General features: G+C 44.1%; 6 protein-coding genes and 1 long non-coding RNA gene across 14 annotated transcripts in view; 5 read left to right on the top strand and 2 right to left on the bottom strand.

Moving 5' to 3' along the window:
• Window positions 1–383, top strand: part of LOC115557197 (RNA-binding protein Musashi homolog 1) — a 23526-nt gene extending 23143 nt beyond the window's left edge. For all 6 annotated transcript variants that reach the window (XM_030374805.1, XM_030374806.1, XM_030374808.1 and 3 more), the window contains one exon: window positions 1–383. This exon is cut by the window's left edge and continues 2327 nt beyond it. The gene's annotated coding sequence lies outside the window, so the exon portion shown is untranslated.
• A 482-nt stretch (window positions 384–865) lies between these two features.
• On the top strand, window positions 866–3022 carry LOC115557492 (transmembrane protein 233). Its single transcript, XM_030375362.1, has 3 exons — window positions 866–1398; window positions 1883–2017; window positions 2146–3022. Exons 1-3 carry the CDS (start codon window positions 1222–1224, stop codon window positions 2155–2157), a joined length of 324 nt encoding a protein of 107 aa, XP_030231222.1. The 5' UTR covers window positions 866–1221; the 3' UTR covers window positions 2158–3022.
• An 8764-nt stretch (window positions 3023–11786) lies between these two features.
• dnai1.2 (dynein, axonemal, intermediate chain 1, paralog 2) lies at window positions 11787–28784 on the bottom strand. Its single transcript, XM_030375361.1, has 20 exons — window positions 28344–28784; window positions 28141–28188; window positions 27896–27994; window positions 27465–27545; window positions 26993–27119; window positions 26513–26592; window positions 26123–26284; window positions 25684–25743; window positions 25420–25548; window positions 25176–25260; window positions 24567–24684; window positions 24434–24477; window positions 23548–23804; window positions 22756–22845; window positions 22506–22593; window positions 21300–21379; window positions 19017–19165; window positions 16839–16938; window positions 13293–13478; window positions 11787–12075 (listed from the first exon to the last, which is right to left on the bottom strand). The coding sequence occupies exons 1-20, from the start codon at window positions 28374–28376 to the stop codon at window positions 11974–11976; spliced, it is 2118 nt and encodes a 705-aa protein (XP_030231221.1). The 5' UTR covers window positions 28377–28784; the 3' UTR covers window positions 11787–11973.
• Window positions 28785–29254: 470 nt separating this feature from the next.
• Window positions 29255–40694, top strand: fam219aa (family with sequence similarity 219 member Aa). 3 transcript variants are annotated; one of them, XM_030374959.1, is made up of 6 exons: window positions 29255–29492; window positions 33389–33488; window positions 35038–35131; window positions 35665–35745; window positions 36617–36692; window positions 37409–40694. In XM_030374959.1, exons 1-6 carry the CDS (start codon window positions 29433–29435, stop codon window positions 37565–37567), a joined length of 570 nt encoding a protein of 189 aa, XP_030230819.1. In that variant the 5' UTR covers window positions 29255–29432; the 3' UTR covers window positions 37568–40694. The 3 variants fall into 3 exon arrangements, with proteins under 3 accessions (XP_030230819.1, XP_030230820.1, XP_030230821.1); XM_030374960.1 differs by having other exon boundaries at window positions 36617–36671; XM_030374961.1 differs by having other exon boundaries at window positions 36617–36671; window positions 37412–40694.
• Window positions 40695–41127: 433 nt separating this feature from the next.
• zgc:109965 (M28_nicalin_like domain-containing protein) lies at window positions 41128–47246 on the top strand. Its single transcript, XM_030375395.1, has 16 exons — window positions 41128–41290; window positions 41627–41794; window positions 42226–42416; window positions 42719–42863; window positions 43191–43288; window positions 43380–43457; window positions 43735–43838; window positions 44058–44146; window positions 44468–44607; window positions 44795–44973; window positions 45085–45172; window positions 45390–45428; window positions 45802–45974; window positions 46278–46331; window positions 46527–46605; window positions 46871–47246. The coding sequence occupies exons 2-16, from the start codon at window positions 41653–41655 to the stop codon at window positions 46925–46927; spliced, it is 1656 nt and encodes a 551-aa protein (XP_030231255.1). The 5' UTR covers window positions 41128–41290; window positions 41627–41652; the 3' UTR covers window positions 46928–47246.
• On the bottom strand, window positions 46937–48398 carry LOC115557522 (uncharacterized). Its single transcript, XR_003979198.1, has 3 exons — window positions 48251–48398; window positions 47384–47526; window positions 46937–47032 (listed from the first exon to the last, which is right to left on the bottom strand). It is a non-coding gene; the product is annotated as an uncharacterized LOC115557522 (long non-coding RNA).
• myorg (myogenesis regulating glycosidase) lies at window positions 48229–57574 on the top strand. Its single transcript, XM_030375394.1, has 7 exons — window positions 48229–48444; window positions 49236–49353; window positions 49580–49727; window positions 50095–50205; window positions 50302–50871; window positions 52849–53256; window positions 53514–57574. The coding sequence occupies exons 6-7, from the start codon at window positions 52994–52996 to the stop codon at window positions 55303–55305; spliced, it is 2055 nt and encodes a 684-aa protein (XP_030231254.1). The 5' UTR covers window positions 48229–48444; window positions 49236–49353; window positions 49580–49727; window positions 50095–50205; window positions 50302–50871; window positions 52849–52993; the 3' UTR covers window positions 55306–57574.
• The last annotated feature ends 12774 nt before the right edge of the window (window positions 57575–70348 follow it).

The raw sequence follows: 70348 nt of genomic DNA on the forward strand, positions 1-70348 counted from the left end.
ACTGTAACTTTTTATCTTACAACAAAGCAATAAGTTATTTTTTACCTTACAAATGATAATAAAACTATTATTGGTGATATGCGATGATGTTGACAATTCTGCGGCATTAAGACTTATTTTCAAAAAAAAAGTAACTATATTTTTCTGTTTTCAAGTCTTGTTCCCCGTGTACAGTAATTTTGAAGCTGTTCTTGTTTGTGTTGACGTCAGGAAAATGGCCTATGTTTTGAGTAGAGCTGAAAACTCTGGCTATGAGCCCTTGAACAACAGTTGACTTAAACTATCATTTGGGGCTGTTTTATACCAAGCTTTATCACAATGTTGTTTTTTTTTCCTCTTTGGAAATTTCGATTTTAAAATTCCTAATAAATTATTCTAAAGCATTGTCTGGTTTGTGTCGTTTTGTGAAAGTTATGTTTTTTTCCCCTACACAGATAAAACCATCTTCCAAAACCATAGCCCCAAAAATAACGGACTAAAAATAAAGTGAAAATTATGACCTTAAAGCTGTGCTTTAAAGAGCACATAAGTGTTTTATGTAGAACATTTCATCTTATGCCCTTGACTACCAGCGGCCCACAAAAGCTTCTTGTGACACTTTCAGCACTTACATTTTATGGATGTGTCAACATTGATTTAATGCTTTTGATTGTCCTCAGCCTCACCTGAAAGTCAATTTGACCAAAGTTATCTGGTATATGAATAATTATGAATGTCTTCACTACTTATCTGCAATGTTTTGTTCTTGTATGATTCAAGTCAGGAGCGTTTGAGGGGATATTCCGATTTTCGTAAGGCGCAAGTGAAGAAACCTGGCAGAGAGGCTGATACTTCACACCTCTCCTGGGAGCGATAGCTTGGGCCGGGTCCAACGGGGTCTGGGATCTCTTCCCCTTTCCCTGACCACTTGGCTCTGGTTCCTTACCCCCCTGTGGCAGACTATCTTCACACACTGGTCAGGTTATGGAAGAGAGAGCGCCACCAGCACCACAACAGAACGGCTTTCTATGCAACAGAGAGTCAAGAGCGAAGCCTTGCTCGCTTTGGTCCCCCACACAGGACCCACCCACGGGCCCTTCCCATTTGGAATCGTCTTTCTCTCCTTGTTGAGGAGTTTGCTGATTTCTGGTGGCTTGCGGTTCTTTTCCTGCTCTCCTTTCGGGAGTCTTTTTTTTCAGCCCCTAACTCCGATCTTGAACTGTGCTTCCATTGTTGGCCACGATGCCTGGAGGAGTCCTTGGTTCGGATGTGAAGCGCTCCATCAACCTCTTAGACGGTGTTTCAGTGGGAGAGCAGCAGCCCCCGCCTCCGCTCAAAAGCTACCTTTGTTTGACAATTTTCGCCTGCTTCTGTCCAGCATACCCAATCAACCTCTTAGCCCTGGTCTACTCAATCATGGTAAGCACGAACAACGCCATCGCCACGGACCTAGACCTGCATTTGCAGGGCGTGTCATCGAAATATTTGAGTAATGTAGAATAATAGACATGTCGAATAATGTCACAAAGATTAAATTCTCTGAGAATAAGGCCACCATAATAACAACTGTTGATATCCTGTGATGTCCCTCAGGACATGGAATGTTGTGTACTACTGAAGGGAGGAACTAAAGCTCTGTCCTCACCACACTGTGCACGCTGTGTGTTTGACATACATAAGGACTCATGTCTCCTCAGTCAATAGTGTGATGACTAGAGATGGACAGATCGCTTGATCGATTAAAGATGAATCCAGATTTATAGATCTATTGGTAGTCCGACAAATATCAGGTATCGAATAGCATATGCCTGTGCTATGACTCAATTGATTGGCTAGTTGGATACAGACAGACAGTCAGACCTGATGGATATTGAACAGCGTATCCCTTTGCTTTGGGCACCAGTCCAGGTACAGTTACTATAACGGAGACTATGACGGGTCCCAGCGCCTGGGAAGGAACGCTTTCTTTGTGGCCATCGCCTCCCTCATCATCGGCCTTGTCATCATCGTCGCCATCTGCGGGGTTCATTTCACCAACGTAAGCCATTGCCTCCAGTGGTTTGACATTGAGATACATTTGAATATTATGCAGTGAGCCATTCACTATATTTCTGTTGGTGTATGTTCACTTGGTACGGGTTGAGATGTGTTTTCCATCTGTTACAGCTTGACTACTAGGGGACAAGGTTTTAAAGAGTGGATGAGAGGAAAGGAGATTCTGCATACAAAGAGAACCTCCGGATGAACTGGTGGCGTGTCAGGGGAGTTCAGCTGAAGGAGGGACATGTATCAGATACGGAACTTGTACACCTCACGTAAAGAACCAACGGGACAGTAATTGGTTAATAAAGGAAGCGTCGTACAAAGCCGTGAGGAACAATTCTGTGGCACTGTTTTGATGAATTTCATTTCATTACTAATCAGGAATACACAATCCATTTTCTCATTCTTTCACAGTTCATTTTTCCATTTTGCCAAATAATTGTCACATACTTTCACAATTCATTTAGAAATTCGAACACAAGAATTGTTCATAATTTTGCTTTTTGCATTGTCGTTTTATGTCTACCCGCCCAACCCATATTGGACTTGTCCAGTATGGTGGTCCCTGGAATGGAGAATCCCTCAGATGTTCCCTTCTCAAAGCCTCTTCCTCCTCCCCCCGGTTGATGTCTTGGGGAAAGAGGACTAAATCTAATATTAGCACTTGAGACTGTAAATCTGATAAACAAACAGCATAAACGAAAACTAGCCTCCCAGAACAGGATTTTTCATCCTACTAATATATAATATAAATCATGTGTCATTTCTAGTCTAGGCAAAATGATGAGGAATGTACTAATCATTGATTGTGTCAATCTCGTCTCTAACTAACCATGGTGCTCCGGCATAATAAAAGTTTTCTATATTTTCTGATTAAATTATCGTGTGAGCTGGATAATGGAAATTACATCCATTCAGTGGCAAGAACTGTTTTAACTTTTATATATTCTGAGTGTCTGTAAATGTGACACACATTCATAATAAATGGGCCTGGTCACCGTCTACGACTCCTCCATCGACCTCCAAACAGTGGGATGATGAAATCATGTGTCATAAGGTCCATCAGTGGTTATGCAACAAATCAATATTTTACATTTGTTTTAACTATTCCATATTAACCCAGATGTAATGATATATATGCAACACTTTTAAAGCTTATATTACATTAGCATTTAGGAGCGCTTTTATCCAAAGCAACTTAAAGGGAGACTGCGCAAAGGATAGAATCAAAATTCTTAGCAGTGTCAAAATAATAAAATCTTAGTGTTGCATGAGTTTCTAACAACAAAAACCACAACTTTTCTGGACAGAGTTCAGAAAAGCTATTGGAATCATATATTTTGGTGTGTGCATAATGCACCCGGATACAGAGATGATATATCTGAAGATAGTGTTTCCTCAATGCAGCTGAAGAACTTAGATAGTTGAGATGTTCAATGCAGGGCCATGGTTGGAGTTATCACGGCTATGGGCTATAGCCCGAGAGGTGCAGGAGTGCGTTCTCCCTAAGGACCTTCTCCATTTTGAGGAGTAATATGTTGCTGCAACACTGGAAGGTGCAGTTCCAGCACCGCACTACAAGGACTGCAAAACTAGGACCCTAGTTTACTGTGACACCTCATAATATGTCTCACCCTCTACCTGTGAGACACATGTTTGTTTTTCCTTGGATACAGATGAGTAACTGAAGTATAATTTATGAAGACGTGATGAAACACAACACCATCTTTAACCTAATACCTAAACTTAACCATCAAACCAGCTAAATACGCCTTTACTAATGTAGACATTTGCATAAACGGCATACTAGGAGTAATGCACTCGCCTTTCTCAACTTCATTAAGGCAAACATCAGGGCCCTAGAACCACAGAGTGCTAAGAGTGCGGTCCCAGGAGAAAAGCAGATTCCTAGAAGTGCGGTCCTGAAACTGCAGCCTCTGGTATTACAGGGATATTCTACTGAGTTTGAGAGCAGCCATCTGCTAGGTAGGGAGATGTGGTAGTTTGATATGTCATAGTATAGCCCCTTCTAAATATAGCAGACGGACGCTCGAACAAGACCAAAGACATCTCTTATCAACACTAGGGACATAGATGGGGGCAGGTTTACACACGATATGTGAAGTTGCAAGTAAACAAGAATTTCTTCCAATAAATTCAAACCTCATTATTGAAATGAAGCAATAAACGAATACTAGCGATAATAAAGTAATACATCTGCTGGATGCTTTGTAGGAGGAAACTGTGGTTGTTAGTTTGGCAATGTCATTCTTGCTATTACATATTTATGAGACGTTATCCTACATCCTTCATCATTATCGACTTCATTCCCTTCCTCATCCAACTTTTTCCTTCTTTATCAATGTTTGAAATATTGAAATCTCATCCAGATAGTGGCGCTGTAAGCCACTGGAAGTACATTTTTGCCAAATAAAGAATCAATCATCCTAATTTCTCATTTCATGGCCATCTAAACTAATCCATGCAAAGCCATCCATCATGTAGATTGGTGAATATCCCTGCTAATTTGAATTTCATGGACACATGAAACATGTTGCTCATAAATGAAGGTATCACCGTGACCATGCTGCAGAAATGCTCTATAGTGCCACCACCAGGCCACGTGGGACACAACAATCCCATAATCGAGCTTTTGGATACGTGTATTTACAATCATTTATGTCATTCACACTGTATGACATCAATTATTGAAAACACATATTCCCAATCTCGATATTGTAGTACTGATGATTGAGATGAACCAGCCATAAACAATTTTTTGGGTTTTAAATGTTAATTAATTGAGGAGATACCAGTTAAACCACATAGGCCTACTGTGGTCTCTTTACAAATAACATGTCATTGACTTGGCCTGAGAATCTCTTCTTCAGTAGGCCTATAATATTGCAACAACAATACAGTGCAAGTGCTATTCTTTCACTGATCCGTGTTTAATACATTTTTTGGATTATCACGGAGGTTTTATTGATTGTTCTCATTTGAACAAAGATCCATTCAATGGATTGGAAATCAAAGGATATGGAGCTCACACTAAAAATAGATTTTTGGATTTCGTACCCATGGACCTCCGTGGGGTTTGTGGAGCGGTGCAGCTGCAGAACTGGATTGATTGGACTCGAACTCATGGTCACTACTAGCCTCGGTGAGGACATCTTGCATTATTCACAACGATTACTGCGGTAGAGTTGCTCTACACGGAAGCTAAACAAAAAAACACCTTTAAGTTAGATCATTAGCTCTTTGGACACAATTTAGTAAATTGCACAACATGTAACCATAAATTGTCCATGCTCCCTTTACACGTTGAATGAGAAAACAAAACATGACAGTCACGTAGTGATATGATTTTCCTGGGTTAACGAGGGAGGAAGATTTAACCACGGATAACTTTAGATAAATGTAATATTAGCATGCGTCAGAGAGATTTCTAGACTCAAATACCCCCAATAGGCCTAACCAAGAAGGCCTACAGGCCCTTCAGAAATAATCTTGGATATAAGCTTTGTGTGGCCTATTTACACAAAAAAGAGTTGGCGGAGTAAGGAATAATAAATAGGACCTTCTGCTCACCCCTAAAGCACGGATGACTCCCTCAGTGGGACCACCATGGGAGTGATGGAGTAGCAGCAATGCATCATCAGCAGCAAATACACCTTACTAGTCAGTAGCAGACCGAGCATATCTACTGCAACTGAATATTCGCTTGAGTTAACGCTGTGGGAGCCCCATTTCAACCATTTCGTCTTACTTCTATTTCCAGATGTCCCGGAAAAACTAGGCCTACAAAGTGTGTGTGTGTGTGTGTGTGTGTGTGTGTGTGTGTGTGTGTGTGTGTGTGTGTGTGTGTGTGTGTGTGTGTGTGTGTGTGTGTGTGTGTGTGTGTGTGTGTGTGTGTGTGTGTGGGGGGGGGGGGTGGGGGGGCAATCTCAATTAGTCCTTCATTATTCCCTGCTTCCTCATCTCCCCCCTCGTGTTGAACCTCAGAAATAATGAGTTTGACTGCTTCCACTTCACACACTGTCTGGGACACAAGCTGGAAGTAGTAGTAGGCAATTGTCTTGTCTGACAGGTCGTTTTGTTTTGTTCCCTGCAGAAACAACCCCCCCCCCACCCCCCTCCCAGTTCAGCCCAGCTAAGCTCAGCAACTCATCGGCTGCAGCGGTTCTTCCCGTGTAATTACGTTCACGCTGTTGTTCCCTTTCCTCTTCAGTTCGCTTGATATCACCGGTGACATCCTCTAGCACCGCCCCTCTGCTCGTCGTCGCCCCGCTATAGTGGAACTCCCTCATGAACGGCGCGCAGTAACATCTCGTCTTCATCCTCAGCCCCGTGTGTGCGTGTGAGTGAGTGTTTGTGTGTTTCTTGTGTTTCTTCTGTACAGTGAGAGGAGAGGAGAGGAGAGGAGAAAGAGAGAGAGAGAGAGAGAGAGAGAGAGAGAGAGAGAGAGAGAGAGAGAGAGAGAGAGAGAGAGAGAGAGAGAGAGAGAGAGAGAGAGAGAGAGAGAGAGAGAGAGAGAGAGAGAGAGAGAGAGCGAGCTTTGAGCCAGAGGGGGGGAAAGTAAGCTATAAAACAACCACTGTTTAGAAAATGAATTGAATATCCAGTGTTATTGTAGATGAAAGTCGAAGGGTTGGATTTTGTTCTTTGGTTCTTGAGCCGCAACTGTGGGCAGAGTCTGTGAGGTAAGTGGGGAACTTTTATTTTGGTATTTGTGTATAGTCCTACGCTTGCACGGGAAAAAGCTTCAGTGTAAAAGTATCGGTGGTTGTATTAAGTTTAAACTATTATCGTTATACGCCGTCTGTTTCCACAATGTATGCGTTGACGTGTTGCTGTTGCAGAGCAAAGCTAGGAGTTTGGCATCCAATCTTTGAGCCGTTCCTCGGTGTTGTGCAGCCCGAGTCATCAGAGACGCTGTTATGAGTTTGAGATCTTGATCCTCGGAGGGGGAGACGCCTCGTAATAAATATCCGTGAATATTGTTCCTCATTTATTCCCTCTGAGGCAAAGACCAATGTTTTTTTTTTATCGGTCGCACTATCCGAAAGGTTGAGCTTTATTTTATAGTCACATCAGATATTCGCTGACCTTATTATTTTTTATGTGCACCTTATTAGTTTTTACCTTTTGTCATCACAGTTAAGTCTGCAGTGTAGCCTGCTCCCTGATACGAATACGTCCATGAAAATAGCACTGCCCAATTGAAATGAGATTCCTTGGAATGTCAGTGTATGTGTTTGAATGTGCACACGCTTGCATCCTTGCACGGCCCTATGTTTGTGCTGCTTATTACTTGTGTTGCAAAGCAATAGATTAAATTGTGTTATCCAGCAAGCTGCAAGGGCAGCGGTGTTTGTGTTTACACTTGGGGGCCGCGGCTGGGGCCGGTGGTTCTGTCATGACCTTATTGCTCCTGGCAGGAATTAAGAGGAAAAACACGTTTAATACCATGCATCATTGTAGGCAATTATTTATGCATTTTTTTCAGTATTTACATCACAGGTAATCTTCTGCAGTCTTTTTGTAATTTCAGAATCCACACAAACATCCACAAACACATCAGGATTCCAGGCCTACACATTCCTGGATTCAATACACACTACACCTAGATGGCTAAATCTTTTACCAAGTTGATCACTCACAGACGTTTCATACTGCCAGGTTTTTTCTGCCGAGTGGATAATCTTTTAATCCCCTCCCAGGTTACCAATAGCTCTACTCAAAAACCTGCAAGGAGACAGCATTTTTTAATGAGTTCCTCCCCTTCCTCTACTCCCTTGATAATGATATGTTCACATTTGCTCAAGTTAATGAGTCCAAATCTTAGATCAGGCTGAAAAAATGATTTTAAAAACATAACGTTTCATGGTCAGGTTTGATATAAACATTGATTGCACGGTTATACTATTCACATGCAATCAGAACAGGATGTGAACAACATAACTATTCCCTGATTGAGGCTAAAACAGCTTGTATCGGCTCACAGAATTACTAATGTGACAATCATGCTTTGCTGAAGTACGTGCTGCTTTGGTTGAGCAAATCGTCAGCTCAATATGTCGACAAACAAACATAGATATGATTGTGTTGCAGACAAACCAATATATTCACAAATGCATGCAAATGCATACAAATATCCATATGCAAAGACAGTGGAATAAAATCTGATTTTGTTTTCCTAAGGCTGTGTGATGTGGGTTGGTCTCCCAGCTGTCATGCATGTTATGATGTCACATGTGTCTGTGGTGATGGCCTCTTGTTCCTCTTTTATGGATGCATTTCTCTTCTAGGATTTCTGTTTCCTTAAGCTCACCACCCATTCACTCGTAATTGAACCTTTCTGCCCTGCAAAGTAGAAGCACGCACATAAATTCATAACTTCATAACAAGTGATAGGCTAGGATGTGGTGAGAGGTGTAACCTCATCTCAATCCCATCTAATGCAGATGGGATATGTGTGAGCAACAAAGCAGCAGAACTACAAGGTTGAAAAGGATTAACGATCACCCGAATCGAAGCCAAGCCAAAAAACAGCCATGGTGACAGCATGTTTCCCACTCATCCCGGTCCCCCCTCCCCTTCCAGCGACACTCAGTGAAGTGACAAATCGATTTGTTGTCGAACTTGAATCAGCATTATCCACCCAACCGAATCAGACTGTTTAATATGTCAGCTTACTTTGGTGTTTCAATTTGGTCAGACTGTGGCAATACAAGTCAGTGGACCGTCCCGTTAGCCCAAAGTAATTATGTATACTGAAATAAGAATTACTCAATAAGGGGTCCGGGCACGGGGCGGTGGGGTGTTACAGGGTCATTTGTCCCCACGGGCCCCCCTCCGCAGAGCAGCCGGAGATTGAACTCGTCTTTGTCTGGATGGAGCAGCCTTGACGTCCAAGAGTGGAGAAACAACAGCACAAAGTACAGGGAGCAAAAGAAAGGATGAGAGAGAGAGAGAGAGAGAGAGAGAGAGAGAGAGAGAGAGAGAGAGAGAGAGAGAGAGAGAGAGAGAGAGAGAGAGAGAGAGAGAGAGAGAGAGAGAGAGAGAGAGAGAGAGAGAGAGAGAGAGAGAGAGAGAGAGAATGGGAGCTGGAGAGGCATAGAAAGAGCAGAAGAGAATGGGAATAATTAGTTTATGGCTGATTCATTAAGATAGAGGAAGGATTGAGGTGCTCTCAGGGAGCTGGCTGTGCTCTTAGAAGGCAAAGCCAAACTTTTTTAATGAAGGCATTATGCTAAATAATACAGCTACATTTATGACTCACGATAAAGGCAATATCCAACGAGACGTTATGTGAAGGTGTGCATATATATTTATACACATTGCACATACCATTCAACTGAGTTCCCATCTAATCTAGAATAACATTACACTTAAAGAAACACTTTCACCCAAAATACCTGCAATAAAAGGACCATATACCCGAGATTGTGCCTTGTTTTGTTCTCCTGTCCCATCATTGCACTAAATATTTAATGGAACACACAGAATCGAATTAACTCCCTTGTCAATGTTATTGTTGTTGTTGCAGTCAAGCGTACTCCAAGCTGGATGCTCACAACTGTACCCCCGGCATGGAGTCAGCTGACACCGCCCCAGCGGGACTCTCCGTGGCTGCCCAGGTGGCCATAGCCTGCAACGCGTTTGTGGGCCTCCTGCTGCTGCTCCTCTTCCTTGTCCTCTACCAAGCCTGCAAAGTGCCATCCAACCCAGAGAGGCTGCCCGTGCTGGCTCTGCCTAGCCTGGACAGAGAAGCCCAGCCAGGGCACGAGCACAAATACCTACTGACCTCCTGACTGGAGCGCGATGCCGGCTTCACACCCGCAGGTGTGTCGGCCTTAAGGCGGCCTACATGGTGGAGGAGGGAAGGACAGAGCCAGGAAGGGAAGGGAGCTACTAGGTTGACTGTGTGGAGCCTGGACCGGCAATAATTCTGTTTAAGCTTAGGGTTAGACAATGTCCTTGTCTGACCCAGTCGGCTGTAGACAACAGGAGAGAACCCATGATGTCAGATGAGCTTCTATCCTGTAGCTATTGATCCCTAGTACTCATTTCCTGCATGATGACAACATAAAAATGCCGCCTGCTACTTACTACTCAATGCACACAAGCTTCAGAGAGGTGGACATGGATCTGCCGGAGAAAGAAAACCGAGAGGACAAATTGCTCAGTATGCAAATCCTGGCAGTTGGAGTGTTCTATATTTAACCTCTTATTTCATACTTCTGCAAGAAAAGAAAAAGGCCCAGTATAATCCTTCTTCCATGGGTAGGAGCAGTGACTTGGGGCAGCATGACGCGTGCCTGTGTGCGTGTCTACGTGTGTGTCACAGCCACTCATACACAGGGGGTCTGTGGAGCGTAGCGGGTGGGCTGAGGGTGTTACATAAGTACTGAAGAGGCCCGACGGCGAAGCTGTGCGTCCTCTTCAAGCCGACCCGGGTGCTGGCGTCTCATTCTAGCACGGGCTATAATGGACCACTCACACTTCAAGAGTGAAGTGAGCGTGAGGACACGCCCACGTCAGCTGCCGACGTGACGGACGTCACACCGCCCCGACGTTGGTGATGGAAGCTAAGGAGGGTTGGAGGGTATTTTGCAGAAGATGATTGGAACATTTGTTCCATGTTGTGCATTGATTATGTTCAGCTCCTGAATCTCTGCACTGCGCCGCTCACGTATTGGACGCTTAGGAGGTTGTGAAACCAAACAATAATGGCTGTTGTTTATGAGTTGCATCACTAATGATTTTGTCAAATATATGTGTTAAGTACTTAATTGTATGCCAATGATTTGATATGTTTGAGGTACTTAACAGATGCTTGTGATGGCCCTGTCAACCGCTAGGGTTGTTGTCATAATGCTTCAATTATAATGAATGATTCTATCAAAGCACTACTTGATAGATCTGCTCCACCCACACTTGCGGCAATGCAACCTTGATGTTAACAAACTACAATTGTGTAACCTAAAATAACCTCATCGTATCCAATCACACAAAGAGTCCAACCAAACAAAGGAAAACCATCCAACATACATTAGCCCCACTCTGTGCCATCTATGCATCAATACTTTTCTAATTATAATTGAAAATGCTCGGATACCCGGTTCTCCCCCAGTTCCCGTTAATGCCTCACGGCCACAGTCATTAGTTCTACCTCCCCCCCCCCCCCCCCGTCTGGGGGAGAACATTTGATTAGCCCTTCCCGCTTCAACTTAAGTTGGGCAGATGAAGTAATGATTCAGAGTTAAGGCGCCCCGACCGCATGAGGGGAACCATCAGAGGAGGCTGAGGACCCAACAGTGCGGACGTCTGATGGAGATGGAGTTACAGCCGCAGATGGAACACAGGGGATCCAGTCGCGCTGAAGGATGACAGGCCATGAAGGGTGGGATGAGCGAGCAGAAGAATAATAGATGGGCAACAGCAAGTCAAAAGACACTCTATTGTCGGCATATGGACATTTTTCCTTTCCTCAATACTGGGTTTCTTCCCAGGACTTGCGGCCACTGATTTGTTATCGGTCCATTAATGAGGAATGAATTGCTTCAATTTGAGTCCTATGTTTTGTGTTTGCTGTGATGCTCTGCCCACCCAACTCACAATATAGAACTGAACCGATCTAAGCATCAGACATATAAGTGTGATTGTCTGCAGCATGACACTATAATAACTACTGATTTCCACTGCATGGATTTTTCAGTAATATGCATATGAGACAAATCAGAGAGGGATACGGGAGAGATGATAAATGAACAATACCATTTTTTAATAAATATATTCTTTGCTCCCTTTTCCAAATCTTGTCTTTCTTTCTCTTTTCTTTGGAACACTTTGTTATTGATCCCTTCTTGGGCAACGAGTGGCCTCTCCCATGGGACTCTAGACTGTAATCCTGGTGGTCCTGGGTGGTGCCGGGTGGTCCTGGTTCTAAACTGAGTTGTAATCTGGCTCCCGCAGCAGACTCAGCAGCTTCTCCATCTTGGCCTCCTCCACTTCTGGACCCTTGGGCACCTCTTGACCCTTCTTCTCCTGCAGACACACACACACACACACACACACACACACACACACACACACACACACACACACACACACACACACACACACAGACACACAGACACACACACACACACACACACACACACACACACACAAAAAGACACATAGACACACAGAATGTCCGTTTTTGGTTTGGTTTGTTGAAAACATCGTTATCCTTGGATCATAGTGACGGAAAAAGCAAGAATGTGTGAAGAATGGAGTGTGTTGGTTTTCTCACCAAAGTAGGTCCCGTTGTTGAAGGAAGACGTTTTTTTTACCAATTAAAATAATCTTAAAATATTAAACAATATGGGCTTTAATAATCTGTAAGTTAAACACTGAACAGAGTTACACTTTAAAATAGTTGAATAATTAGTAGTATAATTAGTAGTACTTACAATGCAGTCTTTTTTACTTCATCGTTGTCCTGAATGAAGGATAAGTAGAAGTAGTACTTTTCCCTCATTCAGGAAAACTATGAAGCAAAAAGTATTGCATTTGTCTAAACCAACACAAATTAAAACAATAGAGACTGGAAAGCCTTTCTGTGAGTTATGATTCAGCTGTTCACTTGCTTTTTTCGACTGACCTTCGACCCTGGTTGCCCACAGTGACTACGCTACCCACCGTATTAACCACCACCATCATCAGTGGCAACGGAACACATGTTGATGACTCATCAACAACACGACAAAAGCTAAACGTGTCATTTTTTTCGTCATCGCCTCGCTTCGAATTTTATACAAGCCACTCGTGTTAGTCACAACGTGGCTGCGGACTCTCCACCCTGAATCAAACTTTAAATATCATGATAGTCTGGGAAGTTTGGAAACTGCCTTGACATCTTCCATGTTGAGAATGTGTGTTGACTCATTCAGTGCTTATGTTATTGAATTAAATGGCCATACATGGTCTATTCGCAGTCTGTTGGAGCAATTTTGTTTTTTTACTGTTCTTGAGAAAGGTGATTTAGCAATAAAAAGCCCACGTAATAGTAATCCCATATAAACCATGACCAACTACTGTTTCCACAGAAAAATGTCTCTTTCCAAGGTGTCATTGTCCCAAATACACAGATTGGCATTGTTTCCTTTGCGTTTAAAACATGTCTTCCTGTGTCTGAATTGCACATTATTGCCTGTGTATTCACCATAAGCATCCTTAACGCTGTCCTTGTAAGAGGACAGTATAAATCACAGTGTTACCTTGGGTTTCTTGCGGAGGTTTGGCGAGAGCTTGAAGCAGGTGACGTAGCCCCGGTCGTCTCCCACTACGATGATTGGATGGATGGGGTTGAACTCGATGTGTGTAAGCTTGGTCTTCTTCTTGGCCACCACGGGCTGCTGGCAGATGGCTTCATACTTGTTAATGCTCAGGTCGAAGACATGAACCTGAACCAAACAAGAACCCGCCCGCCATTAAAGACGGATAACAGGAGAGTGTGTTCGCTGGATGCAATGTTGGCAGGTTTGAGTCAACAGGTTTCTAATAATAATGTCTGCATTTAGGATTGATGTCACACTTCCTAAAATAAAGGAAACCAATTAACAATAAAAGTAAAAAAAAATACCATTGAACACCTGCAGAAAGACTATAAATGACAGATTTAGAGCATTTAAGACTTTTAAAGTGAAACCACTTTTTAATAGTGCTAGCTACTATGTTATCTTTCATTGCCTCACCTACCCTCTGTGACTGCTAGAGTATCCTGTCTCTCTTTTGGTTTTACCCTCTGTGAGTGAGATATCTCTCTCTGTCTCTCCCTCCCTCTGTGCAAGATGAGACTGTCCTGTCTCTCTCTCTGTCTCCCTCCCTCGAGACTGTCCTGTCTCTCTCTCTGTCTCCCTCCCTCTGTGACAGAGAGACTGTCCTGTCTTTCTCTCTGTCTCCCTCCCTCTGTGACAGAGAGACTGTCCTGTCTCTCTCTCTGTCTCCCTCCCTCTGTGACAGAGACTGTCCTGTCCCTCTCTCTGTCTCCCTCCCTCTGTGACAGAGAGACTGTCCTGTCTCTCTCTCTGTCTACCTCCCTCTGTGACAGAGAGAGAGACTGTCCTGTCTCTCTCTCTGTCTCCCTCCCTCTGTGACAGAGAGACTGTCCTGTCTCTCTCTCTGTCTCCCTCCCTCTGTGACAGAGAGACTGTCCTGTCTCTCTCTCTGTCTCCCTCCCTCTGTGACAGAGACTGTCCTGTCTCTCTCTCTGTCTCTCTCTCCCACTGTGAAAGAGAGAGTTTCCTGTTCAGCATTAAAGAGAGAGGCAGAGAAGAAAAGAGCACTGGCCTCGGCAGGGATGCGATGCTGACCATCTGGTGCAGAACGCGTGGTTCCACAGTGTGTGCGCGTATGTGTGTGCGTACGTGTCTCTGAATGCGTGTGCGTGTGTGATTTGGCAGTGCAAACAGGGAAGCTTCGCTGTTTCTTCCAGAAGGAACTGGATAAGAGGCATTCTGCTTTCAGTCTACGTATATTCAAGCAATCTGTCTTCAACAAACAAAACCCATATTTAGGTTCTACTTTGACTATAACGTAGGAAGCTGAGCAAAGTGCTCATTCACTTCATCATCAGAGTTCCTGCTAAGTTGTAAACACCGTGGACCAGTCTGCGTATGTTTGGGTATTTGTGTGTGTTAATGTGTTAATGGTACTCTATAGGCAGTACAGTGAGGTCACTGCAGTACTACATTCATTGATGATGGTCATTTAACTATCAGAGATGTGTCAAGGGACAGGGGGTCACTGAGGGTAGTGTGTGTGCATACACTGCTATGATCCCCTTTTTCAGTTTCATCCCCAGAACCTCAGCCATCCAAGTTGAAGCTATCACCCAATCCTCATCTCGATGTGCATGGGCAATTTGACAAACTATTTCAATCATCTCTCATCACACAAAGACACACACTCACTCTCTCACGCAGTGGCGTGTGTGTGTGTGTGTGTGTGTGTGTGTGTGTGTGTGTGTGTGTGTGTGTGTGTGTGTGTGTGTGTGTGTGTGTGTGTGAAACCAGGCAGTGAGGCAGCTGTGCAGACTGGGGCCAATAAAGATCATGAAGAACCTGATGCATGCTGAGTCACCATCATCACCACCAACACAGTGCTGAACCCCACACAGCTACAACAGCAACTTCACTGCAAAAAATGCAGTATTAGGGGGTTCGTCATTGTAGCGTTATGTGTCATATGCCTCTTCATATTTACATATGCAATAAGGTATGTTAATATTTGCCCTTTTTTCGTGACTGGCTGCACACCTTCAATAATTGAGTGCATACTTAGAATGAGCATTTACAATGCTTCCACTAGAATTCATGCACAAAGAGGTTGGGGCTAGGGAGAAAGCCTTGTAAGCATTTGTGGTTTTAGTTGAAGGATTTTTATCTCAACCCCTGAGACGTCTTTCAGGAGAAAAGAGACTTGGTGGTTTCATCTCTGAAGACTGTTTGTAATCCGGCTTCAGAAACATCGGAAGACATGAAGATAGGGAGAAAGGGGGGATAGAGATGGATAGCAACAGCGATAGATGGAGGGAGATGGGGAGAGAGAGAGAGAGAGAGAGAGAGAGAGAGAGAGAGAGAGAGAGAGAGAGAGAGAGAGAGAGAGAGAGAGAGACAAGCAGTAAGGAATGAACAAGTACCCACACGTATCTCTCAAATCACTGCCATAGGCTTCATTTCCTTCCTGTCATTTTCAATTGGCACACAGGCCAAGGCGAAAAGTCCCTGGACTTTGAAGGCGACTGACCGGCGGTGATTACGTCCGTAAAACAGATGGGGACAGCTGGCAGTCGTTCTGACAGAAATACACAAGGACAAACAAGCCAGCGCCCCCTCCAGCACACACACCACTCTTGTTTGGAATCAACATTGTCAGACATGGCTTGCTTACAAAGTGCACCGCTTCCTGAACCCACTCATCTAACCCAAGGCTGTTCTGAAAGATTCGTATTGTACAGCTGTGACAGGTTTACCACGGCTGAGTCAAGCATACTCCTCCATGGGTCTGATGAAAAGAGTCCTGCTCCTTCTGCTACCGCAGTGCTTCCGTCAAATACGATTCGTTGTAGCACAACAAGTTACTTACTAGCACAATGACTTCTAGCACTACCGCTTCTACTACAGCTGTAACTACTGCCTCAGATACTAGTCTATTTTTAGATACTGGCACAGACTGGGTGGTTTGTAGGTCAAGGTGAAGTTGAGGCATTAGCTGAGTTCTAAAGTTAGAATGAATAATTATTAATATCTTAAGTCTGATGGCAGACGAGTTTAAATGTTGGAGAAGGGGGCGGTTCATTGTTTCCCTTAAAATTTGTTTCGTCCAATCATTTGGTTGGAGGCGGATATCTGTTAGCGCGTAATTGGCTAAAAGCGGCAAAACACGGCATGCACTAGTAAACCCTTGCCAGTTGGAAGACAATCTATAACATTTCTATACGACACCACTGTTCAGTTCACCATTGTACCATCTCTGTCTAGACTGGCCACTCTAGAAATACTCTAGAGTGGTATCGCCGTAATGATAAAGGAAACAAATCGTAACTTTCAGGTTTTGGTTTCCGTCCCAGGCTCTTTGTGGTCTCCTCCCAGAAGATCTGATAGAAAATAGTAAGGCCGCTGGATGCTAGATCAGGGAGATATTATAAATGATTGGTGAAGTTTGGGAAATATATTGGAGGATGGTTGGAGCTTGAGACTATTGCAGTAGAAAGGTTTGGGTCAGGGATGTTGAGAATCGATTTCCTTATGGATGGATCTTACCTTGCCATCAGTGGTCACAGCTGCAAAGACCGTTGAGGAGTAAGGAGACCAGGCAACATCTCCAACTGCTGAGTTGAGGTCAAAGGTGAACATGGGAGTCCTGGAGATTAAAAACACACAAGGAGCACATCGTTAGCCTCATAGCATAATTGCCGAAGTCATATTTTAAATCTCATCTTGTATTTAGCAAAAAAAAATCCTAAATCAAATAACTGTCTTAAACAGATAGTGATTATTGAATGTAAAAAGCACCCTGATTAGCTGATGATATAGCCAATGTGGCGCAGTGTATCAGCAGCATCAAGAGAGAAGAGTTAGGTTAGATATCACAATTGGCCAAAATATGACTAAGGCAATTGTGCTATGAGGCGTAACGACATGGAAGTCTCCTTAAAGCATCAGAACCAAAGCTGAATGAACTGAAGATAAAACGTTCCTGTTGACTGTTTCCCCATGTATCCATATCTCTACACACTGCCATAAACTGCTTGTCTATTGTTCGAAAAGACACAAGAGAAAAACTAACATTGCGTATCAGCCTTTCAGCCTTTCCAATATGGTGCTTTGCAAAGCCCTTCAGTCAGGGAAAATCTGCACCACCAATGGCGAAAGCACTCAGATCAACTTTCCAAGGGATGATCATTTTCTGCTTGGGCGCGCATGCATCTTTTGAAAGCCCATATAAGAGAGAGTGACATATGTGAGAGTAGCTGTATCCAGCTTGCCAGTCTGTTTGGCTGTAAATGGAAGAAATGAAAATCAATCTGCTCAGTCCAGCGAGACTTTAAAACGTGTGGGTGAACATCCCCTGAATCACTGCCTTTTCTGTACTCCACTAAGGGGATTTGCACTCTCTCTTCATTTTGTTCTTGCCTCCCTTAATCTTTCCTGTATGTGTGGCACACCTTTTGCCTTGGGAATGTGGTCCATCCCCACCATACAAGCTGCGCTATTCAGCCACAGACATCAGAGCCGCCGTGTGGCCAGGCAGACAATACGCAAGCAAGGAAATCTGCACGCTGCAAACTGGTCCTTTGTGCTCGGACCGCCCTGCGATACAAGCCCTGCGATACAAGCCCTGCGATACAAGCCCTGCGATACAAGCCCTGCGAGGAAGATGAATGAGCGGATTTCCTTAAGCGCCTTTGAACCCTGTACTTACAGAGGTTCTTAAAATACTATTCACAGTCGGTGTGTGTGTCTTTGTGCCTTACTGTGAGGTAGAGAAAGGGAACGATAGGGAGAGATATACAAAAAAAACAAAAAAAAACAAACTAGAATTCATTACCTCGGGGAAGGATTTAAATCCAAGAATGGAGAAAGTTAGAAATGTTGCCTGTTTATAGAGCTGGCTATCATTATAAAATGTATTATGTTGTTTCTTAATCACTTCCCCGTACCAGTTAAAAAAAATGCATACTGTTTGGGGATGTTGGGTTTTACTTACAATTTAAAGTGAATTAGTTGGTTAACAAGGTTAAGTTGACATTATACAGTGTGATAGAAGTGCACTGGGAGCCTGACATATACAACAAATTATACATTTGGAAAAACATTTTCTGTGCCTGTACGTCTCCACCCTTGATTGGCTGTTAATCCAATCGGACCAAAGTTATGGAATGTGGAAGTGGATTAGCGTAAACCAAACAATGATGGCATGCATGGGGGTCAACCATGAGATATGATATGATGATCAGACTATAACAGTCCTTCAGTAAATATGCTTTCTGACGAGAGAACAGCACTGGAACAACTTCTCTACAGAACTGGTTATGGGAAGACTATTGACAAATGGTTTAATATTTCATCCTTGTCTGGCCGTGAGGCATGTGCTGTCAAGCGCTGTGAGTGGCCTAAAAGGCTCAATGAAAGCAGTGCACTCCATTAAGCATTTCATACTATTTTACACTCTGATCCATTCAACATCCAACTTTTAGAAAGAAGTGGTGTGCAGGGAATAGCGATTCAATAAATTATATTTACTGACACTATAAATAGAAGCGATCCAACAGTACACATGGCAAGAAATGGCAGCATTTCTTTAGTATCCTACATATTTTACATAGCTGAGGCCCCTCCAAAAACTCTGATGAAAATATATTATGGAGTTATGGTGTTCATGCCTGTGATTCAACTTTTGCACTTCCAAATAGTCTATTATCCAATAGTGGTCCTCACCTGATGGTATGGTCCCAGATCTTGACGGTCCAGTCGGAGCTGCAGGACAAGAACACCTTGGGGTGGAACTGGTTCCACTTGACGGCGTCCACCGCCATGTTGTGGGCCTGGTAGGTCTCCAGGAACTGGCTGGAGTAGGCCTTGGAGCACTGGAGGACACAGAGGTCAGAGCAGCTCATCTAGCAGAAACATCAACTTCATAGGAATAGGAATACAGGGTGTTTGTGTGTGTATGCATGTGTATGCCTGGGTTTGCGTGTGTCTTTGTGTGTGTGTGTTGAAAGGGTACTAAAGGTACTGCTCACAAGCTCCTGAATCAAAAGTACTGTATCTGAAAAAAGTGGTTTTGGATAAAAGCTGTCTGCCCAATGATCAAATAGTCTAAGCCAGAACACACATTCATGTGGAAGGGAGAGCTTTCTGTTCACTGCCAGGAAAATGTGTGACCGTGTTGACGAATCTATAAAAAATATGGTCCCAGATCTAGAAAAGATTTATGTTAAATTATAAAAAATAAATAATGCATCACAAGCAGGAAAGAACCAAAGACAAATCGAGTATAAGCCAGTATAAGTATAAGCCCTAACCTCCTTAGTAGGACATACAGATTTTGCCTTTGAACAGATAAATCCCCTTCTCGAGCTTTGCTTCGCCGTTGTCGTGATCTGCCTGTGTTTGGTGCGGAGGCCGCGGTGCGACAGGGACAGCAGGTGTTCATTACCGGAGACCCAGACAACAAATCCAGATTTGGCTGGCATTTTTTGAGATTTTTAGTCCGGCCGCGGCAGCGGTGGCGGCGCGGCGGTGACGGCTACAGATTTAGATTGAGGAGATAAATCTGCTGAGCTGTCCACAAGCAAATAGCTTTTCAGCCTGCGGGGACAGGTGTTTCTCTCCCAAGCCGCTGACGGACCGGGGATATTAGCCCTGGGGCACTTTGACACTTTCCTTGCGGCGTCTCCTAGCCACCAACAGCTGCTATGGTCCCCAAAGATAACGCCACAAAGCAGCTGGGCGGCCTGACGTACGCACAGAGGCATTGATCTCTCACTGTGTGTATGTCTCTCTCGGTCTGTGTGTGTGTGTGTGTGTGTGTGTGTGTGTGTGTGTGTGTGTGTGTGTGTGTGTGTGTGTGTGTGTGTGTGTGTGTGTGTCTATGTTTGTATACCTCGACTAGACAATTAAGACATGGCTTCCCTTATCTCTTGTAGATGATGTCCAATCATTTAGATATGGCCCTGGGCCATCCAAAGAGCTCTTATCCACAGTTAGGTTGAGGTGAATAATAAACGTATTTTCATGGCTAAAAGCACACAAGGATAAATGTACACCTGCCCCCAGGCAATGGCAGATACATTTTAACATTTGGCCGGTAAAAAGGTCAGGGTTACATATTCATGGTGCATGCTCGTGTACTGGAATATATACAATATATCTTTTTTTATTCAATTATGTAGCTATTTTATGTATAATAACGTTAAGCCCATACCACTAAGGCACTGGCGACTTTCTAAAGTGACTTTAACGATCCATAGTAAAATATGAATTTGTCTCCATTGAGAATATAAAGAGCAGAGTGTGATCGAAGAGAGAGAGAGAGAGAGTGGGATTGAAGAGAGTGAGAAAGTGAGAGAGAGAGAGAAAGAGAGAGAGAGAGAGAGAGAGAGAGAGAGAGAGAGAGAGAGAGAGAGAGAGAGAGAGAGAGAGAGAGAGAGAGAGAGTGGGATCGAATAGAGTGAGAAAGTGAGAGAGAAAGAGAGAGAGAGAGAGAGAGAGAGAGAGAGAGAGAGAGAGAGAGAGAGAGAGAGAGAGAGAGAGAGAGAGACACACACACACAATCACAAAACACACACACAGCTTCTTCTGCACTTCACTGCACACAAAATGAGCTTCCATTTTTCAAAAGCACACTGCAGGAAGACAGCAGAAAGTTTTTGCGATGATCCCGATCTCCTTTAGGGGTAGTGGGCGAGGGACAACTTAATTTGAGGCTAACCCTCTGATGGCTGAAGCAGCAACATTGTGAAAAAGAGTTTAGACAAACTGTGGACTCGACAAAACCTAATGCCATTACTATGGTGCTTCAGCATACTTTGAGACTAGGAGCTATGGAATATGAGAAATAACCAAGGATAGCTACCTCATCCTAAAAGGCCATGGCAGAATAGCAAGAAGGGATTTAAGATAGTTGGCAGTATTGTGCTCTTGGTGCCCTTGCCTAGCATCACAGCACATTGTTACTAATCCTCTCATAGGGATGAGAGAAGCCTGGCGGCCACTCACCTTGTGGATTTTCCCTTCCTCAGTACCGACCAAGAAAAGAAAGTCAATCTTCGGATGGAAGTCAAAGGAGGTACCGCACGCTGTGAAACACATGTTAAACACATTGTTGACTTACATACAGATTGGAATTGATTGCCAGTAGGGCAATATCTGTCTTGTTCAGAGTGTGGTGTGAAGCTGGCACATGTTGGTTCCACTAACACCCAAGGCGATACTCAGATGTTGTTTGCCACATGGGTGGGTAACATATGGCACACAGCATAATGTCTAATCAATAACAATAAGCCACATGCCACTCAAATGTGGATATTGTTTTAGGGACCATAGATTTTTGTATTCTTATGAGGTTTCCTTTCTTAACTACATCATTATGCGTGAGGAAAAGAATGTACAACGAAAATGTGTGCTTACCAGCACTGAGGTAGATTACCTACCTCTAACGGGACCGCCCGGAGTGGTTTATTCCACTTATACCACTGTTACCAAAAACAATATCTATTAGGTGCCTTCATCTATAATGTTATTGGTTTTTTATCGCCCTAATCAGCTGAAATTAAAATATACCTCCGCGGGGAAGTCATCATAATGTTTTTTTCATTTTGCAACATCTGGTCGATAGTTGTATTTCACAGTTTATTTATTTATTTATATATGAATAAAGTCGTTTTATGAAAAGCTTCGGAAAAGAAAGAAGCTTAGGAAAAGCTTCTTTAGCCAATATAGTTATAAAAATAATAAAGGTCAAAGAAAAGAGGATACCCCTCTGTTGTTGGAACATTTCTAGCAGTATATTAAATACTTGAGTTCCCATCCCGTACCTATTTTCTACCAGCGAAGCTCTAGCATATAGAGTGCTTACACAACAGATTAGTGCCACTATCTGATGGAGCATCGGGCATGCTTACGCCACTAGCCTCTCCACCTCTGGCTGCTATCTAATTGCCATTGATGGATCATGTTCCAGATATTAATGTGGTTTCAGTGTTGGCCTGGGATGCCTCCATTACTTGGAATAATAACAATAATAGGAGACTCTTTCCTGGAATAAACTGAGTTGTATTAGTTTTCACTTCGTTCTCACTTCGTCCCATTTAAGACCTTTAACCATAGTAATCCATAAGGTGTAATGCAGGCCAAAACTAGGAAGCACTAAAGAAGCCTGCGCCGTTGGAGTCAATATGGAGGGCGTCCGAGGTGTGAACTTACCCACGCTCGGCTGCTCCACCACCTCAAGGCACTCGGGAAGGGCCCCCTCCAAGGAGAGCTTAATGACGTCGCTGAACACCAGCTCGTTCTGCAGGCACATGGACACATCTCAACCCGTGCTCAAACACACACACACAGACACACACGCCGGTAAGCAAACACACCTTCTTGATGATCACTGATCAGAAGGTGCGACAGATGAAGTCGCATGAGACAAGTCAAAGCAGATGGACGTGTGCGCCTGGTTAACCTTGATCAGGGTCCAGGACACCACTCGTCCATCGGATGAAATGGAGTAGAAGTTGTGGTTGTTGTCCATGTCGTCGTTCTGCCAGCGTACCTGTTAGGAAACAACAACAGACAACAAACTATTTAAATCATGAAATATGATCGCTTGGTGATCTGTCAATGAATATCTGATAGCTGTGAGTATTTTTTTCTAATTCTTTCTCTCTTTATATGTCAACTTTTATTCAATGTTGGCCATCGTCCTTTAAGTAGGTGCCAATGCTTTGTCTGTCTAATCATGCAGCACATCTGGAAAATCATTGACAATTTTTCGCATTTTGAATCGGTACAGCATAAAACCAAAATGTAACAGAAAAAAGCCCTTTAGTAAAATTAGGGACGTTTATAGTTGATAGATGACATGTTCATAGACGGCTGTCAACAAGCAAAAAAAACAACGCTTCAGATGTCTATATTTTATAAGGATGTTTACGCTGGCAGTTTTCAACAGCATACTGCATAAGATTGACTATGAATGAATCATTCCGGGCGGTGGGTGGTATGTAAATTGTGTGAGAAATGACAGTGATGTCAGCAAGCTTAAACAACACCATCAATCTCCTGCAATCTGGTTAACACACACACAAACAGACAGACAGACCCACACATACACGTGCATACACACAAAAACACATACAATCATGCTCACACAAATATACACACACACACACACACACACACACACACACATGACATGCTCACACACACACCCACACATACACACACTATACAGAGGATCCTCCCTTCTCCTCACCTGCCAGACAGGGTCAGTGTGTTTTCCCGCCTTGGCGGTGCTCTTGAACGCGGGCTGGGCTGCTCCTCCCTCCTCCGCCTTCAGGTCGAAGACGGCGACGCAGCCGTCGTAGAAGCCCACCGCCACCAGGTGAGACAGGCGGTCGTGGATGTGGAGGCACATGATGCCGCTGCTGGTGGGATAGACGAACTCGGGGCAGGTAGAGTTCTTCAGGGTGTAGAGCAGGAGCATGCCGTGCCCCTGCTTACTGAAGTCGTCTGGTGGGAGGGAGGATAGAGGAGAGAGGAGAGAGGAGAGAGGAGAGAGGAGAGAAGAGAGAGGTGAGGGGACAGGGGACAGGGGAGAGGGGACAGGGGAGAGAGTAGAGGAGAGAGGAGAAGAGAGGAAAGAGGAGAGGAGAGGGGAGAGAGGAGTGGAGAGAGTACAGAGGACAGAGGAGAGAGGAGAGGGGAGAGGAGAGAGGAGAGAGGACAGGGGCGAGAGGAGAGGAGAGAGGAGAGAGAAGAGAGGAGAGAGGAGAGAGGAGAGAGGGGAGAGGAGAGAGGAGAGAGGAGAGAGGAGAGGGGAGAGAGGAGAAGAGCGGACACAGGCAAGAGGAAAGAGGAGTGAGGACAGAGGATAGGAGAGAGGAATGATAAGAGAGGAGAGAGAAGAGAGGAGGGAGAAGAAGTGTGACCAGGAAAATATAATATAATATACAGAGACAGGTGAGCAGATGATGATGATCATGATGATTATTATTATTATTATTATTATTAGTAGTAGTAGTAGTAGTAGTAGTATTATAATTATGGTATTCCATGTGGGTCAAAACTGTGTTGCAGTTGCAAAGAATTAGAAACATTCCCCCCCAGAAACAAGATGTCTGACCCTGAATGTAACTCACATGATCCCATTCCTACTGCAAACAGGTCCTGGTAACTCTTGTTCCTATTGACCACAAGCCTCCCATTAATGACTGTGAATCAATTATCTGACGTGTTCAACTAGGAACAGTTGTATAAATCATGAGAACTGACCAGCAGAGGGCAGTAACAGAGAGCCTTTTTGCTTTGTCATACTGGAACTTCCACAGAGGAAGAAGGGTTCCCTCCTGCTCTCTGAATTCATCAGAGGCATCCTCAAAATACTTGAAGTCTGAAACGGATAAGAAGGACAAAGACGAATTGAAAACAAATGAAAGAAAGACATGAGACAAAAGAAATTATAGAAAATATATGCATTCTGCTTGATGAATGACAGCAAAAGGATACCTTTTGCTAGGGCTGGGCGATTAATCGAATTTCGATCTCGATTTCGATTTTAGCGTCAAACGATCACAAAACTAATACAATCGAGTTTTTTATATATTTATGTGTACAGATATTTTATTAAATGTTTTTATAGAAACTGCAGAACAGCTGGATACATATCTGTTTTTATTTTTGACCATTTTTATTTTTGACAATTTTGTGTATTTTTTAAGTCGAAATTTCCAAGTTCTCGGTTACAAAGTGTTTTTTGGGAGAGACATGCTGAATAAATACATCATGTTTTCAAAGTCAAATATAATCGTTTGAATAATCGTGATTTCAAAATTGACCAAAATAATCGTGATTATGATTTTTCCCATAATCGAGCAGTCCTACCTTGTGCAATGTCATCAAAAGTGTTTTGGTTGACCATCCGTTCAAAGATCTTGACCACTTTTACCACCTTCGTGACATCATCACTCTATGGAGAGAATGTTTTTTTAATAAAGGTTAAAAGAAAAATCTATTTTGGATTATAAAATGCACAACATAAAACAAAAAATCCCTTTCCACAACAGTATGTTCTGCATTCCGAAGAAAATCCAGGTGGACCCACCATGAGACACAGCAGATGATTTACCTGAGTCTCCGTGACCATCTTATTCTTCTTCAGTTTGTCCTCCTCTTTTTTAGCTGAAAAGGTTTTCTGTTTGTCCTTGTTTTTCTCTTGCTTCTCCAACTCTTCCAGGTATGCATCGTATATCACCCACTACACACAGGTTAAAAGACACCCTTTAATGCCTCGTAATTAACTCATACAACCTTGTCCATAGAGGTACGGAATTTGGAAGAAAAACAGGCAAACTACTTCACATGAGTGGACGTTATGTTTTATAACCGTTACCTGATTGGCCGTAGCGGAGAAGTTACATCGCGGAGGAGGCTCCGTCTGGCAACTTCTTTCCTATTGGTGATTGATAAAAAGATTGGTGAATAGAACATCGGGTCATTTAAATGTTTATAGAGGAATGTTAAAGCTTTGCATAATCCTATACATGTGACGACTTGTGATCACTTTAAGGAGCAAGACAGCCTACTAGGGACAGGAAAGTACTGTATGTGGTAATAGGGCGTGGGTTTGACTCCGAGCCTAAGGGTCTGGGGTCAAACCCCAATGCCCAACCGTTCACCTGAAGAGGCTGCTTTACGCGAACAGCTTATCATGACATGTATCTCATGTATCAGATTGTTTATCTATGACACAATTCTCATTTATAAATACATGCTGTCATGTAAGCTTTCTGTTGTGAGTGTGCCACTATTGGGGTTACACCGTTTCTTACCCTCAGAGGGTTGTTCAGGGTCTGGGACGCCCGCTCGCTGAAGTTGAACTGGTTAGTGACCTTCTGCTCCTTCTTGCCTATCTGGGCTTCTACGCTGTCAGGCCTCTCCTCCTCTCCCAACACCTCTGCTTCTTCTGCGTCCTCCGCAGCCGCGGCGTCTACCTGGGTTAACACACAGGGAAGATCTCAGACAGTGGCACACAGACCGTTCCTTATCTTCCTTCCATTAAATGGTTAAATAATTATCTTTGAATCAAAGTGTCGATGTTTGATGCCGTCGGTTTGGAAACCCCAGTTAATATTCTGCTTGCATTGTATTCTAATTTGAATATACCCTCAAATTGTGGGTACCATTTAGGTGAGTTAATAAAGTTGGGATTCAAAACTCACAATTTCCGAAGTCTCCTCGATTACGGGATTCTCTGGGATCTCCTCGTCCGGCTCTGCTTCAGCCTCGGCTGCAGGTTTCTCTGGAAACAATTTAAATGTCCTTTGTTTGAAAGTATTGAAGCAGTTTCGTTTATTTATTTGTATGATTGGTATGTTTTAGGACTGGATGTGTCTTTGCAAAAGGACAATAGTGTCACTCTGTGGCTAGAATCTTGTATTACACCAGAAAACCAAACAGTATTTGGTAAGCGCTGGTTTTAGTAAATGTTGGCAGAGCAGAAACTCCAACTGAATGCAACATGTTACAAAAATTAAATATAAATAAAATATGATTTTCAATTATAAATACATAAAAATTTAACAATTAAGATTTTCCTATTCCGTTTGTATAATTGTGTAGATAGCCTACTCAGTAAGCATAGGCGGACAGCAATGGCTCCTAGAGTATAAAACATGAATGAAACCAATCCCAGTGTTTACCGTCTGTCTGGTCCTGTCTGGCCCTCTGTCGTCGGGCCTCTTCAGAGTCAACATGTATTAGGTTGCCCTCCAGGACGAAGTGAACTGCCATCTGATCCACACTACTGATGGGCTTGTACGAGCGCTCCTACATTAACAAAACAAGCCACAAATGTAGGAATAGAGAACTAATAGAGATTCGTGGTCAAAAGAAAAAAAAGTAATTATTATAATGTTGAATTTCTTTGAGGTATAGTCAGAGTTACAGGATATATCAACAGTCATTTTTTATAAAAGCATATGCTAGCCTTATATGAATTGTTTTCAAAGCCAAGGTGGAAAGAATTGTGTTCCTTACTGAGACAGTAAGGAAGAGTAAGAGGAATCAACGTGTGACTTAGCTTAAGCACTACTGTTGTAATACATATCTAATTTCATATCTTGCATATCATTATAAATGTTGAAGCCTATATGAAGCCTCAGAGGTCGTTACCTTAAAGCTGTATCGCGCGATGTTCTGAGGTGCATGAGGGTTATTTGCAGTCAAGATCTTAGTGAATTCCTCTTTCAGCTCCTATTCCAGCCATGTTGGAAAAACGTAGGACATTAAGAATGAAGAATAAGACAAAGTGAAAAGGATTGGGAAATAATTTAAAAGAAGTAGCCACAACACTTTCAGCACTTGTTTATAGAATGACTAATAACCGATTAACAAGTAACAATGTACATTTTAGTGTGAACAAGTGTCCTTGTAAATAAATATTGAATACAATTAAATTAATAAATGTTCAGTTGCAATCAATCCACCGGAAAAATATAACAAATATTTTAAAATAAATAAATTATACTTTGAATAAATTAAGAGGGTTGTTTGTTCATTTTTGTGAAAAATCAGTCAACATCCCCTGGGAAACTTGTCCTCACCTCCTCAGTGAGCTCCAGCTGGTCTGGGGGCTTAATCAAAGCTTTTCCTTGGGCCCACTCGTCCCATCCATCCCCCTGATCCACCCCTTCCTCTTCATCCTGTCAAATGAAGAAGAGTTTCACCGATGAGTGTGGGAACATAGGTTTTCTCTGTAAGTCGGTGTCCTTGACCTTGCAGACATTTAGCAGTCTAGAAGTAGCTAGAGCTCGAAATATGATGGCTCAGTTACTTTGTTGTGACTCACCTTTTTCTTGCTGGCAGGTTTAGCAACCTTTAGGCCTGCACCTGGGGGCTTTTGCAATTGGACAAAATGATGTTACACGAATAGGGAATAGAACAATTTTTGTTTAAATATATATATATATATCCATCATTTTTTTTCCACATCTTTTATTCAGTCCACAACGGTTAGCAACGTTTTTTATTTATTTATTGACCGTAACTTACCTTCTTGGACTTCACAGTTGTTGGCACGGGCATGGTGTTGAATTATAAAGAAACAATTATGCTTCGGCCTATCAATACTGCATACAAATACTGGGAAGAAAAAGTTTCGAGGGGATTCACTTCGAAAGTATCGACGAGCTCTTCTCCAGCAGAGTGTGTACAACCGTAACCATGTCGACCAGCTTCATGGCGCGGTCCTCTGACCACGGGACGCCTGGAACGGGATCCTCTAAATTAGCGTTACTGGCGATAGAGAGGGCGGGATTTTGAGGTCCATAGGCTTAGGGCAGGGGTTCAGGACGAGATGCAAGAGAGGAAGAGTTCTGATCGAGGGATCCTCCTTTTCGTGCCATGTTTCGTATATTGCTCTATCAATTGCTCGTCAGAGCTCCATATTTATTTTACCTTGTCGTTGTTATTCTTGTCGCGTCCCCATCTTTCTCGCTCCGGGGCTGTTAACTGGCGTAAACAATTCATAGGAAGTTAAGTACCGGAAATTGCATTTTGGTATACGGGGATAACGCTACAACACAGGATCCTCTCTCAGCCTAACTAAAACATGACGCAGTACCACTATGCAGTGGCACCCGAATTTAGTATTTCTTCCATACTGTAGTACTTCTAAATTTATGGATGAATGAATAAGTAATTTTTTTTCGTGTCGTTTTCATAGACCACTATTTAATACATGGAAATGATTCCCTAAAAACACGTAGTACAACAATTCCCGTGAATGTACACACAATAATTACAGACTCAAAGGAAATTTGTTATTCCACACTCAAGCCAAACGCATTTGCCTGAATTTATTAACATAATCATGCCCTTTGTTGTCCCCCCTCCGCTCCACCGCTGCTATTTCTCTAGAATATGATCTCCTCTGTGATTGGACACATCTATATTCCTATAACCCGGAAGTTGGGCGGTGCTGCTGTTGAGCTGTCGAGTCACCTCTGCCAGATTGGAGGAAAACAAACTGCCTGGTATAATGCAAAATAACGGGAGATCCTGCATATCAAATCAAAACCAGGGCGTGTAGAAACCTTGTTTATAAAACCGGTCTAACTTTATCAGCAGTCCTTCGCGAAAATGATGGAAGAAATTGACCGGTTCCAAGTGCCTCCTGTCAACGGAGAGACGCAGCCTCTGGTGAGCAGACTAGACGTTTCCATCACATTATTTTCTCAGATTCTGTACGTGCAAAGTGTATCGTTCAGACTTAATGGGTTGTCTTGTGTGCTCCTGGTGCCTTATAGGATATATGAGAGAACGTCGAAAGCATTATGCCCGTACTATACAATTAAATCAGCAATGTTAAACGGCTACGGGCTGATATATGTTGCTATAATAATGATGACGTTTGACTAAATGATTCACCTGCTCAAAGAAGTACGAGGAGTATAGCTGTACTATCAGATCTTCTATTTGTCCATCTGCAATTCTAGCGGCTTTTTCTCTAGTTGGTTTCTGTCCCAGCCGAGACTGCGGACTATTGCCTTCGCGGTTGACCAGAGCATAGGCCTAGTACTATTTGAGCATGGTCATGTTAAATACGCTACATTTATTTTCACCGAAACTTAAGATGCACGATACAAAATTGTCAATACGTCCTTTGGTATTTAACCTCATCATCTAAGTGACGGGTCAGTTGTATGTATAGGCCTATCCGGCCAGGCCCAGTTATCCAGCCTTCGTCTCAAACAGCTGTCCCTCTCACAGTGTTGGCCGAGTCGGAGGTGCTCATTGCTTATCATCATGTCCATGCCTGTTTAGTACACGCTAGAGAGGCTTGTTGAGGCAGGTGAAAGCAGGAAAAAACTTTCCTTTTATTATGCTGGAGCATCTGCTAATCTGATTAGTTTCCTCCACTGGGTTCTCTAATGTGATCTTTGGTAGAGATGAGTCAATCCTGAATTATTGAGGTTGACACACTCAAAACATTGATTAACAGTATTGGTAGAATCCAACCACTACAAATCCTCTTTCCATATTATGATGTTAGCGTTCTTGAAATGTGGAACGCTTTTGTGTTTTCTTTCACTTCCAATTAAATATTATCACTCTGACTCTAGATTGGCCAGGTGTAATCTGACAAGCCCTCTGTGCTGACATAAATCTGTCTGCAATTCTATTTGACTGAGGAAGTGGGCATGCATCAACGGTGGATAATCCTATTTAATGTCAAGGAAACAGATAATGGAACAAGTTTATGTTTGCATGTTAGTTCATGGAGACGTGTCATATTATGATGGCCTTACTGTATAATTTGGACCCCTTTCCCTATTGTGCATTAAATCAAAGTCATATACACAAGCAGGGTGATGTACATGCAATGATAAAGGGCATGTCAAGCACGCTTTCAAGCATGTCCTGAGAAACAAGACACACTTATCTCTTTTTGCTAGTGCCTGAGTGTTCACGTGTCTGTCTCCACGCATTCATTCACGCATGTATGAGTATAGTGTTATTGGAACACGACCCAGTCGAGTGTAATATCCTTGTGAGGTCACCTTAAACTGATTGGCATTTTCTGAGTTTGTGTGACATTGTTATAGCCTTTATATCATAGCTCCCGTGCCATTGTCATTCCTATTCACAACACTTTGTTTTCTTATGGTCCCCTGATGATCACCTAATACTAGTCTCCTATTGGCCAAAAGGAAGCAGTGATGTGTAATCCAACCAATCGGCTGCTGTCCACTGCGTCAGCAGCATAGTGCCTCTTCATCATCGTAGGCCGTAAAACAGCCCACCACACTGGCTGATAAAAATGGACTTAGAAGGAGAGGCCACTTCCTCATTCATTGTGTTCGTGTAGTACACACACACACACACACACACACACACACACACACACACACACACACACACACACACACACACACACACACACACACACACACACACACACACACACACCTACCTGTGTTATTACTATTTATTTCAATATGGCCAAGTGCTTAAGACTGAATATGTGCATGAATGTTTTTGAAGGTCAGAGCTGATTGTACACGCGCAATCAGTGTTTTTTGTATTAGATACTTAGCAGCACCAGGCGCTCACCCAAGTATCCGGATCAAGGCCTCATGTGTGTACTTTTTAAACCAAAGGGTCAACATGTGTATATTATATATTGATCAACAACTTGGTACATTATTATTGTTATCAGGTTTAGCAAAACCAGCTGCAGCAGCGGATGAGTTATTGAAGACTGGGCAGTTCTCAAGGCCAGCTAAAATGCGTGCCCATCTTCCCATAACACATTTCTTTATTTTTAAATTTGAAATATATATTGAGATATATTACTTAAATTTGAGCACAGGGCACCCCGTTTTCATGGGTCCCAATAGCCTATCACTTACCCACCAACAGTTCCAGGAATAGACTCTATTTCTTTTGATATTTCCCGTTAATGGAAGCCGGCGGATCCCTCGTTGATGACCTCATTGATGCTAAATCCCCTTTTCATCATTCACTGCGGACCCTGATAAAAGCCTCCAATGGGGGTTGTTTTCCAAACAGACCAAACCTCCATCCTCCTACAGTGAAAGCTGATGTGAAAACCCGGCAGGAAGGAGAGCGATTGCGCAGCAGCGTAGGCATAATGATCCAGGGGACGTGGCTATCTGTCACCAGTGCCATGAAAGGCTTCATGTCTGCAGGGGAGACTCCTTCAACGAGGACCCCTGACTCCCGCACCATGCCTTCTCCAGCGCCTTCATTTGAGACCGATAGGGCTGCATTCTGTTTCCTCTGCAGCTCACATTTGTTTTTTCAGCCAGCGGATGGCCCGTGACCACCAGATGATTCTATTATTCACCTGATCTGGCCACCCCGCGGATTACAGTAAACAACTTTACGGCTCGTTGAGTAGCAGCGGCTCCTATAGGGAAACAGGATCTTCAGTCAGCGCTGAAATATGGATTGAAATGATTGGCGGCTGATAACTCTGATTGTTACGTGATCATTATGTTCAATCTTCTCTCTTGGTGTCGGTCGTGATGCCACAGGCATGATGATAACACCTTTTTGCAGGAGGCGACCGTTGAAATGAATGTGTGAGAGGAAAAATTCTCGTCCTATAGTCATTGCTTGATACGTTAATTTTAGTTAGGCCCCATGTGATTGGATTACTTATTTGGTATATCACATCATTCTGTCTGATGTTTGGAGCGAAACTGAATTAGGCCCATATTTCCCGATAGTTAATCCTTCCAACATTTAGCTTCTACAGATTAATGAGATTGCCATGAAAAAAGAATCTGTTGATAACAAACAATGCATCTCTGTAGCTATCAGTCTAATTTGTGCAGTCTGGATGTTTTCTGTATAAATGAATGCCTCATGTTTGAGCTGGGACATCATGCCCGTGTCATGGAGTGTCTTTGTTGCTCCTTCTCTTTTGGAGGCATAGCTTCTGATTTATCCCTGTGAATGCAGGCTAATTGTGAGGCGGCGCCTGGCAGCCTTTTCCCCATGTGTCCCTGTGGAGTCCTCCCCGTATGCAACAAGAGCGGGCCTGTGGGCTAAACATAATGCCGGCCTCTGTTGGTGGAGCTAGCCAAGGCCCAGGCCAGTGAAGCCCCAGCCCCGGCTCTCTGTACGTCAGGAAACCTCCCCTCCAACAGTTACAGAACCCCCCTCTGTTCTCCCACGACCTCGCCTCTCTGTGTTGTCCCCGACGGTGAGAGGCTAGAGAACCCCCTCTGTAGGCTCTCTGGATCTGCCTACCCCTGGCATCCACGGTAGCACATTGGCTAGCTACAACCCCTTCTGGGGAGTGGGCTGTAGCAGGCCTCAGTAAATGCTGCCGAGGGATGCTCTATTCTGGGTTGAATATGGTTAAACCGTGCTTAGAGCACAGGTTGGAAAGGCCATTGCCATTACTACAACTAAGGAAGTAAATTAAAATTGATCCAATCAAATGTAATATCATCAATGAATTTATTATATCTACAAGTTATACTGTCGTATGGCTTGCGTTAAACAAAATCCTATTTTGTTAAAGCTGTTGAGAATTCCTGTAACAATATTATTTCTTTCAGGACCCTGCAGCATCTTCCACCTCCGAGGCCGACTCTGATACCAGGGAGGGAGAGACGGTGGCCATGAACTACAAGCCTTCGCCCCTGCAAGTTCAAATAGGTACTACAACAACCACAAGGCAATCAAGGCATCAATAAATCATACCATCATTTCATAGCAAGGTTAGGGTCGGAGTTGGTCCCTTTTCAGAAAGTCACAGTCGGTAATGTGGTTTTAAAATCATATGTTGTACATTGTATTCCATCCAGTCATTTATTAAGAATAAGTGTTATGGTAAATGCTGTATATTTAATGCTGAATACATTACGTCACATCTTCTTTCTTAAAATCAGTAGGTCCATTTGACTATAAAAAGCAACAAACGCATATAACTAAAACAAATGTATTCAATTAATATCGACCGTGTGCTTTTGAAGTCTGCCATCTTGAGTGGCTTGATCAATAATGAGTTGTTTAGCTCAGTTTTAGCCAGTGCTCACTCTCTGCTAGCTTGCTAGATTAAAACACCCAGAGTGGCCAGGTTGGAGTTAAGTTATTGTTTAGTAGACAGACTCAAAAGTTTTCCTCACCCTCCTTAGTCCCCTTTATATCTTGGCCTGGACAGGATTAAGTCATGTCAGCAATAAGTTGCATTAATGTAAAGGATGGTGGCCTGCCACATTGGGTAGACATTACAGTAGAGAAGACTGGGGTAAACTGATTTGCATTGATTGTCTTACAACATGGCTTTCATGCAGCGCAACACATACAGAATATATCGAGTTTTCAGGATACTGGGCAGGATAGTGTCATTGTAAGGATGTCTTGTTTTACAGCTGTAATGTACTGGGTGTGATCCCGTTGGACGCAGCCTACTAGTAGGCATCCTTTAGCAAGCTGCCTAACCCTTACCTGATCTTTAATGACTAGCAACCCGCTCCAGATAAAAGCATCTGCAAAATAAATAGAAAGCTAGACTAACTATTGTGAGAAAAAAATAAGGAACGGGTAGAGTAGTGCTGGTGCTCTTAGCGTGCACTCACACTAGGCCATCTGGCCGTGGCCATTGGCCGTTTTCACACCTAACCGTGCTCAACTGGCCCCATTGTTCTCTGGCCTGCACTCACACTAGGCCACCTGGCCGTCGTAACACGTCATCACCAAGCGTCCGCTGCATGGACCATAATAAAGTCATTGATTCGCGGATTCTCCCAAATACATCGGAATTCTTGTGGGTCTTCTCCAACTGCGCCTGAATAGCACTGTCTGCCCAAATGGCTAACAGACACTCGACTTCTATTTGGGACCAACGTGAACCAACAGTTTAACCGCTTGACACCATGTTTACCGTTTAATGGGAAAGAAGGCTCGTCGCCTTTATTATGCCCATGGTCGTCGCATGGACTATACGTCATCCAGCTCAGGTTGCGGAGCCGTGCGTTTGCGCGTGTCGACTCATTAGCATCTGTACCGTGGCGGCCCGTACCGTAGCAGCACACCTCTCCCAAGTGTTCAAGTTGGCCTGGCCTGGCCAGACTGGCCACACTCACAGTGGCAGATTTGAGCACGGTTAGGTGTGAAAACGGCCACGGCCAGATGGCCTAGTGTGAGTGCACCCTTAGGCGTCATGTGATATTAACCGGTGATGTCATATCCTGTGGTTGCTCAGAGAAACAGAGGGATCTGGCCAGGAAGGGATCTGTGAAGAATGGCACGGTGGGAAGTCCTGTGAACCAGCAGCCCAAGAAGAACGCCAGGACAAGGTAATAACCAAGCCTACTGTATAAACCACCTCAAGGCTAATGTACAGCAACTCCAGATAAAGTTTGAGGAAATTCAAATGCATAAGTGGTAGGACATCAGAGGCCCTCATTATTTTCTGCTAACGCACCTCGGAGGCCGTCTCCTTCCTGATGTAATAACCCCAAACACGCACCACGATTCTTCATAAGGCTCAGGATTTGTGAGAGTAAACAATAATTGCGATTCTATTGTGGGAGTCGGCTGTACTGTTGGCCTGCAGTCTCTCCTGGATTAGTGGGGATGCGAAGGGCGGCCGCAACCATTGGTCTCATAGAAAGGAAATGAGCTTCTCCCACAGCCGAGGGTTCAGCAGACTAATGCCAATTTCCTGTGTGAGTCACAGAAGAGTGTTTCCCTTTAGAAGAGATAGTTATGGAGCCGGTCTGTGTTTATTTGCTTGCCATTTAATTTCATCCACCATTGTGAAATGATTCCTCTCTAAATCAATGTGCATTGTTCTCTTTTGGGTTTTCTTTTCTCTCCCTCGCTTCAGACTGGTGGTTCCAAACAAAGGCTACTCGTCCTTAGACCAGAGTCCAGACGAGAAGCCCCTGGTGGCCCTGGACACTGACAGGTAAGTGCTTGTCCTGTTTGTCCTCCTCACATAGTATGAATGGTCTAAATATGGTCACTATCGTGCCATACCAGATTCTGATGTTTTAAAAAGGGTATATCAAGTCAAGCATATCCGTTGAAGCTCTGTAGTGTAACTTCAATCATAACGTCTTTTAACATGGCTAAGGGGCAGTGTTTGTGTGGAACAGGACAGGTACTCCTCTAGAAATGACAAGTCCTCTGATTAACACAGGAGATGATTGGATTTGGGACAGCTAATCATCTCTGAGACCTTTTTCCCCATGGGTTTGGTCCTGACCCACCGTGACTGTGCTTCTGGCACGTCTTAGCCCCCGGAGTATCGCACTGATCAGGGCACCTCGCTGCCTCGCTCGTCTGGAATAAGCCCCTTGCTGAACCAGCAGGAGATTACATCACTTTGTATTGCATCACACACTGGCATGCGCGGTGATTCACGGTGGCACAATGGCGTTTTTTATGCTCACTCGATTCAATTACGCTGTTCACACTGGCACATGATCAGTCGGGGTAGGTGATCCGGATTGACGCCATGCAATTGAGCGAGCCGTGTTTGCTTGGTGTTGTTTGTGTATTATGCAGGCGGTTGAGCTACAAATGGCTGTTGTGTTTAGTTTATTCAAGGAGATATGTCTTATTCAATCTCCTTGAATACTACCAGTCTCCTCTGTCAAAAATGCTGTTTAATGAAGCCATAAATGAATCATTGAAAAATGATTCATTCAAAATGCTTCGCTGATTAAATATTTAACAGGAAGCTATCAAAATAATGAATTTGGGGATTTCTATGTATTCATAATATTTATATATAATTACTTACTTAATAACGCTATTTGTTCCTCCTTCCTCAGTGACGACGACTTTGACATGTCCAGATACTCGTCATCGGGATACTCCTCAGCCGAGGTGAGATGTCTGAGGGACCAGGTATCTATAAACACACTATAGTCTATAATACCACCACCCTGCCCAACCACACCACCACCATCACCTCCATCACCTCGTCCCATACCCACGCCAGGTAACCCCCTCCTGACCACGGTCAGGCCCGACGCGCCCCTAAGCGGTCCATGTATGGAGCTAGTCCTGTGGTAGGCCTGCCAGAGTACCACCTTTTGCTTGCTTCCCTTTATTTGGTGTTCATTGTAGATCGTACGCATTGTTCTCCATTAAGCATCCTTTTTGTTGTAATGCATGCTTTTCTAAATTGTTTTTATTTAAAGGGCAACTAAAGGGTAAGTGACAGTCGTAACTTTTATTTAGACTAAAACCGACTTCTTGTGTTCCATGAGAGAGAGTGTGAGGGGTCAAACGTTGTCAAAAAAAATGTCACACTCGCTTAAGCTACGCTGCGCCGCTAATTGAAAACTTCCGCTCTGGGAAAAGGTTTTTACTTCCCCCGTTTATCAACATTATCGATTTAAGACAAGTGATGGGTGATGCCCAAACCGTCCATTTTCATTTTGATAAAGCGATTTCAGGGTGAACTACCCTTTAACACAAACATGATTAAGAAACTGTCGAGCCCACTGAAATAAAAGTGCAGCGCGAGCACGCGACGCAAACCTCCCCCTGACATTCTTTGTTTTGTCTTTGTTTGTGTTTGTTTGTTTGGTCCGGCGGCGGCGTTGCTGCGCGTGCAGCAGATCAACCAGGACCTGAACATCCAGCTGCTGAAGGACGGCTACCGGCTGGACGAGATCCCCGACGACGAGGACCTGGACCTCATCCCTCCCAAGGCCGTGAACCCCACCTGCTACTGCTGCCAGTCGGCCCCGTCCACGGCCTGTCAGATCCAGTAGCAAGCGCCACCCCCCCAGAACCCCCACCCTATACCCTACCCCCTACACCCTACACCCACCGCCCCCCCCCCACCCAACCACCACCCACCACACACCCACCATGCTGAAGTCAGTTAACCACCCGGGTGGCGCCAATGGCCGGGTACTTTGGAGAAGAGGAAGAGCTGGCCTTTGGTGAGATAGTTAGTGAAGCTTCAAAAGAAAAAGAATATAGTCTCAAGAAAAAGGGGTTGAATTGTATATTAGCTCTGAGCTTTCCGAACGCACGCTCCTCCTATGGTAGGATCTGTGCGTCTTGCTCTCCCGGGGTGTGTATTCAGAGAGGACTTTGAAACTGAAAAATTATCCTCTTTTGTTTTTGTTTTCCTTCTCTTCGTTTTCCTCCTTTAATGAACTTTGGAAGGGCAAAGGGGCCAGACATTGTTGAAAATAGAATGAGAAGATGTGGAATCAGCCAGACCACTGTGGCAGTGCACCAGACATTCACTCGGCGCCTAGTGATGACACGCGTCACGTGTGGTTTTAAATTGTCTCAGAAGGAAAGGCGGCGGCCATTGGTGTCGTTTTTTTCCCCCTCCTTTCTTGGTTCACCCTTCCCATCACTTTGTGTTGTCTTCCTGTTTATGAATGATTATAGGTAATGCGTGTGTGTGTGTGTGTGTGTGTGTGAGAGATTGTACAGGAACTGTAAAAACAACAATGCTAATGCTTATAACTACACCTGTTAATGGAGTCGTTGAATCGCCAACAGTTGAGTAACGTAGCTAAAAACAGTCTGCTGTTATAGTGAGGTCATAACTACTTAAATAGCTCCAATTCTGAGTCGATTTTAACTAAGTATTTTACCAAGAACAAAAAAAAACAAGGAAGACGCATAAGACGGTTTTGCATGTTGCTCGTGGCGTTGTGTACAGCCCATGCAGATGTTTATCAGCCTCTAGCTACAAGAACAGACTTTAGTGCCAAGTACTTATGATATTGGTCGCACTTTCATACATCCATATAGTATTACCTTCACTTTGCTGCAATATCCATAGATTGAAAAGAGAGAACTTGATGCTAATTAGAATTAATGGCAGAATACGCAAGTTCACTTAATTTATTCACTTGTCTTTTACTTGGAGGGCAAGGCTTTCATAATACTCTAATACCAAAATGGAGACAATTTTTCTTTGGGCAGAGTATTGGCAATTTCAAAATAAGCAAGCGGCTTGGCTATCTGCTGTTTGCCAGAATCCATGTGCGCAGAAGAAAATTAAATCTAGCCCATTTTGTTTGCCTCATAATGTCACGAGTTATGCTGGCTGTCCCCCGAACCCAGATAACAAAATGGTGTTATGTTAGAAGAAAAAATGGGGCATGCTATGTGACCCTCGCAGGAATGAACTCAGACATGCAGCTGTCAATGTAACCCGGATATCCTTCTGAATGAAACTGAAGGAAGGAGAGAGAGAGCAAGAGATTGTTGTATTGCTGGTGTCCTTACTGAGATAGCTACCAACACAGGGCACTTCCCTCTTCATTTATTACATCATATCAAAAGTTTACTACTTTCCTTTTGTATTTTTTAGTATTTTTGTGTTTGTATGTTTCCACATTTGCACATCACCTTTTTGACCATGTGTTCCGGTCAACGGATTCATAAACAATGTCCATTATCTGTCAGTTATAATAATGGAAAAAAAACTGTACACGTATGTAGCACCCCAAACCCCAAGGTATGGTCAATGCTTAGTTTTCCAGTTGAACTCATGAATAACCATGTATGAAAGGGACATGGTTCAGTGTTTTAAAAGACTGGAGGGCATGCTCGATGGCAATGTTTACTGTAAACCGTCAGTTGTCCGCTATGATTTCCAATAGAAGCGTTTAATATATATATTTTTTTTGTTGACTACACTGAGACTTTGACATGCTGGTTGTTTTTATTTTGTTTTATGTGCCATCGCATTTTTGTTTTGTTGCTGAGTACGCACTGTTGTTTGGAAGTCCCTAAGTATTCGATTCCTAATCAGGTGGATTGAAACATCCAATAGCCGGGTTCTGCTCTCATTCTAGACATGGGGAAGTCCTGGCTGGTGGGCCACTGTGACTAGAAAAATCATATTCATGATGGAGTAAGTTCATTTCTTTTCAATTCGCTGCTCTTAAAATGTGTTGTGTATTTGTGTATATGGGACCATTGCTGATTTCTGTAACCTAGATCAGAGGACGTGCATTGGAATAGAGCGTTTCGATCCTGGTTTGATGTGGAATCAAACCATATTATGGACATTGTTTATTTTAACCTTAGTTTTCAAACTGCACTCATTTCATATGGCTATTAATTGGAATGTTACACATGAGTATTTAGAATTTTGGATATTTGTCCCCCTCACCAAAATGCACAAGAATTCTCCCTCAGATTTGTTCCACATCTACACTGTTCCTCTTACAAAGTTTACAATCCTAATGTTTTGCCTGGAACATTGTGTATGCTTTGACCAGGCAAAACAGTAAAGTTGTTTTGCTTGATTATCAATGTGTTCTGCATTGGGCACATTTTACCAGTGGCGTTCTCGTTGATCATCACCGCTCAGCAAAGTTTGCCCATAGGCCTGTACCTACAGGACTCAACATAGCAGTTATTCAAAAAATCTGATGTTCACATCTAGGTGCTACCTATGCTTGTATGAATTAACCAACTGCAACTAAATCCCAATTTAATTCAATGGGAAAGACTACCGTACTACGACAGTACATCGCAAGGCAGCCTTTAGCTTGGGCAAGCACACTACCGTTCAGGAGCGACCATCTTGTGTTATTGTAATCGTCATGCCAACTCAAAGATACACTACTTTCAGCCATTGGTGTGCAAACTGTGGTGTGGTGTTGCTCACTGTTTACTTAAGTAGCTCCTGCCTTAAGTGATGCATTGTAACGGAGGGATATTTTATCAGCAGTCGTACATGTTTTATTTATTTTAAGTATGGGAAACGATTCATTTTAACATAGAGATGCTTTTAATTTGCCAGATGCTTATTGTTATGATTGTATAGACAAATGTGAACTGATTCCATTTGGTATTTAACAGTGTTAATGTTCGGTGTACTGTAACATATCGAAAAATAAATATCAAATATCTGGAGTCTTGGAATTCCCTCACTTTTATTTATAAGGTAGTATTCTGGACTTGTTTGCTGTGTAATGACTGAATGAATAGTTATTAGAGTTACCACTCTCTTTCCGTCATAGTTTTCATATGTTAGTACTGCTAGATGGTAAGACGAGATTGTCATACAATGTCATACGAGTAGTTGCAACTTTATCCTCCCGAGTACTGATCAATCTCTGGGGGTCGGGGGGGATTACAGAATGTGTGACATCACAAGAAAGGCCCAATGTGTGTGTGTGTGTGTGTGTGTGTGTGTGTGTGTGTGTGTGTGTGTGTGTGTGTGTGTGTGTGTGTGTGTGTGTGTGTGTGTGTGTGTGTGTGTGTGTGTGTGTGTGTGTGTGTGTGTGTGTGTGTGTGTGTAATCTACATGTATATGGCTGAGACTGAGGAAGAGGGGGGGTGGGGGAGAGGTGTGATTAGCCTGGCCTGATCCCCTCAGAGCAGATGGAAGACTGTGGCTTACCTCGCTGTCCCAGGACTTTGGTGATGCGTCGCCCAAGGTAGTAATGTTGAGAAGGAACAAAGTTGAAATAAGAGACCCTGAGGAATCATATCTACCAGCAGGACGGGTGAGTCTCCATTTTATGCTGTTTGGTGTTGTGGCCCAACTTGTGGTGATGATTTGAGGATGAAGGGCACCAAGATGGCTTTACCCTGTAGAGGACATCCAGGCAGATCACATGAGGCCGTGTGATAGATGCTACACGCCTTCATAGCATTGTATTGACATGATCCAAGATACCGTGGTGGATTTTCGTAAGGTCTCTGGTCCTTTAACACTAATATTGAAATATGAAATGTTAAATGTTAGGACAATACTCAATCCATGGGTTTTATGAAACAATGCTACATCCATATATATGTGTTTGATCTTCTGCAACCATCCGTGCATAACGACACACTAGGATCCAGGCAGGACTCGGGAGTCACGATGACCGGACGATGGAGGCTGTCCTTGGCTCTGCTGCTGCTCTGCGTGCAGTCGTCTCTCCCCTCGGTTCTGACCGCCGCGTCGTCCTACCAGTTCACAGCCTACAGGATGCAGCAGTACCACCTGGGCCAGCAGAAGCATGGTAAGGCTCCTGCAGTGAAGAGCCAGGACGGTGGATGGTGTCAGCTCCATCAAACAAAAATAAAATAAAAGGGATATAGTATTGTTTGGACATATGTCCCTGTAATTGGTACCATCAGAGTCGGCGTTCAAATGTGCGAAAGGAAAGTGAAGCAATAAATGTTGGAGATTCACCAAATGGTTTTGTCCTTGTTATCTTCAACTGTGATCTTCGTCCTCTCTGGCTTTGAAGGATAAATGATGATCAATGATCGTTTTAGCACCAAAAGGGGTGGAGAGCTTTTTGCTATCCACCCTTTAAAGGCATAGAAACAAAGAGCATTATTATTGAATTGAAAATAAACGAATTATTCTGCTTTCCTGTATATTTGGATAAATGTCCTTTTATATTAATAAGTCTTCTCCTCACCTCTTCCACCTACCCGCTCTCAGGCTGTCGTGGGGCCATCGTGGTCGCAGAGGCCCGCTCGGCGGATGAACCGGTGCTGACCAGGCGCTGCGTCGTCATGAAGGTCTCGGACCTGACCACTGAGAAATACCTGGAGGCCCAGCGACAGAACGCTGCCGCCATCTTCATCCTGCTGCCCCAGAACACCTCCAACCTTCCCTTCGACACGGTGCAGGTGAAGACCCTCACTACATTAGAGTGCGCTCCACAACCTACTTCAGAGCACCTCTGCTACTGTATAACCCGCCATTCTAGTGGTTTCACCAAATTAATATTAAGGTAGAAATGTATAGCATCTGTTTATCCTAATTTGATTGTTCCTTTATCAATCATCGATAGCATTGATATTTATTGCTCCGTGCGTTCAATTTCAATATGTTAAGAAGCATAGAGTGAGGGAAGATGAAATACATATGTTTGTAGCCGACAGCTTGTTAATACCGTGCCCGGATCATTTGATCTGTTGTACTCCATCAGTCCTTCATGGTGAGTGAGAGCGAGGTGTTGCAGAGAGAGACCCTCATTCCTGTGTACGTGGTGCCTGAGGACGACCAGCTGCTCTGCATGTATGAAGAAGTCAAACAGGCCGCAGCCAGTCGAGCCTCCTCCATCTTCGTCCGAGGTGAGCGGGAACATTGGACGACTGATGATGGGTGACTGGTAGATGGATGGCTGGGGAATTGAATGAATTGATGGTAAATGGATGGATGGATGAATGGAGGTATGTGTACAAATGGAGGGATGGTTGATTCAAATGTTAATATGACAAGCTTGAATTGATTTCCTTAGGTTTAAATGGATCAACTGACAAAGTGTATTATCATTACAAAAGCACAATACCCTCCATATTTAAAAGACAGCGACAGATGAGATAAACACAAACACAAACCCTAATGAGATGGGTGCAGTCTGTGTGTGCCACTGACACGATGCTTCGTGTGGTCGCCAGTCCTACGCAGCATGGTCACCGCCATGGGCTTTCAGATCCTGGTGGGCTCCAACAGCCCCATCAAGCCCATCACCGACAACACCTTAGTCACGCTGGAGGTGAGCGAAGAGCCCATTACTCCCAACACAATGATGGACGATCCAGGTGAAACGCCTTCCAAGCATCCGTTGCTTTGTTTTGTGGTTTCAGGGTGTTCTTCCCGGAGCTGGGCTGGATCTGCCCACCATCATCATCACCGCCCACTATGACTCCTACGGGCTTGCACCTGTGAGTCAATCAGGAGCCAAGCGGCACAAGTTTTTGTTATGAGCCGATTCGGCATTACATCATGTGCCGAAGAAACTGAATGTCACGTTCTCTACCACGTTGGAGGGCACAATATAAATCGATTGAGCTTTGAACTGTTAAATGATGCGTCAACAATTGATTTTATGATGAATGATTTAAGGAAAAACACATGTGTCGGCATTCATGTGGATCGAACAGCGATCCTTGTTTAGTTGCTTGTGTATGAATACATCGGTCTGTATGTGAATGCATACAGTGGCTGGCCCATGGAGCCGACTCAAATGGCAGTGGAGTGACCATTCTGTTGGAGCTGGCCCGGCTCTTCCAGAGGCTGTACAGCAACGCAAGCACCAGACCACAGTAAGATACAAGTGAATTAGAAATGTGTTATAGTGCGATTATATTTTAATCCAACTCCACTGCATTCAGTGAAACACAATGGAAAACACAACACAACAGTTAAAAGATGATTTGGTTCATTTGTGAACATAATGTTTAATGGGGGAAAAACACATTTTCCTGTTAAGCTACTTTAATTGCAATGGGTTTCATTAATGCAGTCATTTGTTGTATTTCTAGGTATAATTTGATGTTCTCCTTGACTGGAGGAGGCAAGTACAACTTTCTGGGAACCAAAAAGTGGATTGAGGAGAATCTGGACCATGCTGGTAAAACTTATCTATTTCCTTCATACAGAACTGACCAGAGATCCATAGATTATACTTCTTGTGTACTGTAGTTCTGCCCCTTATGCATTGTAGTGTGTCAGACATATGTAAGGTAAACTACATTTACAATCAATCATTTGACTAAAGGCCTCCACACCTCCAGGCTCAAGCATAAAGCGCCAGTGTCTAGCACATCCGCTTCCATCCGCTTGCCAATGTTAATCAATGCGCGTAGGCCTTAAGACCTAGTACACACAGATTGAAATCCAACACACTGATCACACTCATGACTTGACTGATGACATGTTTCCGTCCAATCAGAGTCCAGCCTACTGCATGACAACGTGGCCTTCGTGCTGTGTTTGGACACCCTGGCCAACAGCGATGCGCTCTACATGCACGTGTCCCGCACTCCTAGACCAGACTCTCCCATGCATTCTTTCATCCAACATCTGGAGGAGGTAACATCCCTACGGTCACGTAGTTTCACCAATGAGTGATCTCTCACTGCCCAACGGTCACCGGCGCGTGTGTGTGTGTGTGTGTGTGTGTGTGTGTGTGTGTGTGTGTGTGTGTGTGTGTGTGTGTGTGTGTGTGTGTGTGTGTGTGTGTGTGTGTGTGTGTGTGTGTGTGTGTGTGTGTGTGTAGGTGGTGTCTTCCAGGTTTCCCTGGGTAGGACTGGAGATGGTCCATAAGAAGATCAACCTGGTGGAGTCGACAGTAGCCTGGGAGCATGAGCGCTACTCCCTGCGCAGAATCCCAGGGTTCACTCTGTCTCACCTGGAAGACCCCAAGTCAGAGCTGCGAGGGTCCATACTAGATACCATGTGAGTGCCGATTGAACACACTGATTGTTCAGGCTTGTTTACCTTTGGAGAGGCCACACTAGATGAGCGTGACTCTGATTGTGTTGGTGACGGATGAATTCTGACTGACAGGTCACAGGTGGACTTCAGGAAACTGAAACGCAACGGGGTTATTATTGCAGAATCCCTGGCCAGGTTCATGTTTAATCTCTCAGACAAGGTGAGATCTTACCAACATACAGACATTCATGCAGACATGCACACAACCATAGAACTGCAAGCACACACACACTCACTCACTCCCTCACTCACACACACACGCACACGCACACACACACGCACACACACACTTTCACTCATACACTAAGTGCTACTTCTTGGAAATGTGCAGTGTTCTTGATTATATACAAGCTACAACTCTCACTGTCGTCATCTAGGGTACACCAAAAGAAGTGCAAGTGTTCAAGGGTCACATGGTGAGGACTCTTTTACTTCCCTATAGTATTGCTTTACTGCTGTTAAATGTTGTTTGTGTACAATTATTGAAGGGGGTCTTTAGGTTACATTCTATGAATGAATTCCATTTTCGTTAGATGCCTTCACACTGTCTAAGCCATTTTTTAAATACCTACGTCCTGTGTACAAACAATATTGAATACAGAGTTACAAGGGATTCATTAAAATATATGTTTTGAAAGACGTGTTCAAATTTATTGTTAGCGATTTATATTTTTAATCACTGGGTTATTTAATTTGGTAAACAAATTCATAAAAGTAGTGAAACAGACCAGGGCTTCCACTATCCGCGAATACTTGAAGGTTAATTGTTGGGTCTGCATCCACCTGCAGGACTTCCAGGACAGCCGTCTGTCCAGCCTCATGTCCATCCTGACGTCTGTCCCGCGGGCCACCCAGCTGCTGGACAAGGAGCCCAGACAAATGCTGCTGGTCAACTCTCTGGAGCACGAGTTCAGGCGATACCTGCTGCAAGTCCACAGGCACACCTTCCGGCAGGACAAAAGGTTCTGTCTGTCTGTCTGTCCGTCCGTCCGTCCGTCCGTGTGTGTGTGGGTGTTTACGTGTACGTGGGTGTTTACGTGTACGTGTTTGTGTGTGTGTGTGTTTACGTGTACGTGGGTGTTTACGTGTACGTGTTTGTGTGTGTGTGTGTGGGTGTGTGTGTTTGGGCACTCAAACATACATGTGCACACACATCAACACAGTCTTTTATAAAGACCTATGCTATTTAATCAAAATTTAATAATATAGTAATACAATTACAATATTTAATCTGAAATCAGTGTTAACTAATGTCTTTCTTACAGGGATCCTGAAATGACCTTTTTCGACCAAATGAATCAGCCAGTGATGATGTACAGGTAAAATAACACACTGTCCGTACTCTAAGGGCTGAATCTACACGAATAAATACACAGTACACTGTCCTAGGGGTGAATATATACAAAGGAATACATACCGTCCAAACTGTAATTGGTGAGCCTAAACATATGAATGCATACCGTCCTTACTGTAAGGCATGAACCTGAACAAATCCTCCCGTTTTCTTCAACCAGAGTGAAACCAGCGGCCTTTGACCTCTTCCTGGGAGGATGCATTGCGGCCTACTTGGGGATAGTGTACTATGCCATCCAGGTGTGCCTACTTTTGCTTCTGTTGCTTAGATTGATTAAATCAAACCATATTGTCTGGTTAATTCTGTTTTTTGCTTGTGCAGTTGCCAAAATCAACAAAATAGACACTTAAAGCAAACAGATCAAACCCCATTGTCTTGTTAATTGGCTAGCTCATTAATTAGTTAGCTGTTCAAGCATACGCATTTTCTAGTGGCATCTGCTGGTGCTGATGCCAAAATCACTAACAGATCATGTGCATGTGTGTTTGTGCATTTCTCCTACAGAATTTTGGCTACCTCTACACAAAACTCAAGTCTGTATTAAAAACCAAGCATGCTTGATGTTGGTTGGATGAGTGTTGGTCTTTGAGTTCTGGGACTGTGACCAGCGCTTTGAAGTCTGAGGAAACGGCCTGCTTCTGTCCCTGTTGGGCTCAGCTGGTCTACCTAATGAGGAGACCATGAAAGGGAACCCGAGTTAATATACATCCTATGTAATGCATACATCCTATGTAAATTACAATTTGAATGAGAAAAGTAATTTGAATTTGAATCAAAGACTCCAGAATACGATCTTTGTACTTGTGTTTTACATTGTATGGTCTTTTACTATTTTACATTAAACAATGAATGCATCTTTAGAAACTGTTCAATTGATTGTCACGTGTATTAAGAAAAGGGAAATTAAAACCGGTAAGAATGAAAACTCAGAATAACATGTAAAATCAAAGCGACCAACGCAATAGGTCACAGCGATCTTATATCTTCCCTCACACCCCTTCTTATCATCTGACTTACGCTGTGCGGTTGCTATCGCCCGCCTTGGCCCGCCCACCCTCCTACTGTACATCTGTTGCCTTGGACCTGACTGGAGTTTGGCTGTTAAACATGCCAGCGAGCCACTGTAGGGGGACAAACAGCCTGGTGCTGTCACAGAGACCCTGGGGGGGGGAAATGGACGCAAGAGACATGAAGCTTGGTGAATTATTGATGGACTGGAGCCACGTTCACCGTGAATATGTGAGATGGCCCTGGTTGTGTGTGTGTGTGTGTGTGTGTGCGGATGGAACGATTGCTTTGCTGTGATAAGATTGATTACGTATTAAGTGCTAGATGGCCAAGGGGACTGAGGAAGGGGTGCTGGTGTGTGTTTTAAAGGGGCCGTGCAGAAGGCTTGATAAGACCTGGAGACCTGAGCGGCTCTGTAATGGATAGTGAACCTGCATCGGTCCCTGCAGGGGAGGCCCCCGGCTCAATCAACTGGACTGTGGGGGGAGGTTATAGCATGTGGGCGCTCAGGTCGCAGGGAGGGATGTTCTGGTTCAACCGACTCCTCTCAGTGCCACCAAGACCACATACCGACCAGCTGCTGATTAAATCAAAAGATTTTTGGATAAAACCACATATTTGTGATAAAAAACCCGCTATTGGCAATGTGTAGATCAGTAGTTTTAATATTGAATTTATTATACACCAGTGATATTCTGCATGGGAAACAAAACACAATCCAGAAACTACTTTTAGTGGATACAAACAGAACCCATCACAACAACAGCATAGAGGCAGAGGTTGACAGGTGAGACTTGAAACAGGAGGGGCTAGCAGGTGACCAGAGAGGAGAGAGAGAGCGGGGAGAGAGCGGGGGGGGGGGGGGTTGCCACTGACCTTCGAGTGTCAAAGTTAAAGCAGATCGTGGAGCAGACGTGGACGGTTGGTTCTCCAGGGAACGGTGAGAAAAGATGAGTCCTCAGCACCTCATCAGCACATACTCGGAGCAGTTTGTCCCCCCCGGCGGAGGGAAGCCGGCTGTACCTCGGCCGTCGTCCCCTAGCCGTAGGAACAACCCCCACCCACGGCCGGTAAGAACACAGCCGAATGGCTTCTTAGGACTTATATAACACAAGATCTGCAGTTGTTGTTTTCTTTACCATTTTTATTTTTTATTTTAAATATTTAACAATTCGACATACTGGAGACAATTACATTTTTATAAAAAGTATATATATTTTATTAAATCATCGAAATAGACATATATAACAATTACTTTTTTTAAACTTTTTATAGGAAAATGCATGCGTTTAAATAAAGGCAGTCAGTGAACTGACCCAATTAGGTCATCTTTTGTTATTGTTTCAGCCTATCACGTTGCTGTTGGTCTGTAAACAAGAGCCGATCCTCTCGTAGTAATTGGCCGGTGACCGCTAACTGGGTTGAGCTGTACAGGGTGAAAGCTGTGTTGCATCCATTATTCACTACTTCCTCTCTGACTATTTTCCTTCCTGCAATGGGTCAAACAGCCTGAACCACAACTAGTGTAAATACTAACAGAAAAGATAGCAGCTCACGGTCTTTGAAGAGGACCTCCATATATTTCAGTAAATAATATAGGCCTACGGAGAAATGTGAAACGTTGATGTTACAAAAGAAGGGACGCATTCTGTTTAATTAATTTTAAACAGCCTACATTTTTATTAAAATGTTTTTGGGAGAAAAGTTCATCATTTATTCATCATTGTGTCATTATTATTATTATTATTATTACTGCTAGTAGTAGCCTAGTAGTAATTAATGGCGATTATTATTATACAACAATTGCTCTTTTAATTATCTTTGGTGGTCTCTGTTATCCTTTTCCCTCTCGTTCATCAAGGACTTCCTGGTCCCTCTGCCACTGCTCTCCAGCTCGAGGTCACCAAGGGCATCAGTAAACGCTGTTCCTTTCGTGGGCCGACCCTTATTCCCTCCAGTTAGATACCTGTCCTTTCAAGGTACCTCCACTATAACTTCATTATATTATCGCAATTGCTCCTATATCTGCATTCATTTTACGTCACCATTAATAACCATCTACCAAAATTAGTAATTTTGGCACATGTAAAGTAATATGCAATTATAGCATGTTCTAAATCGAAATGATCTAAAGTCACAAGTTAATATCCTTATAAATGGCTCTATAGAAATGTGGCTTCTGTATGACTCTTGCTTCTGTCTCAGAGACCAGACCTGACATCGGTCAAACTCGCAAATTACCACGCATATCTTTCATCGGTTCATCAGCAACTCTGCCCTCTGCTGGTGGATTTCAGAAAATTCAGTCGACAGCTGCTGGAATAGACAATCAAGCGTACACAAGCATCATGAGGTATAAATAAAGAATCTGCTGCATCATGTCTACCAGGTTTTATTTCGGGGTAGGTTGCTGTGCTGTATGGTTGTGAATGCATTTAGAAAAGTATCTGTAAATATGTGCCAGAGATTATTTTTCATTATTTATCGAAGTCAGAAGGCCAGAAGTGCACACATTTCAAGGGTCAAGGAGTTATGGATAGAATAGGATAGGGTATAGGTTAAAGGATAGATAGGCCTACATGCATCAGTTTGAACCCTTATATTCGATTCACACTGATGTAGCCTACATTGTTTGCATCATGTTATCTCACGAGGTATCCTAAAGTAAATCATTTACTCTCTTGGTAGAGGTAATAGAAAACAATCATTGTTTCTGACAGGCAAATGTCAGCCTCCAACTCCCAGAGGAGGCTGCAATCTACCAACTCTCCTGCGGCACAACATAATCACAAACCACAACCATACTGGCGCTCCAACACGCTGGATTCATGGTAATAAAAATTACTAATAACATTACAGTCATGACAAGTGACCAATTATAATGTTTTTTTCCACGTTTTTTTTTTCAAATGTTTTTATTTTAACAGTGCTGGATACAGCTGCTTCAATGTAGTCAAGCCCTTCCAGGCCGGGCACTTCATCATACACCCCGAGTTTGTATCAGAGAACCTACGCCCTGCGAACTTCGGGAATATCAACAACAAATGTCATTAGATATTCTAGCTGTATAAAAGTATGGTTGTCTAATAAACCCTATGATTTTGTGCGTGGATATTTTAAATGTATATTTATCAATATAGAGAAAATCTGTCAGACCCTATGCTGCCACACCCTTTCCAACGTCCCTTGCAAAAGGCATAGATCCCTTTGTCTCAAAATAAAAGTCTGAAACAATACCAACTTTAAAAAAAGTACTTAATTTAACCCGATCGTGGTCGATTAATTTTTAGAGTGTGGTCTCCTTCTGGAATATTTATGTTGTTCTCAAAACAGATGAACTACATTTCCCATCGTCGTGCGTCTTAAGTTGAAGCGGCTATTTTGTGAGTCGGTGGGCGTGCACGAGGCGCGCCAGCACAGCAGAGCATTCTTCGGGGCGGCCAGTTCTCGGAACTGTGCCAGAAGACTTCTGCGACTGCGAGAGAGGAGCTCACTGGGTAAGCATGGTCTTGAAAAGTACAATTAAATCTAAACTAGCTAATAACAGCTTATCAAATTAAAATAATATGTTTTTCCCCGAGCCTACGTGTAGCATGGACATTCACTTAATGCCATAAGTCAATGCATTTAGACGCCTTTTTTTGTGTATGGAGAAAGAACAGTGTTCAACACTTTGGGAATGTGCACACATGATTTAGCCCAACGATTTGTTAGCGCTTCAATGTTTATCGAGATGTGATTGTGAATACCCTGCTACTATTCTCCTATAGTATATACCATAAGCCATTCTCCAACACTTCTTTAATAGCAAAGCCATTACGATTTTAAAATACAAAAACATCCTCAGGATCTGGTTGTGTCATCAAGTTTTGTGTACCATGGAGCAATAACTCGTGCTTATATTTTACTACTGTACTATTTCTGTATCCTAAATTCACTGTTGCAACATGTAGGCCTGTATGGACCCTTATACACATGCCCGTACGTTTGGAGCTTCTGGTCATATTCCCATGTCTGTTTTATGTCATATCAGCAATTCTCTGTTTGTTTTTTGTGCGTCTCTGAATAGTTAAAGTATCAGCAGTAATGCCAATAATCTTTCCCTGAGATCTAGAAGGACTAAATATGCCCATATGGGTGCTTTTTCCCCTCATAAAGCTCAAAATCACATACAACGTATGGATTACATTAGATTGTATTTTAAGTTACATCCAGTCTTATATAGGCCTAGGCTTCCTAAAAAAGGGAAGTAATTCACATTTTAAAATGCAATGTAAATATAACCCTGCAATATAAGCCAGGCAGCGATGGAAAACAGACATTTTACTGATAAAGTTTACTTTATCATAAAGTTTACTTTATCACTCCTAACCTGTTGTGATGCGCAAAGTCAATACAGAGGCTGGTTGAACACAGAACTAGTCCATTAGTTTGCTAATTAACAGTGAACATCCTTTAATATCGACTCCTGTGGCTTTGGAAAGATCAAGGGGGGGGGGGGGATAGATTTCAATTTATTCTCCTCCCCTGCATCGTTTCTTATCCACTTTGTTAACGGCAATAACCAAATTAACATCGGCCATGAAGTTTAGTTCTCTATCCTTACTAATAGGATGAGGTCTAGTTTCTTAGTACAGTATATGTCTTCAGTGACTTGACTACGTGCTGTAGTGGGTCTTTAGTTTTTATTGTGTAGTATATTTGCTGTAGAACTCTTTTGGATATTTGTAGGAGTTGAAAGGCTTTCCCCATGTGTGGTACATGTCTGTTTGATGGAGTATGCAGGTTTGTGTGCTGTGTACACTCCGCTCCCTCTTCAACCTTGGGTCTAAGGTCTAGCACTTTCTCTGTTACCTCACTCCACTTCCCTACATACAAATGAGCCTTGCAGTTCAATACAACCACTACATTACAATGCCTGCAGTGAAGTATCCTTTCTTCCCTCAGCTAGACAACTGCTTTGCTTTGCTTTTAAATTTGTTGTTTTTTTAAAGCAAAAACAAATTCTCGATGTCTGTTTGCTAAAATGCTTCCAGGAGTGTTTAAAGATCATTAAAGCAAAGAAAAAATAGATGTTATTGTCAAGTGAAGCTTGGAATAGCATTGAGCAGCCAATTCTGTCTGTGCCCATAGACTACTAATGTCTTGGGTATTCATAATGCTGTTTGAAGTGAATACTATTGTGTTCTTGAGTTGTTGCTTTGGTGTTCATATTAAAAACAAATGTGCTTTAAATGTTGGGTGAACATTAGGGCTTCCTTGAAGCAGCACGCCACCAATAACAATTTCATTAGACACCAATAATCCAAATCTTTATTCAGACAACTGATTGGAATAGGACAATTAGGCTGAGCACAACAGAGAAACATTAGCACTTAATTGCCATCATGTTTTGTTTTTTTATGCTTATCTTTTCTCTTCTCTCTCTCCCCCTGTCCCTGTCCCTCTCTCCCTTTCTCAAATACTATGGACAGGTAAGCAATTAAATAACGTTGATATCAGCACCAAACAAAAGACAAACTACAAATCCCACACTGTCAAACCTCAAAGCCATGTCGGTGTCAAGCAAAGCTGAGCTGTAGAACAACATCTTCTGGAAACCACTGAGGACCAGAGAACATGTATCAGGTGGTACCTGGAGGAGCCGGGGGCACCATCACCGATGTGATCCCTAAGCAGAAGCTCACCAAGGACTCTCGGCCTCTAGTGGGTGCCGGGATCATCGGCTTGGTGCTGGTGATATCAGCAGTGACTGCGTGGTGCTACTACATCGCTTCGCTCCGCAAAGCTGAGCTGCTTAAGACTCAGCTGCTGGACCTGAACAAAGATGGGTACATCATCCGAAACCAACAAGGGTCCATTGTCTTCAGAATGGATTTCAGGTTTGTGGGATTGATCAGTTGTGTGGTTATGATTGTTTAATGCCTATAACCCATAATATGGAGTTGATGCAGTTGATCAGTTTTATTGATTCCATATTAACACAGTATTATCACTGTATAATCATTTAAGTTGTAATCCTTGATTGACAGCAAAAATGTTCCTGGTGAAGTTTCTTCCTGCTTTGGCTCAAAGTGTCGCCCTAATGGCTTAATCTGTCATGTGTCAGTATTTCTAATGATTCCTACGTTTCTTGCAGGTCAGGCACTCTGGATTTAGATTCTTGCTCTAAGGAGGGCGAGATGCTGAGCTGCGACCGCACCACCGACCGGAAGCTGAACTTCTTCATCGAGACCGTGCGTCCCAAGGATACGGTCCAGTGCTACCGCGTGCGCTGGGAGGAACTGGCCCCTGACATTCCCGTTGAACATGCCATGACCTACAAATTTGCACACTGGTACGGTGGTGCATTGTCTGCCATTCAACACTGGCCTATAGCCCTTTCTGGTCAACAGTCTCCCAAGCCATTTGTCACCAGTGATATCATCTCCCACCGGGATGAATTTGGTGGGATTTTAGAGAGTTACTGGTTGTCGTCCAACGCCACGGCCATCAAAATCAATAACTCTGTGCCCTTTCACCTGGGTTGGAACGATACAGAGAGGACCATGTACTTCCAGGCGCGGTACCACGACACTCCCTTCAAGCCGAACCCAGGTGAGGAACCCTGTGCTGAACTCAGCTACAGAGTGTGTGTGGGTCTGGACGTGACCTCCATGCATAAGTACATGGTGCGCCGGTATTTTAACAAACCAAACAAAGTGCCGGCCAAAGCCATGTTCCGCCATCCGCTCTGGTCCACCTGGGCGCTGCATAAGACTGACGTAGACCAAGAGAAGCTTTTGGCTTACGCTGCAAACATCCGCAAGTATGGCTTCAACTGCAGTCACCTGGAGCTGGACGACCGCTACACCAGTCGCTACGGGGAGTTCCAGTTCGACCCGGTCAAGTTTCCCAACGCCTCAGCCATGTTCCAAAAGCTGAAAACGGATAAGTTCCTGGTGTCCCTGTGGACTCACCCCTTTGTGAACTATGATTCTGCCACATTCCACACCTGTGTGGAGAGAGGGCTGTTAGTCATGGAGCCCACGGGCGGACTGCCGGCCTTGGTCCGCTGGTGGAATGGGATTGGAGGCATTTTAGACTTCACAAATCAAGAAGCCCGGGATTGGTTTGCCTCCCATTTGCGTGCATTGCGCTCAAAGTATGGGATCTCGTCTTTCAAATTTGACGCCGGTGAGACTAATTATCTCCCCTGGAAGTTCAGCACCAGAAATCACATTCGGGACCCCAGCACTTTCACCAGACGCTACACCGAGATGGCAATCCCCTACAACGACCGGGCCGAGCTGCGTAGCGGATACCAATCCCAGAACATATCATGCTTTTTCAGGCCCATCGACAGGGACTCAGTGTGGGGTTACGAAATGGGACTGAAATCCCTCATCCCCACGGTCCTCACTATCAGCATCCTCGGCTATCAGTTCATTCTGCCAGACATGATTGGCGGCAACGCCTACCGGAACCGCACCGATGGCAACGGCGTGCTGCCCGACCGAGAGCTCTACATCCGCTGGCTGGAGCTGTCGGCATTCATGCCCTCAATGCAGTTCTCCATTCCCCCCTGGGAGTACGACAACGAGGTGGTGGAGATCGCTCGTAAGTACACGGCCCTCCACGAGAGCCTGGTGGCGCCCCGGGTCCTTGAGCTGGCGGGGGAGGTGCTGGACACCGGGGACCCCATCATACGGCCCTTGTGGTGGATCGCCACGGGGGACGAGACAGCCTATAAGATTGACTCTCAGTTCCTGATTGGGGATGACCTCATGGTGGCTCCGGTGCTGGAGCAGGGGAAGCAGGAAAGGGATATCTACCTCCCCGCCGGCCGCTGGCGGAGCTACAAGGGAGAGAGGTTTGATATCAAGGAGCCGCTGCATCTCACCGACTATCCCGTGGACCTGGATGAAATTGCTTACTTTCTCTGGGTTTAGCTTATAGAGACTGGCAGGGTCTTGGGGGAATAAGTTTAGCTAATGCTCTGTCTGGCTGTGGAGACAAGATTAATCTGCTTTTCTGTTACCCTGGGATATTGAATGTTCGATTAAGTCATTGAATATTTGTGGACAATTTTTAATTCTTAATTGATGCATGGACAGCCTTCTGTCACAGGTGACACCTTAATGGAATTTTTCTAACTTCCCTATTGACAATAACACATGTGGATATCTTAAGTGACCTCTCTGAATTACAACATTCTTTGAATGTCAATGTTTGTGAATTAATAAGGGAATTGTTTTTGTATGTTCGGTGAAGATATCAACCTGTGGGCTTTTCTTTTGTTGTTATAGGGATTTGCTGTGGAAATTACTCTACCCTAAAGTAAGGGAGACTGAGAATTTATCTAGGCAGTGTACCATTTAATATATGGTTCTGCAAAAAAGTGACCAATTAATACACAGCATTCTCAGAAGGTCTGACTAATAACTTATTAACTAACATTTTCGACAGCTAACATTGAGAGGCCCAGCCACCTGTGTGGTGCGTGAACCCATGTGGTGCTTGTTTTAGGGATGCTTGGTATGTCCTTGTATGGTCCTTGTGTTGCTGCTGTGTGTTGGAGATGTCTAGGAAGTGAGGTGTATAAACTAGGGATGAGTCGGTCGCGACCGATTCGTTCACAACAAACGAATCCCGAAGGTGAACGACAAGAACTGGTTCCCCAAAACAAGAGAACTGGTTCTTTGATTCTTTTTTTTTTTGACATAAAACAAAAGACAAATCTGAGATTCCCTGTCAAATGACGTAATCTGACGTAACGAATGAATCGTTATAGTGAACTGAACTGAAAGAACTGATTCCCGGAAAAGAATCATTTTGCCCATCCCTAGTATAAACTGTAGAACAGAGGCAGACATTCAGCAGAATGGTGTCGCGAGACAAATGAAAAGCAAGCCGCAATGAATTGTATTGAATTAGATTGAATATGAGCAAACGTTAAATACATTTCTAAGAATATCGTTATTTACGTAAACATACAAATTATTCTAACAGAATAAAGTCTGGTGTATGATTCAAAGTGCTGAATTGAATTCAAATGTATTTAACATATTCACCCAGGCTCAATAAAAAACAATTGTTATCCTCTTTTATTATAGCCCTAGTTTGAATATAGTTTGAATAGACACACAGTTGTGTTTTGTTGCATGAATACTTAAAGAAGGGAAAATGTAAACTGTGAAAGATGACATAAGACATTTTAATGTTTGTTTTTATTTTGACTTAATCTTTTGTAAATGTCATCCATTCAAATATTACTGAAATCAATGTCTTTAATGTCTAAGGCAGGTATAATTAAATGAGAACTGAATTTTTCTATGTCCCTCCAGGTCGATTTTTGAGGACTACAAAACTTAAATCAGAAATTCTCAGTTTAACTGAATATCTTATTTCTCTTCCTAGTTCTCTGTTGTATCTTGTTGATGAAGCGTCAACACTTAACCGGTCAAGTCTTATATTTAAACTTCCATGCACTTATCTTGTTGGAGAATTGTTTGATAGTTATGAAGATTGTGCAAATATGTGCACAGATTTTGTTATGATGTTCTCAGGAAACTTCCATGGTACCCTCAGGCTTTGCAGTGTTTTCAGTGTGTCTACAGTCTAACTGTTATTCTTAATAATTATTAAGTTATATCATTAGTGTGATATCATCTTGAACCTAAAGGTAGTAAGAATGATTTCAAGTACAAATATATCTCAAAAATACTAATTGTCTCCCTTAAGATAATTCTCATCATGTATCCTTTACTTATATTTGACTGATTTAGAAACGAGTTTCAGTGTATTTGTATTCCAAGAAAGGTATTTCTCCAGTGGTTTAGATCTGTCTAACAGCTTGGTTAAGCATCAGCTTATCACGTCATATGCAGTGCTCTTCTCTCTGTGCCTTTGTGGTTACCACTTATTTATAGCTGTTGTTTCTCAGTTACTCTAGGCTGTGGCAAATGTCCAAGACTATTAATGTCTCTAGCAGCCTTGCTTCATGACAGGATTCAGTGTCTGTATCATTTACTAAGTCTGTCTTAGCTCTGGCTTTTAACTTGCATGATGGGTTATTCTCCTTGTCTTAACTTTTTTTTTCTTTTCCTCTGACACTATTTGTCTGTCACATTTTTCTCTGTATTCAGGTATAGTGACTCTTGACATTTAATGTCAATCTTTGTTGCCTACACTAATAATAAAAAAAGAAAAAAAATTCAAGATGGGATTGTCCTTCATTTACTTAGTGATTGAACACGACTACTTATTCTAAAGCGTATCGTTTATCAGAATGAGCAGTCTTATATTTATTTTTATGATGGCCTTTAGTTTTAGTTCAATTAAAACCATTTGCTTGGACATTCAGAAATAACAATATAACATCTAGCCTATTTTTTAAAGCAGTGCATGCATCCAAGGGCATTTATATATTAAACAACAACGCGATACGATATAAGCGAGCTGGTAATCGTATCTTATGAGTCTGCAAGTGTGCGTTGATCGATTCACAAGAGAAATTAAATGACTTTTTTGGACTAGCGAAACTGTGATGGGGGCCCCTGCTCATTATGGCTGTAAGGACGGGCGATGAGACCACCGCAGTGGAGTTACCTGCAGGCAGCACTCTCCACAGATCGATACATCATCTGGCCATTCATAAGGCCAGAAGGGACAGGGAGCATAAAAGCTCTTTGGACGACGAGTATCGTTTGATTCTCGGTCCAGTAGTCCAATCATTTGGCCTACAACACTAACCTAGACTTTTATTTTGAATTCACATTTATTACAATTTAATGCACACACGTTTAGTTATTGTTTAAAATGCTAGGGTCACCACACGCGTTTGTGTGTAGTTTCGCACATGCGGGCCTGTGTGTGTGTGTGTGTGTGTGTGTGTGTGTGTGTGTGTTTGTGTTTGTTTGATTCTCGTTAAATCTGTCCACGGTTTTCCTCATCTGGAGGATACTTTGTAGAACTACTTTAGTTTGTCTGCAAATGTCTCATCCTTCTTCCAAATTGATCTGGAGTCATTGCTTGTGCGGGGGAGGCCTATATGTATTGATTAGCTGTCTCTGTGCTGCAAGAAATCAATGCTATTTGTTGGTTTGCACTCTAAAATTACCCTGTTTGGTTCAGCTGCTGTTTTCATAGACAGGGGGAATTTATTTATACAGAAGTTAGAAGAGTTTGCCAGACAAGAAGGGAATTTACAAATTCAATTCAGAATAAAAGCAGCACATAGGCTTTTGCGAAGACAGCTGTAGGCCTTCGAAGAAAATTCCATCTGTATATATCATATAAAGTTACATAATTTGTATTGGAAGTTATGTTATAATGTGTACAATGAAATAATCAACAAATTATTATTAAAGCCTATGGACAGAAGCAGCCTATTTTGTAAATGTCAAGAGTTCCTTATCCAGATTTATAATTGATTGAGTTAAACCATAGGAAAGTTATTACACCTAAGAGTCATATCACAGCTTCAGTAGCCCTTTGAGAGACGATTAAAGTGGGTCTAATAAAAGATAAAAATAGTCATAGCTAAACTAAGTAAAGCGTAACAAGTTGTGTAGTACCGCAGACTTCCAGAAGAGCGCAGTGTAGCTCCAGAAATGAATCGCTCAACCTCCCGCAAAAGTCGAGATGAGAGGTGGACACACACACACACACACACACACACACACACACACACACACACACACACACACACACACACACACACACACACACACACACACACACACACACACACACACACACACACTAAACAAGAGTAAAACCTGGCAGATCACAGCCCTCCCCACCTGTACGCCCACCTGTGTCTCCATCTGCAGAGGAGATATAGCAGTTGTTCTGGTTGGAGGCCAACATGTCTCAAGTAGCCCCCCCCACAGGCTTCATCTATAACCTGTCTGTCCGGCTGTCTAGCTATTTGTCTGTCTGGCTGTCTGTCTGTCTGTTTGTATTGCCACTCTTCCCTACAGTATATTATTTCATTATTTCCGAAACGAAAGAACCGAAAGGGAGAGGTAAAATAATAGATTGTTTAATAATTTGAAATGGAAACATGCATTATAAAGGCCTTTGCTGCCTTCACAAAATAAAACTCATTCTCAAATGTACAATATTCTTAATTATCAAATTAATCATTCTCATTCATGCCTTCTAAATTCATAATCATTGTCTGAGATTCCAATAAAAGGTTCACCAGATGAAAAAAAAAAAGATCAGTATCATCTTCAACCTACTGCATGAATCAAAAAAGTATAAAGCGGAATAAGTGGAAAACCAGCGGGCCACAAGGCCCTGTTTGTGTCAGAGAAGCCTTCTCGACTCAGGCTGTGGAGACTTTAGAATGTCATTCAGTGTGCTGGACCACATGGGAAATAAGAGACCTGTGACTATCTCGTGTGAAGTGGGAATCTTTATCCTTAACCTGAGGTGTTTGCTGCGTCGTCTAGGACGACCTCGCATCTGCCGAGGCTGCGGCCCGTCTGGCGCGGGGGGCGGGGGGGGGGGGGGGGGGGGGGGGGGGGGGGGGGGATGGGGGGAGAGAGGGTGTCCGTCCCCGCTAACGTTACAAATGAACCTGACACTTTCGGAGAGCGCTCCCACATCTGTTGTATTTTCACCCTCTCCCTCTGCTGCTGTAGACTGGCACTCATCTACCTAGCCTCTCAAATGATTCACAGACATAGCCCTGGGAGAGAGAGACATAGAGATGGACAGACCGATGAGAGAGAAAGGGAGAGATTTTGTTTTCGGTTTGGCTTAACTTTTGAATATTTTGTTTTTTGTTTTGATTGTACTCGACTTGGTGTAGATTTTTGTGTGAAGAATTCTCTTCATGTGAGAAAGCAATGATTTGTATTATGAGAGAGAGAGAGAGAGAGAGAGAGAGAGAGAGAGAGAGAGAGAGAGAGAGAGAGAGAGAGAGAGAGAGAGAGAGAGAGAGAGAGAGAGAGAGAGAGAGAGAGAGAGAGAGAGAGAGAGAGAAATGGAGGGAGAGAGATTATTTTTATAGTCCCTTTTGACGGTATTACGAAATTCATGAATTGTTGTTGTGCCGCACATTAATAAATCCATACTTACATGGGACATGACCTCATAGTTCAAACCAAAGAGGGCATGGTATATGCACTGGAGTTTGGGCGCAGGTCCCTGCTCCTTTGGTTCAGTCCGCCGTCTACGAAGGTGGACCGAAAATCTCAGGGCTTGGAAGGAACGGCTGCATAATTGAAACATTGCGTTGCTGCAGCGGCGGCAAACAGCAGCAGCGGCTCACAAGGCCGGCGTGATTGATACCGTTTTGGAACACTCCTGTCCTACCAGTGCTCCAGGGGTTTTACCTGGGGATGCACCCATAGTGGGGAGGGGGAGACGGGGAGAGGGCAAGGTGCTTAGGTGGCTCATCTGGGTTTCGGGAGAAAATTGGTGCCATCCATCAAGCGACGCATTTAACCAACGCCAACGCCCGGGCCGGGGCCAAGGAAGGATTCGCATCTCAGACTGTGAACTGGCAAACGTGCGAGGTGAAGGCAGTTGTGAGAGTGGTGGAAAGGCTGGGGTCGGGGGTGGTGATGGTGGAGCGAGGGTGAGGTCTATCAATCAACCAGTCAGCTCCTTTATTTAACAAGCAAGGGGGGCCCCTCACCCCATGGGCCACACTCCATATTGTGGCTGGTTGGGCTCGCCGCTCCTTCTCGTGGAAGATGGAGGAGTCGAAGAAGGAGAAGAAGATGAGGAAGGGAGGGGAGTGAGGGTGGGAGGGAAGAGAAGGATGAAGGGAGGAAGGTTCCAGGGACATGAAGGCATGATGGGGAAGGGAGGGAGGAGGGGAGACACTGTGTGTGTGTGTGTGTGTGTGTGTGTGTGTGTGTGTGTGTGTGTGTGTGTGTGTGTGTGTGTGTGTGTGTGTGTGTGTGTGTGTGTGTGTGTGTGGTTGCGGGGAGGCGTGCAGTGAGAGTTTGGCCCGTGTCCCCTGGCGTGCCGGTGCTGCTTCATCTTCCCGGTGCAGAGGCCTGGAACTGCCTCTTGATGGGATTCTCAGCCCCGTGGCCCCCGTGCCCCCCCCCCCCCCCCCCCCCCCCCCCCGCCGTCCATCTGGAGGGCTGCCGGGCGGCGCAGCAGAGAGCCAGCCACTCAACCTCGCCGCGGCCATAAAGACGAGCGCCCGTAGGCGGCCCGCTGCCACTGATCTGAGGCTGCGCTTCTGTTTGGGGGCCGGCAGGACCAGCAGTCAGCGGGCACACGGCGCTGTCAGGGGCTGGGAGGGGGGAGGTGGGGGGCTAGGTGTTTGGAAGGTGGGGGGAGGGTGAAGGGCTGGCGGTGGTGTGTGTGTGTGTGTGTGTGTGTGTGTGTGTGTGTGTGTGTGTGTGTGTGTGTGTGTGTGTGTGTGTGTGTGTGTGTGTGTGTGTGTGTGTGTGTGTGTGTGTGTGTGGGAGGGGAGCAGGGGGTGATCTCAGAGCCACTGTGTGTTGCTCAGTGGAAGACAGGACGCACTCTGTTTGTGTTTGTGTGTGTGTGTGTGTGTGTGTATTTGTGTGTGTTTGTGTGTGTGTGTGTGTCTGCTGCCGGGCTGCCCCCCTGTTCAACCGTTCACTCCTTTTAGACCTCACAGGACCGGAAAGACTTTTCACTTTGTGGCCGCATTCATGGGATGGAGAGAGCTTTGTGTGTGGGTGTGTGGGTGTGGGTGTTTGTGTTTGTGTACTTTAGGTGTGTTTCTATGTGGGCCTTTCAGATTTGTGAAAAGTTTGTCTCAAAAGGTTACGCTATGTCACAGCTGGCCTGGTATGGAATAGTATGTAATGCTGCTGTATATAAAATGCAAGGGAGCCGTGTAAAGTAATATAAACATCTTATATTCCTTTTACTACAGACATACTTTAATATTTATTGAACTCCACACATGAATTAGCCCTTCATAAGATTGTTGTATGAGGTTTTGTTTATACTGCAATAAAAAACGAAGGAAAGCGATCATCTGGGATCATCTCAGTCCAATTTAAACCCACAAGGCGCTGAGTGTAGTGAGGACAATGATACGTGTTACAGCCTCTCCGAAATCAAGCTCACGCGAGCAAACAAAGTCATCATTAGCGGCCTGTTATGTTGACCATAATTTATTCCCAACGGAGCGAAACGCTTCAGTACAGGTGCACGTGGTGCCCGATGTGCAATGAAAGCCATGTGATTATACACTGACACGCGCAGACCAGCGCTCAACCCGAAACGCCTGATAAGACTGGTGTGGGGGAGGGGGGAGACGTTGCATGCGAAACTTGAGATGAGGATTTTTTTTTACATTTCTGATTTTTCTTCTTCGGTGGGGCTTACACCAGCATCATTAGCATATCTCCCGTCTCCCGTTGACTGTAAATTGTGCGGATGTAGCCGTGCGTTGGGCAGAGGTGCTGGGCAGACGGGGCTGACTGTATAAATAAACAGAGCCTGTCTGAGGGCAACGCAGTGGCCCCCACCTGCCAGCCATCAATCAATATTACAGCGGCCAATGGCAGCCCAATCGCCCTTTTATAGGCCTATGAAATGATCAAACATCTGCTCATAACGGTGCCTCATACTCATGTGCATTATACATATCATGTCTCATAACCCCGCGTGCAATCGCGCTACATGTGGAAAACAACAAAAAAAATTATTTTCTTTTGCATGTGACGTCTTTAATCGGAAAAGATCCAATCGCTGTTGTTTACTTGAGCGCTTGTTAGTAAACGCTTTTCCCGCCATGATCTCTTGGAAGGCAGGAACAGCCAGTAACACAAACAAGAGCACAGCAGGTGTCTCAGGGCTCAACAAACAATCTGGATCAATAGGGTTAAGAAAAAGGGAATTAATTTCTGATTAGACCCCGCTGTTCCTCTTGTTGCTTCGCCCATAACGGCGCACAAACAAACACACAGACACGCACACACATGCACGCTCACGCACGCTCACAAGTACAGACGCGCACACACACGTATTTAACAGAGTCGGCGAGGCCTCGGTGAGACAGCATGCTCATCGAAAACACTCTCACTTTTTTCGCTTTGACTACATGGGCGTGCACACGCAAACATACCAGAACTTCAGGCCCTGATAACTCTCTGACAGTACGGGTGGACAAAAGCTTTAGAAAGCTTTGTCCATGGGGAGCGGGAATGAATCCAAGTGTTCCAAGGTTAATGGTGGAGCGAAACAAAATGGATTCCATGCCAGCCTCACGTTGACAGGTGATTTGACATGAGCGAAGGTGGGCCATCAATCTATCGCTGACCCCCCCTCCCCCCTGATTCCCCAACCCCCCCTGCCCTGCCCTGGCCTGGCCTACCCAGCCCAGGCAGCTAGGGGTGCAAGGTGGCATGTCACCCCTGACCCAGACGGCTCTCTAGATGGCCCACCTGCTGTCTGCCGTAAGCTCCCTTCATGCCGTAGAAGACTCCCAGGCCCCTCCATGCTTGGCTGGAATCATTGGCTCAAACTGTGATTGGAAAATAGTGAACTGTGGCAGGTGAGGATGAGATAGCGAGCGTTTATTTTTTTGCCGATTTCATTACATTTATCGAATTCTTTTCTTCTTCCACAAAGCCATTTTTTTATTATCTTGAAATGGCTTCAAGATTTATGGTGAAAATAGTTAGGGCGATGCATCATTTTGTGTTTGCATGCATACCATTTGAAGTGTGTGTTTATGTGTGTGTGTGTGTGTTTGTAGGCATGTTTGTACATCTTTATGGAATTAATTTTGAGGCTTTGCATGTGTGTGTGTGTATATGCATACAAATCCATGCATACATGCATGAGTGGTGGTTGCACGTAAGTGTGTTAATGTGTGTGCATACACTCTCCCTTTTTAAATGTGCCCTAGGGGATGGAGGGTGCTGATGGTTTGTGTGGGGGGGGGGGGGGGGGGGGGGGGGGGAGGAGGGAGGCGCTCTGTGTTTCGTGGTTAAACCTGACAAATCTGACCTGATAAATTCTCTGTCACAAATCCCCTGGAGCGGCCACGCTTGTAGGCACAAAAGCAAATATTTCCTTTTCTGATCGCGGCGGCAAATCCCTTTCAACGTCCCCACCTACAGACCACCCTCCTCCCTGGTCCTCTCTGAACCCGGCTCCACCACCACCAGCCAGCCATTTGTCACAAAGTAATTATAGAATTATCGATTGGCAAGCAATTAACACCTTTTTCTCTTCCCCCAGCCCTTCCTCGCTGCTCCACCCCACACCCCCACCACCCGCTCCACCCACAACCCCCATCTTTTAATTTGAAGACAGAGTGAGAGAGAATAAGCAGGGGGAGGTGGTGCTGGTGGTGGTGGTGGTGGTGGTGGTGGTGGTGGTGGTGGTGGTGTTCGGGGGGGGGGGGGGGGGGGAGTGGGGTGGAGGAGATGAGGAAGGAAGGAAGGAGGTGCTTGGGAGGGTGTGGGGGGTGGAGGGGGGTGGAGGGGGCTGGAGGGGTGGAGGGGTAGGGGGGGTGGAAGTAACACATTTAATCCCGCTGGCATTTCCCAGCGCTACTCAAATTAATAGGGCGTCAGGGATAAAAAAAAAAAAAAAGCGTTTCACTTTTTCCTCCCTTTTTCCTCCCCCCCCCTCGCTTCTTTCTTCTCTTGTCTCGCCTACTGATCTATCTTCTAACGACAGCAAGCTGCTTAGAGTATAAAGATGCACACTCCATTCTGCCAGGGACTGATGTCACAGTGTTGAGTGCTAAGCACACACACGCGCGCACGCACACACACACACACACGCACAGACACACGGCGAGTTACTGTTTTACAGGTGAACCATTGTAATACCGATGTATGGCGCATCATGCTTTCGATTTACAATCCACCCCCCCTGCTCATCCAATACGGGTCGACGACATGTGATACAGCCATGTTGTTGTGATCGGGCTCCGGGAAAAAGATAACAACCCCTTAATGTCTGTGGGATAACAACACTCGGGTGGGTCGGGGTCCAAGTCGTAATTGCTCTGGCAGGCCTTAGCTCGACTTCTTCCTTCTCCGCGTCTCCGCTGAGCTTCCAGCTGCCACCCGGTGGTTGTGGTCCAGATGGACGTGCAGAGGTACGCTACGAGAACCTCCGGCTGGCAGCTGTCGGAGTCACCATGGATGTCATGGAACATCACTTTGGTAACATATGGACAAAGACAGGGACAGGGGACTGGATTCTCCTTCTGGCAATTTGGATAAGGTCTCTCCTCCTGCACCAGCTTTGTTCTCTCACCCTCTGGTTCTCTTGCTTCTCTCGGGTTATCTCTCTCTTTCTCTCTCTGGCTCTCTGTCTCTTTCTCCCTCTCTCATTAGGTGAGTGCTGCAAGCAGCTCTTATTTTTCCTGACTGTTTTCCCGCCTTCCTTGACTCTCTTTTTAAACCAGCTGAAACACGTTACCCTGATTAGAGTACGAGGCTACAAGCAGCTCATATCAACATTCCTACTCATGCCACTTGGACACATTGCATCACTCAACCCAACCAGTCCAGACGACTTCATAATGGGAACATTGCCATCTCAGGTCTCGAGGATCTTTCATTTGGTGCTAAGATAAGTGAGTTTAATGTGGACTTTCAAACTGTACATCAGAACCTAAAGTGGGTCGCTAGTCTGCGTGCACTGTGTTCCCACACAGTGAAAGTACCAATAAATATTAATGAGCCTGCACCCCGGATAAGAGACCAAATTTCTCATTTGGGTGCTGGGCTTGGAAATCCAGGCTACATCACTAAGGTGGAGGACTTAACTTTCCTCAGGTCTCTGAAGTCGAAAGCAGAGCAACTCTTTGTTTTTTCTCTCTCTCTCTCTCTCTCTCTCTCTCTCTCTCTCTCTCTCTCTCTCTCCATATATATATATATATATATATATATATATATATAAACACTATAGGCCCTCTGCTCCGGGCCTTTCAAATCCATTTTAAGAAGGTCTTGCAGCCGTAGAGGAACTGTCCTCTTTTGCTGTGGTGTAGTGTTAATCAATAATCTCACTGGGGACGTTATTCAAACACATATGAAGCAGGGGTCCGTCCTGGAAGACACAGGGATATTGACCTGTTTATTTTTCCCTGCCCTGAGGCCCGTCTGATTTTCTCAAAGACAGGGGCACCCAGGAGGTAGGAGACATCCATGTTGTGGCCCCATAGTCTTGTTTGTTTGTCCAGACTCTATTTGCGGCTGAATGGAGCAGTCCTGCTTGGCTTTAGTAAGCATTTCGTTGCAGAATGCCTACTTTTGATTGCCATTGGTTTCCATCATGTGGATGACATTAAAACAATAGATCTACCAACAAAAATACCACCATTCAGTTTGTCCTCATGTGAACAAGGTGTAAAAAATACAACACTACAAACTTGTAGATAAGTACCATGATGGTGGCTTTTGTCACACGCATTCATCATACCATCTACCATGATGGTTGCAGTCCATTACCATCAGAAATGCACTTTTATACTAAATACCTTTCTGCATCTCACACCACTGATGTTCTTCTCCGTTATCTAGTCGACTCTTTTTTTATCCAAAGTGACTTTCATGTCATTAAGGAAAGCAGAACCGTGAGACGGTTCCTACCCACCAATACCCTTGTAGTATCATTCTGTGGCGTGTGATTCATTACTGGCTCCAACAGGTACACGGGCCGACCCATCGACGTCCTTATTGTCTATTGGACAGTGACACAGCCCCGACCCAGGGGAAGCGCGCTCAACAGTGATTAGGCGAATCGTGTGCGAGAGATAAGCATCGACGTTGATGCCAGATTAGGCTGTCACTTTATACCGCGTTGCCCTCCCTTTTGAAACTACTCCGTGATTTATCAGCGGCAGTAAAAAAAAAGAGGGAATTTCGGGTTCCATGTCTGGGGTCAAATATATCATTCTCTCGTTGGAATCGTCCTAATGAGGAACGGATTACTGTCTCGTATATAACCGAGGGGGCTGGGCGGGGGGGGGGAGAAGCAACAGTTTGGTCCTGGAGCAGGTTCATAATTGAGCTGTGGGGGCGGGTGGGTGGGTAATGGGTACCGGGGGTCTTGCTGGTGGACAGAAGGGAGGGCCTCACTGTGGTCTTGTTCCCAGTAGGGCGAGAACCTCGGAGCGAGAGGTGGACACCCCTCACCGGTCGGTGGTCCCGCCCCTACACTCCTCTTCCAGGGCCTTATTTTCCACATGATTAGCCCACCACCTGTTCCCCGGCTGGCCCTTGGCCCCTTGGCTCCCCGCGACACCCAGCCTCTTAGCACGGCGAGGTTTTAAAAAAGGAGGAAACCCCATTATTTGCGATGGTTGTACAATAAATATGTTCTTCATATATTTGTATTTGTTACATTTATGTTGTTATCATTTAAAAAATAGCCACACTCAAAAGCTTGCATTTTGATTATTGACATTACCTTGTTTGTGGTAATTGGGAAAATCCTTTGCCTTACTCCATTGTGATTGAGGCTCGTTACTTAGTGGCCACTGCATTTTATACAGTAGAATGTAGTATTTGTGTCCATACAACAAACAGATCAGTTCACAAACAGTACTTGGGCTTCGCTCCATGGCATGAAGAAAAGCGTACTCGCTGTAGTTCTTTTAGGCATCAATGGAAGGCACTGTTTGCTACGGAATATGTTGCTTTGAGACTTTGGCTGCTTCTACTTCTGAGTTCAACTGATCCTGATTAAAGGGATTTACATTACATGGTTCGTTTTGTCTGAAAGTTATTAATTAACCTCATTAAACGTAGTTCTATGTAAAATAGTTAATCCTATACACGACCACTAGACCCTATAAAGATGTCCTTTGGAATGTCAGTATAGCACGGTAGCCTATATGATCACACCGTGGAGAAAAGAAAAGGCAAGAGGCATTAATAGAAATGTTCCCTCCATCTAAATGTGTCTAACGCCATCACCTTTACCCCCCACATCATTCCTTGCAGTTCACCTGCGACGGCTCGGAAAGCCGGAGCACATTAAAGAAGGGATTCACGCAGAAGTGCCCCCCCGTCCCTCCCATTACCCACCTGTTTGAACCTTTTGTAAGATCCAGGGTGACGTGCTGCGACACATGGCGCTCCCCGAGCCCCGCCTCCCCTCTCCCCCCTCCCGCCGCCGCCGGCTCTGCTGCTAATACATTTATACTGGGTTAGAGGGGAGGCGATTGGTCTTGACCCATACTGCCCCCCCCCCCCCCCCCCCCCCCCCCCCCTCCCAACAGCTCTGGCCATCTGTGTCGATGGAGTTCAGTGACAAAAGAGAGTAAGCGAGGAGCAGCGGAGGTCACACTAGCTCACAGGGGGGGGGGGGGGAGAGAGCCGTGTTGTACTAAATAAATAAGTAAAGTTCTTTATCACAGAGATGAGTGGTCATTGGGTGCGTTGTATCAGAGGCTGTGAAGGACAATGACCAACCCGTGTCTGTGTTTATACACAGTGGTCTGCGCAGGGTATTCCGACTCTCCAATTCCGACTCTTGATCAAAACACTGGCACTTCTGTAAGGTTCATTAAGTGGAAGGCAATCACTCGAGGTTTCTGCACTCATTTGCCATTAAAAACAGAACAAATTAGGCAGCAAAGTAGCTAGGCAAAGAAATAGTCAAGAATAACCCATGTAACCATTTCTGCAAGCGATTCGGCGACATAGCAATTAAAAGTGGAGATATATTTACAGTCTCCAAAAACCAAGCGGATATGATGGAGAACGGGTCATTTGCCAAGCTTCACTTGGCAGTTCGGCAAAAGCCACATAAACACATTCTATTAATTCTCATGTCCGAATTTAACCACAAATGGAGAAGTTGCACAGTAAAAATGTACAAGAAGAGAGAGCAAAGAGATTAAGCGAGAGAGAGATAGAGGGATAGAGAGAGAGAGAGGGTCAAGAGGAAAAGAATGAGAGAGAGAAGAACGAGAGACTAGAGAGAGAGAGAGAGAGAGAGAGAGAGAGAGAGGGGGAGCAAGGAGTGAAGTTTTCCAAGTCTTTGTCCCTCCTCAATTTGCATGCCTAATGAAGCTGAGCGGAGTTAATAGTGGGTGTAATGACATCTGACTGGCTGGGCTGCGGGCTGCCGAGGCGGGATGGGGCCCTGAATGGCCAGCCGCGGAGCGTGATGGCCCACCGTACATAGGGAGACGCTGGAGGGGGGTGTGTGGGTTCAGCCCGGTGGAGGCGGAGAACTGATGCTTGCTGTTAACTGGACTTTACTATAAACACTGTTGTGTTATGAGCTACATTCAAGCAGATGTATTCACTTCCACTCGGAGATGAATGTAATGTTCGAGAAACAGGGACTATGTTGTAGCACAGGGAGGACAAAATGGGGCATTTCAAACACAAAAAACACCCTGGGAATTATATGAATAATAACAACAAGGGTGACATTCGTGCCACAAACTGAAATGACCCCAACGACCCTTATCTCCCACTTAATGAGTATTTTGAAAAATTACTTTCATTAAGTTTCGTCGTCTGTATATTCCTGCAACCTTTGGTGGGCAATTTCTCCCTCCACGTTGTAACTTCCCAGTGGTAGCCACACTGTTCTGTTTGTCAGACATCATCATACAGATACAGTGAATTGTAACTGAGAGATTGTGTTGTTCCTCCCAGGAAGGATGGCTGTGTTTTAAATGTAAGGCAATTATGCAATAAATATTCCTTATGGTCAATTGTACCGTTGCACTCTAATTGGATTCCAGAAGTAAAGGTGGACCAATCGGACTCATTCTCTATTACGGCCAATAAGTTCCATTTCCTACATGATATTTTTGCTTTGAATTGCCCAAAGCAATTTAAACCGTACCTTAGTTTTGAGCGACTGCCAATGTGAAAACCTAATTTGAGAACAGGGGCTGAATCAATAGACTATAAGACTTGGTACAAACTACAAAAAGTACACAATACTACATAAAAATGTCGGTTAGGTTTAAAAGGTATATGATAGATGAAAAGACCTGGAAATAATGTGTGATTTGGCATATTAGACAAAAATCCACAGCTG

Source organism: Gadus morhua, chromosome 13 (genome assembly GCF_902167405.1).
Source record: "Gadus morhua chromosome 13, gadMor3.0, whole genome shotgun sequence".
NCBI classification, from domain to species: domain Eukaryota; kingdom Metazoa; phylum Chordata; class Actinopteri; order Gadiformes; family Gadidae; genus Gadus; species Gadus morhua.

Excerpts from the sequence above, each read along its gene's own strand:
- LOC115557492 (XM_030375362.1), top strand. The coding sequence starts at position 1,222 with ATGCCTGGAGGAGTCCTTGGTTCGGATGTGAAGCGCTCCATCAACCTC. Across the intron at positions 1,399-1,882 it reads CCCTGGTCTACTCAATCATG|TCCAGGTACAGTTACTATAA; the intron begins GTAAGCACGAAC and ends TTTGGGCACCAG.
- dnai1.2 (XM_030375361.1), bottom strand. The coding sequence starts at position 28,376 with ATGCCCGTGCCAACAACTGTGAAGTCCAAGAAG. Across the intron at positions 27,995-28,140 it reads AACCTGCCAGCAAGAAAAAG|GATGAAGAGGAAGGGGTGGA; the intron begins GTGAGTCACAAC and ends TTCATTTGACAG. Across the intron at positions 22,846-23,547 it reads ACACTGACCCTGTCTGGCAG|GTACGCTGGCAGAACGACGA; the intron begins GTGAGGAGAAGG and ends GTTTCCTAACAG.
- fam219aa (XM_030374959.1), top strand. The coding sequence starts at position 29,433 with ATGATGGAAGAAATTGACCGGTTCCAAGTGCCTCCTGTCAACGGAGAG. Across the intron at positions 33,489-35,037 it reads GCCCCTGCAAGTTCAAATAG|AGAAACAGAGGGATCTGGCC; the intron begins GTACTACAACAA and ends GTGGTTGCTCAG. Across the intron at positions 36,693-37,408 it reads TGAGATGTCTGAGGGACCAG|CAGATCAACCAGGACCTGAA; the intron begins GTATCTATAAAC and ends CTGCGCGTGCAG.
- zgc:109965 (XM_030375395.1), top strand. The coding sequence starts at position 41,653 with ATGACCGGACGATGGAGGCTGTCCTTGGCTCTGCTGCTGCTCTGCGTG. Across the intron at positions 42,864-43,190 it reads CTCCTCCATCTTCGTCCGAG|TCCTACGCAGCATGGTCACC; the intron begins GTGAGCGGGAAC and ends TGTGGTCGCCAG. Across the intron at positions 43,839-44,057 it reads AACGCAAGCACCAGACCACA|GTATAATTTGATGTTCTCCT; the intron begins GTAAGATACAAG and ends TTGTATTTCTAG.
- myorg (XM_030375394.1), top strand. The coding sequence starts at position 52,994 with ATGTATCAGGTGGTACCTGGAGGAGCCGGGGGCACCATCACCGATGTG. Across the intron at positions 53,257-53,513 it reads GTCTTCAGAATGGATTTCAG|GTCAGGCACTCTGGATTTAG; the intron begins GTTTGTGGGATT and ends CGTTTCTTGCAG.